This window comes from Momordica charantia (genome assembly GCF_013281855.1).
Source record: "Momordica charantia cultivar OHB3-1 chromosome 7 unlocalized genomic scaffold, Mcharantia_2.0 BLBB01000007.1, whole genome shotgun sequence".
Classification (NCBI taxonomy): Eukaryota; Viridiplantae; Streptophyta; class Magnoliopsida; order Cucurbitales; family Cucurbitaceae; genus Momordica; species Momordica charantia.
In genome coordinates, this window is record NW_028275165.1 from 15,179,003 (window position 1) to 15,251,091 (window position 72,089).

At 35.4% G+C, this 72,089-nt stretch overlaps 5 protein-coding genes and 2 long non-coding RNA genes across 7 annotated transcripts in view; 2 read left to right on the top strand and 5 right to left on the bottom strand.

Annotated features, from left to right (window-relative positions):
- Window positions 1-19,791: 19,791 nt before the first annotated feature.
- Window positions 19,792-21,763, bottom strand: LOC111016203 (uncharacterized). Its single transcript, XR_015792325.1, has 4 exons — window positions 21,123-21,763; window positions 20,900-21,046; window positions 20,426-20,834; window positions 19,792-20,356 (listed from the first exon to the last, which is right to left on the bottom strand). It is a non-coding gene; the product is annotated as an uncharacterized LOC111016203 (long non-coding RNA).
- Window positions 21,764-24,488: 2,725 nt separating this feature from the next.
- Window positions 24,489-25,287, bottom strand: LOC148210437 (auxin-responsive protein SAUR15-like). The gene has a single exon (XM_088126388.1). The coding sequence runs from the start codon at window positions 25,210-25,212 to the stop codon at window positions 24,733-24,735; it is 480 nt and encodes a 159-aa protein (XP_087982514.1). The 5' UTR covers window positions 25,213-25,287; the 3' UTR covers window positions 24,489-24,732.
- Window positions 25,288-29,489: 4,202 nt separating this feature from the next.
- Window positions 29,490-29,941, bottom strand: LOC148210438 (uncharacterized). Its single transcript, XR_015792391.1, has 2 exons — window positions 29,722-29,941; window positions 29,490-29,643 (listed from the first exon to the last, which is right to left on the bottom strand). It is a non-coding gene; the product is annotated as an uncharacterized LOC148210438 (long non-coding RNA).
- An 8,578-nt stretch (window positions 29,942-38,519) lies between these two features.
- LOC148210439 (uncharacterized) lies at window positions 38,520-39,287 on the top strand. Its single transcript, XM_088126321.1, has one exon. The coding sequence runs from the start codon at window positions 38,520-38,522 to the stop codon at window positions 39,285-39,287; it is 768 nt and encodes a 255-aa protein (XP_087982447.1).
- Window positions 39,288-48,289: 9,002 nt separating this feature from the next.
- LOC111016184 (GDSL-like Lipase/Acylhydrolase superfamily protein) lies at window positions 48,290-55,915 on the top strand. Its single transcript, XM_022291479.2, has 5 exons — window positions 48,290-48,759; window positions 50,929-51,150; window positions 52,208-52,365; window positions 53,502-53,772; window positions 55,418-55,915. The coding sequence occupies exons 1-5, from the start codon at window positions 48,510-48,512 to the stop codon at window positions 55,684-55,686; spliced, it is 1,170 nt and encodes a 389-aa protein (XP_022147171.1). The 5' UTR covers window positions 48,290-48,509; the 3' UTR covers window positions 55,687-55,915.
- An 884-nt stretch (window positions 55,916-56,799) lies between these two features.
- Window positions 56,800-58,675, bottom strand: LOC111016185 (transmembrane protein, putative (DUF1191)). The gene is made up of 2 exons (XM_022291480.2): window positions 58,301-58,675; window positions 56,800-58,216 (listed from the first exon to the last, which is right to left on the bottom strand). The coding sequence occupies exon 2, from the start codon at window positions 58,139-58,141 to the stop codon at window positions 57,236-57,238; it is 906 nt and encodes a 301-aa protein (XP_022147172.1). The 5' UTR covers window positions 58,142-58,216; window positions 58,301-58,675; the 3' UTR covers window positions 56,800-57,235.
- A 12,440-nt stretch (window positions 58,676-71,115) lies between these two features.
- The window catches only part of LOC111016183 (BTB/POZ domain-containing protein POB1), a 3,722-nt gene continuing 2,748 nt past the window's right edge, over window positions 71,116-72,089 (bottom strand). Inside the window, exon 6 of the mRNA XM_022291478.2 lies at window positions 71,116-72,089. This exon is cut by the window's right edge and continues 68 nt beyond it. Within this exon, the coding sequence (XP_022147170.1) occupies window positions 71,344-72,089 (746 nt within the window). The 3' untranslated portion in view covers window positions 71,116-71,343.

A 72,089-nucleotide genomic window follows, 5' to 3' on the forward strand; every position in this document is an offset into this window, starting at 1 on the left:
CCCTACAATCCGCAGCCCCCACCTCCACTTGTCACCTTTCAAACCCGACATGCCTCCTGTTCGGATTTCGCTCTCAACAAATTAGATAAAATGTCTTTTTTTTTTTTTTTGAAATAATGTGTATCTAGAGGGATTTGAAGGGGGGAATATGGGAAGAGCTTATGGAAGAATATAGTAGAATCAAATATAATGAGTATATATTTATGAAAAGTATCCGGGAGGCGCAGGTACATAAATGAATTTTTAATCTTTCGTTTTTGAAATCAACTCAGTTTGTTTCAACTCGTTAAGGCACATGTTCGAACTCTACTTCCCACATATTGTTGAACTAAAAAATTGTAAGCCCCTGATCATAAACGACGAGATGGTAAAAAAGAATATAGATGGGATATATTAAAATTAAGATTTGATAAACATGGGTAGGGATAAATAAAATGATACAGGGTATGCTAATAGGGTATGGGAGCATTCATCCAAAAAAAAACCGAGAATAGGAGCAATGTTTTTTAGTACAACATGTGGGATTGGGATCGAAATCACAACCTCTTGATTGGAATATATGTCAATTATCCTTGAGCTGTGTTCGCTTTGGTACGATAATAGGAACAATTAACAAAAAAATAAAAACTATATCATAAAGTATTTGAGATTATTGCAAAAAAGTTAAGGGATGAATTAAGTACACCTATGTTGTAGCTAACAAAGAGTAATTGGCTACTCCTTTACTTAGAGTTGGAGGTTCAAACTCCAATATTCCCAATTTATTGTACTAAAAAATGTACATGTATATATATTGTAAAAAAGTAAATAGTAATTTTTACTTTAAAAAAGTAAACGCTAAATAATAATGTAAAAGTAGTAAATAATAATTGTTATAAAAATGTTAATTTAAACCAGGTTTTAAATGTTGATGTCGATAGAAATGTTGAAGTCTCATTTTCATGGAATTTTTTTTTGGAAATATTATATATATTTCTGAAAAAGTTATAAAAATAAAAAAATATATATTTGTAAAAGATGTTTAAATTAACAAATAAATATTTCACAATTTCTAGATAAGTTAAAACAGTTTAATATTAATATTATGTTTATATTAGTGATACTTTGTTGATATTTTTCATATTTTGTTGATTTTTTTGTAATATATATTATGAAAATGTCGATTTACTCCACTCATATCAATGTCAAATTCATAGATACATGAAAATATCGATATGTCAACCATATTTAATATCATAAATTGAAGAATAAAAAAAGAATATTTCATTACAGATTGAAAATTTCAGAAAATAAGTAAATTAATTAAAAGTATTATTTTTAGTTCTAAATTGATTAAAAGTATAAAATATAGAAGACATAATCTACATTAAAGAGAAGCACCATAATAAATCATATAAATTTGAATGGTGCAAAATAAGTTTAAGGGTGAGAGACTAACTTGAACCTAGTTAAACTAATTAAGACATCTATCTTGGATGAAAATTTTAATTTTCACCTCACATTTTGTACTCAAACAAAAATGAAAGAAACCGAAAACAAAAAAGACAAAGCTTGTGGGAGATCTAAGAGTTCAAAATTTTAATAGCAATGTAATTATAATATTTGGACTATTTTTTAAATTTAGGGTAGTCCCGCTAATTTTTTAATATAGAATAAAAAAATTAGCGGGACCTACTAGTAAGTCAATCTAAATTTAGTTCAAGTGGATAAGACATCTATTACTATTGTCGCAACGTCATCGTGACGCGGAGCGGCCGACGTCATCCCCTGAAGGGTTTCTTTCGAGATAAGGGTTTGGAGTCGCCACCAATCATCTACGAGGTGTGATTGGTCACCTATTTGAAAAACTTGGTCTACGAAAAACAGATTTTGGTTCGGGAGTCGACTGAGTGTAGGGAAGGTGTTAGCACCCTACGACACACGTTCGAAAACGGTACCACATTTTATCATAAATTATCCTATTATGTTATTTGGTCCAAGAAAAAAAATATTTTTGTTTTGATCGAAATGTCCCATGTTATATTGATTCACATTTTGTTATAAGATATGAATTAATATGTATGAGTGACACGAAGACCATTAGAAAAATTAAGCACCTCGAGTAAATTGGAGGGTTCCAATTCCCGTCATCGGAGTTTTCAAAATAATTATTTTAGTAAAAAAAAATAATAACAAAAAAAATTTTAATTTTAGGAAACACTAAGACTTGAACTTGCAACATGAGTGATGACACAACAACGCCTCACCAACATGCCACCACCTTGGGATATAAGTTATGTTCCTTTTCAAAATACATATTTTGTATTTTTGAATTTTGTTTAAAAAAAATTCTAAATGAAATCTTTTATTTAAAATAATTATTTAGTAAAAATGAGGCATGCAAAGGTTCGAACTTGGGTCATGTACATTGAAATGTAGACATAATATTCTTTGGGGAGTAGTGTATGCAGGAATTATGAAGAAGATGAGAGAAGGAGAAAGGTAGGGGAGGGATGAAAGCCTCAAATTTCCTCTCTTTTTTGTGTTCTAGCCTACTCCTCCTCCACGCCTCAATTTCATCATTGTCATCGCAATTGGCGATTCTATATGCGGGATAGCTACGTAACGTCTCCGTTTTGGTCGGTCGATCGATCCCGATCGATCTCGATCATTCTTCTCTTTCCTAAAGACGGCAGTGTGCTTGATCGGCGCGAGTAGAGACGATAGGCTTGCTTTTGGTGGCAAAACCCAATGCTACAGTGAAATCCAGGATGCTTCTTTTTAATAAAGATTTTATTTATTTATTATTTTTTTATAAAATTTCTTTAAAAAAGAATTATCTTCAGCAGAGATTTAAGAGAATGAAGTAAAAAGATTTGAAGATAATCTTTTAAGTTTTTAAAAATACATGATTGAAATCTTTTTAAATTTGTTAATTATTCTTTGGGGAATCTCAACAAATAAAAATCTATTTTAAATAAAACATTTTGTTGAATTAAGAAATAAAGTTTTCCTTCAAAAATCTCTAAACTTTATTGTTTAAAAGAATATTATGTTCACGTCCTAGGATGTTGGCATAGTGGTAAGATGTTTGGTTCTTAATGTATAAGACTCAAGTTCGAATCTTTGAATGTCTCAATAAAGGGTCTCGAAAGAGATTGGAGTGGCTGCAAAGGCTCGAACTTGGGTCATGTAAATTGAAAAACAAACATCTTACCACTATGCCAACATCTTAGGATGTAGACTTAATATTCTTTTAAACAATAAAGTTTTTAATTTATTTTTAAAAACTAAAAGAAAACGAATTTTATTAAATTAAAAAAAACAAAAATAATAAAAACAAAAATTTTATTTAATTCGAAATTAAAGAGATTTTTGAAAGAAAACTTTATTTCTTAACTCAACAAAATGTTTTATTTAAAATAAATATTTATTTGTTGAGATTCCCCAAAGAATAATTAACAAATTTAAAAAGATTTCAATCATGTATTTTTAAAAACTAAAAGATTATCTTCAAATCTTTTTACTTCCTCCTCTTAAATCTGTGCAGAAGATAATTTTTTCTAAACAAACAAAAATAAATAAATAAAATCTTTATTAAAAAGAAGTATCCTGGATTTCACTGTACCATTGGGTTGTGCCACCAGAAGCAAGCCTATGGTCTCTACTCGCGCCAATCAAGCACACTGCCGTCTTTAGGAAGAAGAATAAAAACCGAGATCGATCGACGACCAAACACGGAGACGTTACGTAGCTATCCCGCATATAGAATCGCCAATTCTGACGACGATGATGAAATTGAGGCGTGGAAGAGGACTAGGCTAGAACACAATAATTGGTAAATTTGAGCGCATCAAACTTTTGTGGTCCAGGATGGTAAAGAAAATGGATTGAGAAGTACAGGGGAGTAGTGTATGGAGGAATTATAAAGAAGATGAGAGGAGAAGGTAGGGGAGCGATGAAAGCCTCAAATTTCCTCTCTTTTTTCCTTTCTGTGTGCCTCTATGTGTCCCTTAAATACACAAAAAAAATAACAGTAACATGCGTGAGTTAAGTAAAACCAGAGAGAAAAAAAAGAAGGGAAAACGTAAAACATGACACCTGTAGAACCTTGACCAAGAAAAAATCAAAGGGAGGGAAAGAAAAAAAAACAGTTAATATCAAAAATAAAATCTTTATTTTTTAATTTGTAATTTTATTAATAAAATCAAAATTTTTAAAACAAAACTTTTTTTAAAAAAATTAAATTAAAACTTTAGCTTATAAACAATAATAAAGTAATCTTTTTTAATGAAGATATTTAAAAATAATAATAAAAAAAATTAGCCGGACCAATAACGGTGTCTACAGCTTGCCCCCCTTTGTGTATCCTTGCAGAAGTAAAAGGGTAGACAAAGGCAAATGACAAAGTATTGGGAAGGCGAAATTTTTGTTCAGAGAAGGTATGATATAGATGGATTTAGCTTGACACTAGGTGCGATCTAGACATGAATGACCTGTACTTGACACAGGCTTCGACCTCGATCTTGGATCAGATTCGATTTAATCGAATATAAGATGCAACAGACCTGACTTTAACACAGGCTTCGACCACGACATGGATCGGGTTCGATTTAACCGAATGATAAAATACAACGGACCTGGCTTTAACAACAGGCTTCGACCTAGACTTGGATCCGGTTCGATTTAACCGGATGATAATGCAATGGACCTAGCTTTAACAACAGGCTTCAACCTCGACTTGGATCGAGTTCGATTTAACCGAATGAGAAAATACAACGAACCTGGCTTTAACAACAGGCTTCGACCTCGACTTGGATCGGGTTCGATTTAACCGGATGATAATGCAATGGACCTGGCTTTAACAACAGGCTTCGACCTCGATTTGGATCGGGTTCGATTTAACCGAATGAGAAAATGAAATGGACCTGGCTTTAACAACAAGCTTCGACCTCGACTTGGATCGGGTTCGATTTAACCGAATGATAAAATGCAACGGACCTGGCTTTAACAACAGGCTTCGACCTCGATCTTGGATCCGATTCGATTTAACCGAATAATAATGCAATGGACCTGGCTATAACACAGGCTTCGACCTCGACTTAGATCGGGTTCGATTTAACCGACTGATAAAATGCAACGGACCTGGCTTTAACAACAGGCTTCGACCTCGACTTGGATTTGGTTCGATTTAACCGGAGATGAAATGTAACGGACCTGGCTTTAACAACAGGCTTCGACCTCGACTTGGATCATGTTCGATTTAACCAAATGATAATGCAATGGACCTGGCTTTAACAACAGGATTCGACCTCGACTTGGATCGGGTTCGATTTAACAGGATGATAATGTAATGGACCTGTCTATAACACAGGCTTCGACCTCGACTTGGATCGGGTTCGATTTAACCGAATGATAATGTCATGGACCTGGCTATAACACAGGATTCGACCTCGACTTGGATCGGGTTTGATTTAACCGAATGATATGTAATGGACCTGGCTATAACACAGGCTTCGACCTCGACTTGGATCGGGTTCGATTTAACCGAATGATATGTAATGGACCTGACTATAACACAGGCTTCGACCTCAACTTGGATCGGGTTCGATTTAACCGAAGATAAAAGTTTGATCACAAAAATGACCAAGCTTGCGAGCTTGGCTCGGATTGAAGGATGACCTTGAGGATGAGCTGAAATGTGTTGAGTAGGAGACACGCAAGAGAAAACACTGTGATGCCCAATTTAGGAAGAATTTGAGTTGTATTAAAGAGAAAATACAGTGTTTGTGTACCTTTGATAGAGGCAAATGATTTCTATATATAGGCAGGGTCTCTGACAGGATTCCTGATAAGGCCTCAACGACATGCTATCGTGGAGTTTGTCGGAATATGAGGCTAAGCGAGACACATCTAGGTCAGTTCAACAAAGAATGGGAACGGGACCAAAGGAAATCTTGGTCGAATCGGTCATAACGGCACCGGCTCGAAAGACAGTCGAAATACCTAGGTGATAACTAGCTCTAACAGATTAAAATGCAATTTCTAAAAAAAAAAACTGCAGTTATTTGATTTACTAGAGGTTTATTATCTAAGTGCAAAACTTGGAATATCCTCCTAAAAGCTAAGTGCATGAGATATGCACTTTGACACATGACAATAAGACTAACAAAAATCACATGTTCATGCTAATGGGAACTTCCAATGGCATCGTAGCGGGAGTCTAACATCCGAGCGAGAGGTCAGACCAATTCTATTTATCTTGGCAACCGACACTACACTGCATAGGTACCTGTGCAGGTGAGACGTCGATCGGTCATTTAATTGCGTCCTCTTGTAAACGAAAGAGCTCCATGCCAGAAATAGTTAATGAAAATCGGGTACCTTGTTGCTGACAATTGAGTGTGGCCTATCAACTAGCTCTAACTCTAAAGGCCGAGAAAAAGCTAAAGAGATTTGTAGGAGGCTCTACGGGAAGTCGCTACGCGACCTCTGATGAAACTATTTTATGATGGATTGGTGCATCTACAAATGTGTATTGCCACAATATCATGAATGACAAATGATGCTCCATTTATTCTTATCACTTAACAATGTGTGATAGTATATGATCTGTTTTTTATTTAGTTTAACCAATGAATTTGAGCCTCAATACATGATGGAATAATGTATATGCATTCTAAAAGCTAAATGGTTGCAACATGTATGCATGATGCTCATTTTACTTTTGCTCAAATAATAGAATGTGACTATGAATGCACAATGCATCATATTTAAATTTTCACAATTTAACCATGATGTGAAAACGGTTTATTTTTTTGAAGAATATATATGCAAGTGATGTGAATGCATGATTTGTGAAAATATGGTTGAGAGAACAAGAAGTTTTTCCATATTTTGCAAAGATATTACTTTTTTGTATACTCTCATCCTTCTTATTAGCAATGATTTAGCAAAGAATCAAATGAGAAAAGGTAATGTCAACATTGGTAGAAACACATCAACTGTTCTTTTTTTTTTTTTAAATGCCTTCGATCAAGGTAATTTCTCAAACTATATCAGGCTTGGTGGGCTTCTTTTGTAGAGGTAACTCATGTGCCAGTTTAGAGTAATTCATAGCATTGTACATCTTGCTTGCTTAAACTGCTTCATAACCTTGGCCTTGCAACTGACAAGAGTGTTGGATGGATTTGGCTTTTATGAACAAACGAGGATGGAAACCATGATTTTCCATCAAGCTTAACGATGAGAGAAGTCAGCGAGCTTCCTTTTTAAAGAAAAGGAAACAAAGAGTTCAAAGATATTTTGTCAAATCTCTTGAACAATAAAAGATTGATTTTTTTTGAAGCTTTTATAAGAGATTATGACCAAGTGAATAGAAGAGTCCAGTTCTTTGGATAAGTGACCTTGAGAATGGGTTGCGTAACTCCCCAAGAGTTCATCTCGTGTATCTTGCCCCTTTTTGAGTTTAGCTCAAGATCTTTGATAAAAATATTCTTTCTCACCTTTAGCTTCACTTTATGGTTATGTTGCTGCAACCCACTTTTTGAATGTAAGGCTCTCTTTTAACCTTAGCTCCGAAGTGCAATTGATGTAGTCCACTTTTGAATGCAAATGACCTCTTTTTTTTTTCTCAAAGTGAAGAAGATTTTGTGCGAGGAGAAATGTAACAATATCAGTCTGAAGATGACCTTTGCCTCAAAGCTTTGCATAATGTAGTTACAAATTTGCCTCGACGTAGCATTGCTCGACTTTGCCCCAGTCTGAAGATTTGCAAAGAAGATTGCTCCAATCATTGAACTAAAGCACTGTCATGGCCTTAGACGAAGTTTTTTTTTCTTTTTTTTTTTCGGCCAGACACAACCGTTTTATAAAAAAGGGTGCAATCACATATAAAAAGTTGATCATACGTAGTCGCCTTTTGCAACTCTAATTGCTGTTCCAAATTATGTCTTTGGTACTGCTCCAGTAAAAACTGTTCCCAAACGAAACTTATCAAACTGAGATCTTGAGACTATTTGTTAGGTTGCTAACTTCCCAATTCTCAAAACTATTATCCCCAGTCTTGGTATCACTTTACTCAAAAGAAGATAAGAGACCAAGAATTGAGATAGGAGAACACGATGAAATAGAAAGTGAAAGAAGGAAGTCTTAGTAGGGAAATTTTTGAGCAACTACAAGTATCAATTCATGAAGCAGTCAATCATAAGAGTTCAATGTTATTTCAGTTACCTTCAAAGTTCTCAACATTATGTGGATTATGATGTGGTAGACCTAGCAAAAGGCTTTTATGATGAGTAATATTTGGATATTCATCACAAAATTGTATGTGAGGGACTGAGCAAAGGATTTTTTCAAGTAAATAGTCAACTCTTAATGTTGACCGTATTTACCATATATCGGTAGGTTAGACTCAAAGCAGGCTAGACTCAAGGTTTTACAGCTGTGTTTTAGATTCTCACCTCAAAAGACATCCCTACCCCAGTATGAATATTTAGTGGTTTACTGGTTCGCACATGGGAAGAAATAGGGAGGCCAAGATAAAGTTATTTTGGTTTAGGGATTTAGCCTGACAATAAAGCTTTGAGAAATATGTTTCAAAGAGGGAAAAAAAATGGTTGAGACTTGGCAAAAATTTATATCTCATTGAGAGCATCGAAGACATTCATTTTCACCTGTTTTTTACATTGTTTCCTTTTTTCACCTTTTCATTTTTTTCATTTTCTCACTCTTTTTCCCAAGTGACTTACTGTAGTTGCTTTATGATTCTTGCTAAGGTCTTAACTAACAAAAGTGATAAGAGTAGACTTTTTAAAAATTATTATTGAAAATCTCAAAACATGTAACATTTTTTTTGTTTTTTTTTTGCTTTTTGTTCTTTTGTTTTTCAACCAATGATATGATATGAGTGATGCATGAATGAATGTACGACTTAGATTTTTTTTTTAGAACATAGCTCAATTTCCACACACTTACATTCTTTTTTACAAGTACTTAGCTAAATCATGAGTGACTAAAGCTTCATTGTCGTTTTAACACTAGCAAGCAATCTCAAAGATGACTTCAAATAAGAAATAGACTTTATTGATAGTGAGAAAATATTAAATCCACATTGATTTCCATAGTCTCGTGAACTCATGATTCTAGTGCTTCATGTGTGAACCATCTTCCTTTGAAAACTTTAGCCATCCTGCCTTCATTAGAACCTGCACTTTATGCTTTAGTGAAGTACAGTTTTCAGTTGAATGACCTACAGCTCCTGCATGGTAATCACAACGAACTTGCGGGTTGTACCACTTTGGATAAGGTGGTCGTAATGGCTCTACGGGTACGGGAGCTAATAGATTACCTTGAAATAATTGGGATAACAACTCGGTATAGGATATTGGGATTGAATGAAAGCTCTCTCGCTTTAGTTGTCTCCGACTACTATGATTGTCAGGTAATGTTTGTGGATCATCCTGCAGAGTCAATGAGTTTATGGGTACCGTAGAAGGACTGTATGCCACGAATCCTTGTTGGTACTTCCCCTTGCGCTTCGAAACCACTGCCTGAACTTTATTTTTTCTTTTAAAAGAGCTTTTATTCGTTTCAAGGTGTGGCTCTTTATTAATTAAAGGCACTGGCGGTTGTTCTGTTGTTTTTCCCCATCGAACATATTCTTTCCCTGTAGTTTCTTCAGCATTTCTATTGGTAGCATTTTCTTTTTCTTTACCTTTTAAATTAGCCTTTGATGTTTGACCATCTTGGAATGCAAACTCAACCTGACAGATTGTAGGAGCTTGTTGGCCTTTTTTGGAAAGCTGAGCGTCATGTGACGAACTGTGTTGGGGGAATCCATCTGTTGATTGACAAAGAGGTGGGTCGACCCTAGGTGATGAATTATTACGAGGTTCGACTAAATTGTTAGGTTGAGAAGTATCCCCAACTGTAACAATATTCTTTAAGACATTTAAAATTTTCATGACTTGCTCCTGAATATTATCGATGTCTTGTCTCATCTTCTTTAGCTCTACATTCTGCACCTCCATGACTTGTTCTTGAATCTCGTCTCTTATTTTCTTTAGCTCAATATTCAATTCTTCCATGACTCGGTCGTGGATTTCGCCTCTAATTTTCTTTAGCTCAGCATTAAATTCTTCCATGTTATGCTGCTTTATGTACCTTGTATATAAAGAATAGTAAATATGTGGTTCTTGAGCTATTTTTCTAAGAGTTCGTGTTAATTATGATGTAATGGAGAATGCACAGATTTTGATTTTTTAAGATAGAAATTGATATGCATGTGACGATTTTATGCAAATGTTGGATATAAATTAGGGGAAAATTTTGAAATGATTATGAACATGTGAAATGATGCATGCATAAGATGATATAGAGGTTTTTTAGTGATGCGTGAGAACGATGGACATATAAAATGATAAATGCGAGATATATTCTTTTAATTTTTTGACCCGTGAGACATGATGCATGCAAAAGACATAGAGTTTTTTTTTTTTTGTTTAATTTTCCTTACGGGGAAAAAAACTTATTAAATGTGCTAAAAATTGCTCCAAGAATATGATAAATGCTTAATGCAATCATTAATACATTATAAATTCATGCAAATGTAATGGTAGACTCTAACTCACCCTAAGAGAGAGAGACATAAATATGTACATAAAATTAAAGTCTAGGGTTAAAAAACCAAACTCCTAAGTTTTGGATAGAAGCGAATAAATTTGAAAGTTTTTTTTGTGGGCCTACGTAGGGACATTTAAAATCCCTTTGAAAGACAACACTTCTAACCAAAATTTAAACAAATAGCTAGGAAGAAGTAAGGTAAATGATTTTTTATTCTTTTCCTTTATTTTTTTAAAAAAATGGTTCATTTAAAGCCTTATGGTTAAAACTTCAAATCAACCGTAAATTTTTTATTAAAACAAACAAAATGCTATGAATAACATAACAACCGACATAAATGTAATATGAATATGGCGTGAAGTTATGTACTAATGTATCCTAAAGGATAATGGCCCCCAAATTTTCCATATGCTTTGGCAGTATGGTCGACTTGAGTGGAGAATTTCATGCGCCTGCACGGGAACCGCAATTCCACGAAGGTCACACTACTCAGTCTCCGATCTAATCCTAAAAGGTAAAGCCCGGGTAGGAGGCTTGTGAATGTGTGTGAGATGCATGATGATGCAAGATAAAATAATAATACAATTAAATGAAGAAAAAAACAAACAAAAAAATGGACCCAAAAACATATTACAATAGGATAATAAATGACAAAATAAATGGCTTGACTCTCAAACGTCCCCAGTGGAGTCGCCAAGCTGTCGCAACGTCATCATGACGCGGAGCGGCCGACGTCATCCCCTGAAGGGTCTCTTTCGAGATAAGGGTTTGGAGTCGCCACCAATCATCTACGAGGTGTGATTGGTCACCTATTTGAAAAACTTGGTCTACGGAAAACAGATTTTGGTTCGGGAGTCGACTGAGTGTAGGGAAGGTGTTAGCACCCTACGACACCCGTTCGAAAACGGTACCACATTTTATCATAAATTATCCTATTATGTTATTTGGTCCAAGAAAAAAAATATTTTTATTTTGATCGAAATGTCCCATGTTATATTAATTCACATTTTGTTATAAGATATAAATTAATATGTATCAGTGACACGAAGGTCATTAGAAAAATTAAGCACCTCGAGTAAATTGGAGGGTTCCAATTCCCGTCATCGGAGTTTTTCAAATAATTATTTTAGTAAAAAAAAATAATAACAAAAAAAATGTTAATTTTAGGAAACACTAAGACTTAAACTTGCAACATGAGTGATGATACACCAATGCCTCACCAACATGCCACCACCTTAGCATATAAGTTATGTTCCTTTTCAAAATACATATTTTGTCTTTTTGAATTTTGTTTAAAAAAAAACTCTAAATGAAATCTTTTATTTAAAATAATTATTTAGTAAAAATAAGGCATGCAAAGGCTCAAACTTGGGTCATGTACATTAAAAAACGAACATCTTACCACTGTGCCAACATCTTAAGATGTAAAAATAATATTCTTTTAAACGGTAAAGTTTGTAATTTATTTTTAAAAACTAAAAAAAACGAATTTTATTAAATTAAAAAAAACAAAAATAATAAAAACAAAAATTTTATTTAATTCGAAATTAAAGAGATTTTTGAAAGAAAACTTTATTTCTTAATTCAACAAAATGTTTTATTTAAAATAGATTTTTATTTGTTGAGATTCCCCAAAGAATAATTAACAAATTTAAAAACATTTCAATCATGTATTTTTAAAAACTAAAAGAATATGTTCAAATCTTTTTAGATAATTTTTTTTAAAGAAAGAAAAAATAAATAAATAAAATCTTTATTAAAAAGAAGTATCCTGGATTTCACTGTACCATTGGGTTGTGCCCACCAGAAGCAAGCCTATGGTCTCTACTCGCGCCAATCAAGCACACTGCTGTCTTTAGGAAGGAGAATAAAAACCGAGATCGATCGACCGACCAAACACGGAGACGTTACGTAGCTATCCCGCATATAGAATCGCCAATTCCGATGACGATGATGAAATTGAGGCGTGGAGGAGGAGTAGGCTAGAACACAATAATTGGTAAATTTGAGCGCGTCAAACTTTTGTGGTCCAGGATGGTAAAGAAAATGGATTGAGAAGTACAGGGGAGTAGTGTATGGAGGAATTATGAAGAAGATGAGAGGAGAAGGTAGGGGAGCGATGAAAGCCTCAAATTTCCTCTCTTTTTTCCCTTCTGTGTGCCTCTATGTGTCCCTTAAATACACAAATAAAATAAGAGTAACATCGTGAGTTAAGTAAAACCAGAGAGAAAAAAAAAAGAAGGGAAAACGTAAAGCATGACACCTGTAGAACCTTGACCAAGAAAAAATCAAAGGGAGGGAAAGAAAAAAAACAGTTAATATCAAAAATAAGATCTTTATTTTTTAATTTGTAATTTTATTAATAAAATCAAAATTTTTAAAACAAAACTTTAAAAAAAATTAAATTAAAACTTTAACTTATAAACAATAATAAAGTAATCTTTTTTTAATGAAGATATTTAAAAATAATAATAATAAAAAAATTAGCCGGACCAATAACGGTGTCTACAACTATATTATTGAATTAAAACACGTATGAGGAATGCCATCATTTTTTTTTCTTTTTAAAGGAAAAATGAGAATTTTGAAAGTTGAATCAACCTTCTTTCTGGCTTATCAGAGGGGAGTTTGAGAAGGACTGTACAGACACAAATTAGAAGAGATGGCTTCTGAAGGTAATCTGTGCATGAGAAAATTCGCCTGGTTTTGAAATCAGAGTTGTCCTCACTTAGATCTTCAATTTCTCCCTCGAGAGCACCATCGTTAATGCATCGTTGAACTAAAAAGAATGATTAGTACATTGATAGATTATTTTGAGACCTTAATTACATCAAATGAATCAATAGACAAAATTTACACTTTTTTCGTGAAACAATCATGGTACCCATTCACCAATTTACTATTATATCCTTTTTACCTCCACTTAGATATTAATTATCTTTTTAAATCGAAAATGGGTTATTTCGGGGTTACATTTTAAATCCATTAATTTTTACCTAATTATAGTTTGCAAAAATAAAAATTACCAAATCCAAAATTACTACCCAAATCTCCAAAATCAGTATTATAAAAAAATCCAACGTGCAGAAATCTAAAAATGTGAAATTGGAAAACCTTAGACATTTATGAAAATAAGTTTCTAAAACAACCCCCACAAGACTTTAACTCTAAAAAAGAATTAGGGCCAAAACTATAAAAAATAGTGAAAAATGGCCAAAATTATCAAATATTGTGATAGTGGCTAATTTACTGTTATGATCCAATTCCAAATTTTATTTATGACAGATATGCGCTTGAAACGAAATGGCCAAAACTATCGTACGATTTTACATTTTATTTGAGACAGATATACCTCAAACAAAAAGGTCTTAGCTTGATTTTAGGAAATTTCTAACAACTTATACATAAAAGTAGATAATAGTTCAAGGAGACCAAATATACAGAATCAATATTTAAAAAATTAACTTGGAGATTATTTGATTTGATTCTTTGAAATTCTAAATTAAAAAAAAATACACAACGTGAAGGATGAATTATGAACTTGATTTCATTTAAGTTATCTGAGAATGTAATTTAGTATTAAAATGTTTAAAATTACTAAAAGAAAGTTGGCGATCTAATACTAAACAATGTATTTTGGGGTTTGAAAAATGGAGGAGGTAGTAAAAACTGGTATATTGAGAGACTAAAAATGTTGGTTTTGTAATCATACCATATCACGAAAATCGTTTTTCCTTCATAAAATTGAACAATCATATTTCATTACGGAAGACAGCTTTTTCTTCTTCTCATCCTCTAAAGAACAAATTTGCTGGTGCCATTGTGTAGAAAGATTGTGCGTCTTCGTCGTCGGATATATGTTCACCATTAGTGCATGTCTTGTTGATGGAGTTTCTAGGGAATATGGGAGCTTGGATTCTTGAATATAGTTTTTGTGGTGTGCTAGATTTTGTAGAAGATAACATTGAGCCTACACATCAAAATTAGATGTAATAGATATTGTTTTTATATTAAAACGTTGTTTTTTATAATTCCTAACATATTTCTTTTTCTTTTTTTTTTTGGATTTTGTTGGAGATGTAGTTGAAATTTAAGACTTAAGGTTTAAAATGTCGTCGTTTTAATATTGTTTAGATACGTAATATTTTTTAGAAAATCTATATGGTTTACACAATCCCAAATCTTTCTTTTAAAACTATATGTTGTGTATATATTGGGTAAATCTAATTTAATGTTATTTAGGAACCTTACCAATGCAAATGTTTCAAATAAATACAAAGTTAAACATATTCTTAGCGACCATGGAAACAAAGAGCTCCCTCACCGCTAAATATATTCCTTGGTAAATGAATCTTCTTTACACAATATAGGCAGTAAATAAATACAAAGAGCCCCCTCATCATTTTATATCTGTCATTCTCGTTTTTTTTTTTAATCCTCTATCATTTCTCTTATTCTTCGTGACCATGGAAACCCAAATTGATGGATATTGGTTTTCTATAGCTAATGTTCAAAGATAATATCTACAACTGTTTTTGGACAAGGATAACCCAGTCAAAATGGTCGTCACCTACTCTGTAGAATCCTATATCTATCCCGTTGTATTAACATCTCTTGCTTATTTTGTGAGATAGGATAGGAACTTCTTCCTCACTTCTATTTCTCAATAAACATTCTTTCAAAATCTTGATGTATTCATTTCAAAAGTCGTAGTTTCATAATTCCATGTCTTCTTTATTTTGGGTAATTCTTTAGCGTCTTATAATATGTTGAAACTCGTCTTCTTCCCCATGTAGATATGGTTAAAGACAATGCAATTAGCGCCTATTTTTGACTTGAAGGATCAGGAAGTTACCACTAGTTGTAACTTCTTTATGATTTCTTTTGAAAATGGGGTAACTACGTACTTATACGGTGTATAGACAATTTAATTCTATATCTGATTGCATTTCATGACCAGATGTTGGATTCTCTTATGCTGATTGTATATGCTTCCTTTTGACCATGGAGTAGCTACATAAATATACTGTGTATATGGACTGTTTAATACTAGGTTATCAGAATGCAACTTATATAAGGTAATTGATTGTAACGATCCTATCCGACCCCAAATTAGTGATGGTGTATTTGTTGACTGGAAAACAAATAATAAAATAACTCTTACTGTTTATTATAAAAAAGACAATGAAGATTACAATTAAGAAAAAACAAATAACAAAACAAATGTCAGAGTGCGTTTTTACACCGTCTCCGATTGTGTCCTGACCGACCACATCTACCACATTTTACTGTTGATCTCTTTTTAACAAGAGCAACAAGTCTCTTTTTTCGTAGCCTACCAGCAGAGCGCTTTACATTTGGAGGGAGGATGTCTCTCTCATCTTGACCAACTATTGACGCCATGTTGTAAGTCTGACCAATTGGATGTATGTCACCCTGCTATAATAATTATAATGTTGACACTTGATAGAAATCATGAACAAACGTATTTAAATCCAATCCTTTCTGACCAATAGCAAGACATACATGTGGGCATGAGATCAAGTTTAAGTCTCATTGTCTATAAAGCTAATTACGGACATATTTACAATATTCAAATATTTACACTTTTGTCGATGTATAGGCCTGTTTAAGAGGAAGTCCAAGGGTAAATTATCAACTTTTTGCCCACAGTGATATTTTTTTAATAAACGAATACACCATTTTATAAAAGTAAAACATGTGAAATTTTTGGCGTCATTTAAGCTAGTATTTTTATTTATTATTAAATGTTTATATTTTAATAAATCATTCAACAAATGTAGAAAGTTTTAAATTCCATAATTCTCATCCATTTGGGTTTAATTACCGAAAACGGCCTCTAAAGTATTCACCACATATTTGTTTCTATTTTTCAATAAAAGCTTGCGATTTCACCTTGTTCACTACTATTTGATTCTTCCTTTCTTGCAGCTGCAACCTACAGTTTATGTTCTTAATTGTTCCAGCGACTTTATTTCATTATTCTGATGGTTATTTCTAGTTTTTCCATAACTCATCCATTTTCCCATGGCACATTAATTTGTCTAGCGTCTTAATTCCCTTTTCCGACAACAACCCTTTAATTTTTCGATGACTTATTTCACTTTTCTAGCGACCATTAGTTTTCTAATAGTTGAAAATTCCAGGTACCATTATATAATTATTGTGGGTAAAAGATAACAGCATAGACGAACCGCGCGGGCCGAACCGTGTGGGCCGACCCGTAAGTGGTGGGCCGAGCCGAGCAAGGGTCGGCCCAAAGCCGAGCTCCGCCCTCTGTCTTTCGGTGGTCGGTCACCTGCGTACGGGCCTGCAGAATCTGAAACCTAAGGTGATCGATTACGAAACTCTAGGGGGTCATTCAACTATAAATAGGGAGGGGGTCACATCTCCAAGGTAAGCCAAGACTACACCTTCAAGTCTCTTGCTTGTTTGAGTAATCTCTCCCTTTGCCAACTTAGGCATCGGAGCCAGTGTGACTGAAGTCACATCGGGTTAGAGTTTTTGTTCGGTTTTGTAGGTATTCGGTCCTGAAGTATTCGAGTTGGTGCAAGGAGCGGAGAGAATTGGTCTACCAGAATCCCAGCATCAACATTTGACGTCGTCTGTGGGGATGATACAAAGCACGTTCGAACAAGCAAACATGAACCCGGAAGAGAGCTCGCGGAGGAGGTTGAACATGGACGACCCCCTGAGTGGAGGCGTTGATGCTGAGCCGAGTCGAGCCCATCTAGGGCGTCGAGAAGGCTTGCCAGACGATCTACGGGCCGAGATACAGGTGCAGTCCGAAAACCAATTTGTTGTCCTGGAGGAGAAGGTCAAAGGGATGTACCAGCGCTCGACCTAACTGCTTCAACAATTAGAGCAGAGGGAGGCAAGCCTACCACCACTCGTCAGAGACCCTCGGAAGGGAAAAGGGCCGACGCTGAGTGAGGCAGATGAGTTGTCAAACACAGCACATAACAAATTAAAACTGGGGGGAAACGACAGGTGGAGGACTCAGATCTTTGACTCTCAAAGCCAGCCGAATGTTGACAAGGGACGACGCAAGTCTTCAACACCCACTGGGGGCAAAGATGAGCCGAATACCCGAGGAGATCTCGGGCAAGGGGACTTCGACAAAGAAAAGCCTGGAGAGCGGCTCGAGTTATCTAAGAAGCAACTAAGCTGTAAAGAGAAAGGCTTTGACCTGGAAAAACTAATAGATCAAGCAGATTCTCCGTTCACAGAGAAGATAATGGGGGAGAAAGTCCCTCCAAATTCAAGCTACCATTTCTAAAACAGTTCGATGGAACGACTGACTCAGTTGATCATCTTGATGCTTACCGAGAATGGATGGACATCTACGGGGTTTCAGAGGCAATCTGATGCCGCGTTTTCTTCTTTCACCCTGGGTGGATCAGCTAGGGTTTGGTTTCGACAATTAAAGCGAGGGTCGATTTCAAGCTTCAAAAGCTTGGCCAGGGTGTTTGTAACCCAGCTTATAGGAGGTCGGAATCGGAGTCGGCCCGGGGCATATCTCTTAACCATTAAGCAGAGAATGACGGAGAGTCTCCATGATTACGTGGCACGGTTCAATGAAGAGAAGCTACAGGTGGAGGGTTTAACCGATGCAGTAGCGTTATTAGCATTCATGTCAGGCATCAAGGACGAGCACCTGCCATTTTCATTCGGAAAAAAAACTCTGAGTAGTTTCGCGAAAGCACTGAGCCGAGCTCAGAAATACATGAGTGCTGGGGAGTTCTTCCATTCGAAGAAAGAGCCCGAACGGAAGCGCGCTGACCAGAAAATAGAGAGGTCAGCGGAAAAGCCCCTAAGCTCAAAGTGGGAGAAGTGAGATCGGGTCGTCGGACAGAAGGATCTAACTCGAAAGTTTGAAAAGTATACTCTGACCACAGTTCCATTGGAGTAGGTATTGATGGAGATCAAAGACCAAAGACTACTTAAATGGCCGGAGATGATGAAGACGCCTCCGAACAAAAGAAGCAAAGGGTGATACTGCCTCTTCCACAGAGACCATGGACATGCTACACATGATTGCTTTGATCTCAAGGAAGAGGTAGAAGGACTCATCCGGAAAGGGTACCTCAAAGAATATGTGGATAATCTCAAAGCAACTCCAAATATGGAAAATGATAACAAATCCCCTGCCAGGGAAATTCGTACGATCATGAGAGGTTCAACGGAACAGAAGTCTAACAGGAAGAGAAAGGCGAGTGTATGGGAAGCAAGAATAGACCTAGAACAATATGAGGTCTACCACGTAGCTTTTGCCGAACGACCTGGATAGAATTTTCGGAAGATGAGACTGCTCACCTCTTCCACCCACACAACGATGCGTTGGTTATCACCTTACAGGTAGCCAACACAAAGGTGCACCAGATCTTGGTTGATGGGGGCAGCTCAGCCGACATCATTTCCTTAGCAGCCTACAAGGCTATAGACCTAGGAGAGAAAATCCTTAAGAGCAGCCCCGCACCGCTAGTAGGACTTGGGGGGAGCAACTCATTCTGGAAGGAAGAGTGGAGCTACCAATCACATTTGGAAGTGGGCTGAAAAGCGTCATCAAGGTGGTAGAGTTTCTCGTCGTCGACTACTCGTCTTCTTACAATGCAATATTGTGAAGACCGACCATACACACGCTCAAGGCAATACCCTCGACATACCACCAGTCTATGAAATTCCCAACGCCTAGAGGGGTAGGTGAAGTCAGAGGGGAGTAACGAGTATCACACGAGTGCTACTATACCTCGCTAAGGGGTTACAACTCAGGGGCGTCTACTTCAAAGTAATCTTGACTACATCAGTGACGGATGAGATAGGATCTAGAGGCAGTTTTTTATTCTTGTTTTTCAGTTGATTTTTCTTTTTTTCTTTCGTGGATATGCATTTATTTCAATTTAATGAAATTCGTATTACTTACTTGAGCAACCACTGTCACTACTTCCCATGAGTTCCTCAAGTGGGGGTAAGATAATATCACGACGAATCGACTAAATCTCAATCAAAGGCTAAACCAGAAGCGATCATTTGGCCTAGCACAATTAAAACACGAGGCAGACAAAGAGTCGAATGAGCGACAAAAGGAGGGTATAAAACTACTGGATGTAACCAGTAGGTTAGAAACCCACAAAAACTTAAGAGCAGGCAAAGTCAACTCTGCCAAAACGAAGAGCCTTAAACGAATAGAAATTTAAAGGAATTTCATTGAAAATTCTGACATACAACTAACAATGGTAGCAAAGACAATAGAAATACAAAGCTTTTTAAAGCATGAAAACATCAATAGACGATTCGACTCCTACTCATCATCGTGACTATCATCCATGTCATCAGGAGCATTACATTCAGCCCGAAAACGCTCCTGAATGAAGGAATAGTCAACATCGGGATGCTTTTTAGAGACTTGACAGAGGGACTAGGACACGCCACATTCCATGGCGGCATTCTGCAGATCAACATAGTCCTGAGTCTTCTTAAACTCCGCGGCCAGGAATTTAGAGTTAGATAACCGATCATTAGCCTCGTTAAGCTTCCTTTGGAGAGCTGCGAGATCATCTCCAGATTTTCCCTTTCCAACCTCCAGATCGTGTCGGACATTTGCCAACAACATATTGGCTTGATCTAGAGAGGCGAGGGTCTGATCCAACTCGTCCCGACGAGCATGATGACTACGAAGATGGTTAATTTCGTCAGTGACTCTGCCCGAGAATACAACCGAAGGATTGAAAACCTGTCAAAAGTCAACAGCAGTGTTAGCAGGAAGCGACATCAGAGATTGAAAACCGACTATGATTCTGACCTGATGGAGATCGCTAAGGCAAGTATGGATGCTTTGCTGAAGGTTAGAATAACCAAAGCTTGATCCGCCGGATGACTCTCCTAATCCATGCAAAAGGGTAAAAGCCCTCCCAAGATAAATCACCCCGTCGGTTTTGATTTCATACGGGCCCGAAAAGGGGAAAGCCGACACCTAGGAAGAAGACCCAGGAGGGCCACGAGATGAGGAGGGAGTTGAAGTCCCTTGAAGACGAGCAAAGCGTTGGGGTGCGATAGGAGGCCTCGACGGTGGAGCCCGATCTCAAGAGAGGGGATCGTTCTCCATCAAGTCAGTAATTTCAACATTAGAAGCTCGGCTAGAGCCAGCACCCGAGCTTCGAGCATTCTGACAATGTTCCCTTTCAAATAAGAAGTAGCTCGTCTTAACATTTCTGCAAAGAGAGTATTACATAAGGATCGATTGAAAGCTAATTTAAAGAAAGCCTCATATGGGTACCTGGGGGTAGAAGAGGAGGAGCTTAGCCGAAATCCATCAGGTTCTGCTTGTTCACCAGATCTAGACCCCACTGCTCAAAGTCAGGCAGTCGGATGACAGAGTAGTAAAAATTCAACGCCTCGGTAGAGAGTTCGTAGGTATGGGCAGCTGCCAACAAAGAAGAAAGAAGGAGTTTAGAATGTGATGTATGAACGTCCCAATGAGAGTTCGGGAAGTTACATACCTAACTCCCTACACTCTGTCGGGACAGGGAAATGTAATCAACGGTCATCCCGAGCAAACCAGTCACTGCCAACAAGGAACCATTCATCCTTCCAATGCTTTACAGAAGATGGACCCGAAATAAGAATTTGAATTCTCAGCTAATATAAAAGTGGAAATTGTCATCAGGGTTGTGCTTAAGATAATAAAGCGACATAAAGGTGGCTGCGGTCAAGGGTTGGTCACCCCCAAGATAGGATCATAGGATGAAGCAACTGATCAATGTAGACCATCCGTTAGGAACAATTTGGGAGGGAGCCACTTAGTTAAAAGCTAGAAAATTTTGGAGAAATAGGGGCAGTGGAAGGCGAACGCCAAATTTAAACATAGCCGCATAAAATACGACTTCTCCGGAAAAGGATCCATCGACAGTCTCCTCGGGATTCGGTAGGTGGAGATTGATTGAATTGGGTATGCGATATTTCGAGCGGAGGCGCGCAAATCCCTCGCTGTAAGCATGGAGTTGTCCACCCAAGAGGGACGAAAGGGACGAAGCTCAGAAGACAAGTGGTATGATGACTCATCATCGGAAGTAGTCCACTAGAAATTTAGATAACTACTAGAAGCCATGGAGGTAGAGTAAAATATCAAAGAAGTGTAGATGATTACCTCGGATGGAAGAAGTGAGTGGAAAATGAAGAAATGAGAACGAGTTTATATAGCCATAAGAGTGTGGGAATGCAACTTGAACCCGTGGTCAAAGACTGTTAGGCAGAGACCTGCTCAGCTACCCAGAAGTCTAGGACAACCTCGGTCACCGATCCAGTAGGGACATGACCACACATCTCGCGGGAATCGATGACGTGATCTCACCTATGCGGAAACCAATACGCAACATGACAACACATCCCACGGGAACCAATGACGTGACCATACCTACACGAGAATCCACAAACAGTGGCTCGGTAGTCAAGGAGAGTGACCACTTAGTCACAAACTCCAACGGCACGACTCGACAATACAGCCAAGGAAGAGGCCACCTCGATCTAGAATCCTGACCAGGAGGTGAGAGACAGTGACTGACGCGACCCATCCCTCTTGGGTTTGTTGGATTCAAAACCCGAAGTTGGCAACCCACCAGTAAGTATACTCTCAAAGTGATAAGAATAAAAAAAATAAACATAATAAACATCACTTCGAGAGTAGGTGCAATTGTTGTGGGTAAAAGATAATAGCATAGACGAACCGTGCGGGCCGACCCGTGAGTGGTGGGCCAAGCCAAGCAGGGCTCGATCCCGACCCCTGCTCGGTGCCGAGCCCCGCCCTCTGTCTTTCGGTGGTCGGTCAAACCTAGAGCTATTGTGTTTGCCCTGCATGCGGGCCCGCGGAATCTGAAACCTAAGGTGATCGATTACAAAACCCTAGGATCTCATTCAACTATAAATAGGGAGGGGGTCACCTGTCCAAGGTAAGCTAAGACTACACCTTCAAATTTCTTACTTGTTTGAGTAATCTCTCATTTTGCTACCTTAGGCATCGGAGCCAGTGTAACTGAAGTCACACCGGGTTAGGGTTTTTGTTTGATTTTGTAGGTATTCGATCCTGAAGTATTCGAGTTGGTGCGTGGAGCGTAGAGAACCGGTTTACCAGAATCCCAGCGTCAACAATAATATATACCTATAATCTAACCTACAATATTATAAACATATACTCTTTCTAATAAGTTATATACTACATACCTTTTATTGTTATATACTAAACTCTTAGGTTATATAATTTTATTATAACGTATATACAACATATATCCAAAATATACTTTATATCCTTATAACACTATAAGCTGTCCATGTAACAATACTATTAACATATGATTTAACATTACAAAATTTATGCATATGCCCATGTCCAAAAATTTATGAGATATTTCAAATAATAATTTTTAAAATTTAGGGATCAAAAATATTTTTCATAAAAATCGAAATAAAACGATAAAAATAAATAATAAAAATACATACCTTTCAACATTTTCCGCATAGTTTATTTAGGGTAAGAAACTCCATAATCTTTCCTAAATAAAGTGAAAAGATATACGAATAACCATTGTTTTGAATTGTTACTTGGATTTACAATTATTAATTACAAACAAATACAAAATACGAAAAAAAAAAGTGAAAAGTCAATATATGTTAGTATATGTAGCATAAACCAATTGATTATCAGGAAATCTAAATGTCTAGATTCGATTAAAACTAGAATTTCTTACTGATGTCTTCGTCGCAGTGCCTCTAGAGGCCGAGATGGATTTAGGTAGAAAAGACAGCAACCGTGGCTGGTGAGTTTTGACACTCCCTTACCTTGTTGGTTTCGAAAATTGTGCTTTACTGCACCTACTAGCCTTTGTACCACTAAAAAAGAGATGGGTCGTTGAAAAACTAGAAATAGCCGTCAAAATAGTGAAATAAAGTCGCAGGAATGATTGAGAACATAAACTATATCGACCTTTATGTGAATGTTGAAGCGTAAGAAATAAAGAATCAAATGGTAGTGAACACGATGAAATCGTGAAATAAATTCTGATGAGTGATTCTAAGGATTTTGATAATTAAAATTAAAACTAATGAGAATAATGGAATTAAATTTTTTTATTTGTTGAATAATTTATTAAAATATAAACATTTAAATAAAAACACTTGCATTAAATGACGGTTTATTCATTTAAGAAATAATATATTAAAAATATAAAATAAATGTAAAAAATATATTTATTGAGGGTAATTATTGGAAAAAAATATTAATTCAAATCTTGAAATCTACATTTGTAAATATAATACTTATGAAATATGATCCACCAAATGCAATTTTGGTTGAAATTTAAGTCTCATTTACTCAGAAGAATTGAAATAATAATGAGAGATTTTATGAAATTAGAATTAGAAACCTGACTGTGATTTACTCAAACTATTTGAAATCGAAATAAAAAACAAATATAAATATAACTGCTTAATGGATGAAATATTTTTTTATTTTTTACAAGATTGAAGGTTTGACTAGCTCAGTGCCGATTCCTTTGCACAGTCCCATATTATTGTTTATTAAAAAACAAATTAAAGGTCTAATCCTTCTCGCATTTTTTTAACTTAGAAGGAAAATAACTTATATATGAAAAGTTAAATTGCAAAATTAGCTTCTGAATTTATTTTAAAAAGGGTATGATAAGCTTATCAACTTTAAAGTTATTTAATAGATGGATCCAAAATTACCTGTATCAAACATTTTTTTTAAGTTGTGAAATATGCCCAACACAAAGGTAAATTTGAAAATTGCAAGACCACTAAAATTTGTAATTTAATCAATTTCAATCCGGAGATAAATCAACATTTTCATAACATAAAGTTGAAATATTTACTGTTTAATTGAGATACGAATTTCTTAGACAAATATTTTCATCGACACTACTACCAAATTGGAACCTCGATGTTTCCATCGTCCATAATATCGAAATTTTTTGTTGGGTATTCCGGAAAAGAAAAATTGTTTTCTAGGCACAAGGCTAAAGCTAATTAGATTGAATTTACACATCCACACAAAAAATTCCGCCCACCATGGCAGAAGATGAAGACTGAAAACGGACGTCAGCAGCAGGTTCCGGAAGGCCGCCGCCGCCGCGAACTCCGGCGGCAATCCCGGATCCGGGTCCGGATTGTCTGAAACTCCGAAAACCCACAGGGCAGCGTAATCCCCCTTTCATGGCCAAACCCGTATTCCTCCTCCGCCTCCCTCAGCAGCTCCATGAACGGCCGGTGCTTCAAGTACACCACCGGAACTACCACTCTGTTCAATTCTCCGCCCTCGGCCTCGGCCTCGCTTTTCCCGACGTATACCGCCAACTGACCCTTCGGAACCGGGTCGGGCTCGCGACTCGACCCGGTTGGTATTTGTTTCCCGAACGGGAAGATCCGGCTCCAGTTGAGGAAGTTCGGTTTCGGTCTCGGCAGGCCCAGCCTGTGGTATGATCTGGCCGGCGACAGCGACGGCCGAATTTTCCGGCCGACCCATTTGGAGAAGAGAATCAGACGCTTTCGAAGCTTCAAGCCTCGGAGCTTTCTCATCATAAAAATGGCGGAGAGAGAGAGAGAGAGAGGATGGGTGGTTTGGTATATTGTTCGAGACGCCAATTAATGGATCGGAGGTTAACTAAATATAGGGGATGTCATAGGCATGCTTTTCGTCCGATCGATATTTCGAGTTCCATACGAAGGATAAATCAACATTTACGGCATATTAAAAAAATTTGACAAAAAAAAATATCAACAAAATGTAATTAATATATACTTAATATTAATAATTTTTAACTTATTTATAAATATAAAAATATTTATGTGTTAAATTAAAGATTTTTTTAAAAAATTTTCTTTTATAGAAATATCTATCAACTTCCATATTTTCATAAAATTAAGACTTATGCATTCTTGGACGACACTAAAAAGCCGTCTCGTGCAGGAGCGAAGCTGCTTTACTGAGTTTACGAGGTGAAGGAGCGCTCACATTGTTTTTTGCTTCCTCTTTCATTTTCATTTCCAAATCCAGCTCGCTCTCAGCTACGTGTTCGTCGACGATATACTTTTCAAATTCAAGACAGGAGAAGGACATCCGGAAGCTCTACAAAGGGTTCTTGAAAGATCAAGAAAATCCTAGTTGCATTAACATTTAAAATATAGGGGATGTCTAGATTTTAAATGGGAATATGTGGTGACTTTTAAAAAATATTATAAAAATAAAAATATTAATAGATAAATATTTTATTAATTTTAAATACTATTTGAGTTCATGTTTGTTTATTAGTTCTAGCTCGTGAACTTTTAAAAAGTGATCACATATCGTTACTGTTTGAACAACTTTAACAAAAATCTTGTAAATAGTGCACGTCTTTTTATATAGAATTATGATTACATTTCAAACAAGTTACTTAGTATGTTGTCCTGTTAAGATCGTGATAGAAAAAGAATGGTAGAAAAAAATAAGTAACTAAAATAGTCTCTTTTAAAAAAAAACCAAGCATCCTAACGAACATTTTATAGTTATGGATAAAAATTAGAAATGCGGAAATCAAAATAGATATTTTAAGAGCAATAAACATGTACTTATTAGTGAAATTGATATTTTTATATTTTTTTCTACCTGATGTATCCTACGTGTTAATATAAAATCCCTAAAGAAATAAATATCAGTGAAAATTTAACACACTCGTTGTACAACAAGCGTCCAATTCTTGGTTTTGTTGTTTTATGGTATTAAAAATATATATTAAATTTAAGAACCGTAGTACGTATTGTTTACGGAATTGTTTTTTTAATTTCCTTTTTTTTCTCGTGAGATGGATTTATAATTTATTTAAGTAAAAAAAGAAACAAGGTTTTTTTAGTACAAAAAAGGAAAAAAGAAAAGGCAAGTTGGTGTGGAAATAGTTTCTTACGCATGTACTTCTCAGTCTTTTTTTTGTTTTGTTTTTTTTTTTGGGGTTTTGATCCTTTTTAGCTTCATCCCTCTATCATTTCAGTTTCGTTTCAATCTAGTTTCATAGTTTTAAAATATTTAATTTAGTTTCTTTATTGTATTTTTTAATATATATATATATATATATATATATTATTATTCAGGTGTCGGACCTTTATGCTCCTATACCTAGGATAGGCGTACTGTTCATACATGTACATACGCTAGGGATCAGATCATTGTTTGATGGCGTTGTGTTCAATGTGACTTGAACTCGAGATCTCGAAACTATCTCTAGGAAGGATATACACCTACATAGGTATACACATACATATATATTATATATATATATATATATATGAAATACTATAGGAATGAAATTGAAATTTTTAAAACCATAAAGAATAAAATTGAAACTAAGCGAAATTGAAGGGACAAACATAACAATTTTAAAATTATACAAACTAAATTAAAACTATTCATAAATGGTAGGTTTAAATTCTCTCCTTGTTATTTCTATTTTATAGAAATACTCAAATTAAAATTTTTATAGACTTTTTAATCTCTATTTTGGTCCATAAGTTCTCCTATTTGTTCTATTTTAGTCATATTTCCATATCCATATGTTAATATATTTCTTTTTAGAAAACTATTTTAGTTTTTATCATCAATTACTTAATAAATTGTGTTCTTGAAGTTTGATACATTTATATATCCTATTAATTTATCTCATCAATAAATATTTATATACATAAATGATACTTAAAATTACATACGGTATATTATTTGTTGAATTTCTAAGCATATTTTAAAAAATATATAAAGATTGATAGTATTTTAAACAAAAATAAATAAATAAATAAAAGTCTAATAATTACTAAAATAAATATAGTTCATTATGGTACACTATGCAAAGCAGTCTCCATCAGAAGTTTTTGAACTTTTATACGTAGACGACAAAGTTAGGAGTTGACTAACATTAGCATAAAATTCTTGAATTAAAGGATTCAAGAATTTATAAGTCTCCAAAATTTATTCACAAGGATTGTGATCTAATTTATTTTTTGGGTTAAATTATAAGTTTGGTCTCCTAACTTTAAATGTCGTGTTTGATCAAACTTAATTAACAAATCACGTTTTACAGGTTTCAAAACTTTTAATTTTGTGCTTAATAAATTTTTAAATTTTAGGAAGTATCTAATAAATTTATGAACATTTAATTTTGTGTGAGATATATTTATTAACTCAAAAAATATTTAATAAAAATTTTAAAAGTTCAATGATTCTTCCGAGACGATAACTTAAGCGTAACTCAACTGGTTAAGATACCTATCCAAACTAAAAGGTCTAGTTCGCCAAACTAACTTGTAGTACCGTCCTAATTTATTTTCTAAAATTAGGATTCTCCATACTAAAATTCACATAATACTTACGTGGTAAATAAAGGGATGAGACATCCATATCATTATAACAAAAAAGGAGAGAATAGTTATAACATACTTTTTAATTATTAGAGATTTTTAAGTGTTAATTAATTAACTTTTCCACGTCATTAACCTTATCTTAATTTCAATATTAAGAAAGTAATTATTAAAAACATATAGAAATTATTTCGATTAAGAAAGTGTACCAAATCCAAAATTTCAACAATGGGATATGCACATCAATCTACTTTATGTCTTTTTTATGGTTGGCCATTCAATTTGAAAAACAAAGTGTAATAATTTCTCTTGATATGCAATAAATAATATTTGTTTATTTCAACACGACAAACTTTCATTAATTTTATCATAGAAATCCCCAAAATTCACTCTGTTTTAGACGAAGGATTCAAAATTACTCTCTAATTAATTAGTATGTAATGTATACGAGATAAAGTATGCTTTCTTCTCTCTTATTCTTCTTGGTTAAAATTATTAATTTGATTCTATTTTGAGCTGTATTTTCAATTTAATCCTGGTAATTTTATCCCATTTTAATTTCATTTTTATAATTGAGTTAAAATATCACAAATTGTCTTTACAACTATTAAGTATAGTTACTATGAATGATAGTTTTTTAGACATACAACCCTGTTTTACCAACTAAAAAAAAAGTTAAAAATAATTTTTGTCCATCCGAGTAATGATTTAATCAAGTTTGTAACGATTTAGTCTCTATATTCTCAAATTAGGAACAATATATAGCCTCTCAACTTGAATATGAAATAATTTAGTCTTTATAATTTAAATTTGTAACAATTTAGTTCATACTGTGAAAAATCTCATCAAGATTATGTGTTATTTTTTATAGGTAAGAATTTAGTTTTTGTAGTTTATAAACATATTTGTCAGCCAAACATTTTTCACACAATAAGAGGCATTAATCATTACGAATTTTAAACTAGAATGACTAAATTGTAAGAGACTAAATTGTTATAAATTTGAAAATATAGGGACTATAAATCATTACAAACTAAAATTTATAGACTAAATCGTTATTTCAATATAAGTACAGAGATAAAAAAAATTTTAACCAAAAAAAAAACGTAAAACCTATCTAAAATATAGTCACTAGTCATAAACGTGGAAGGTAAAGTTTGTCGAGATTTAACTTCCAATCGAGAGAGTCAATATGAATTATCTCTAGTCCAAGTATACCTATACTTGGACTATTTCACATATGTTATTTTAATCATAAGGTTTAAAATAAATACGTTTAGGCATGAGATCCCATCTTATAAGAATGACATATAGAATTATTTTATTTTATTTTCTTGAAAACAACATATAGCATTATGAATTATGCTCAAAATTATAATATTGCAAAAACATATAGATGTAGATTTAGTGCTCGCCTTAAAAGACTTTCACTTTGTATTCTAATTTGCAAAATTTAAAATGATTTGTTACTAGAGTTAATCGATATTAATATTTACGAGGTTTCATCTCAAAATCAATTGACAATGAAAAGAGTAAACTCATCTATGTTATTGTTTATGCAAGGATTTGCACAACGTTAATCTAGCTCGAACCCGGTCCTTGCTCCGACCCGAAACGTGAAGGGAAGACCTGCACAAGTGGGCAAAATCTCGCTCAAGTCAGTAAGCAGCTCGGATTCAATATTAAGTTCGAGGAGAAATTCGATACCTGATGGTGAAATGAGACCTTCTATTTATAGGTTTAGGTTCCGATAGGGATTGCGACAGGCGGTTACCTTGGTCGACTTTGTCGGGTTTGCGTAGGTCAGTCTCAGACACATTCCTGAAAATATCGAATGAACTCCTTAACAGGAAGTGATGAATATTCCATCTCGAAAGGATTCGAGATGGAGTTCCTTAAGCTCATTCCTCTAGTTCTTCTATTAATAGCCAACCCATGTCCTCCACATGGCGAAGAGCTAATTCTCCTCCAAACAGTTATAAATACTAATCTTGGCTTGGATCCTATTTTTGGACAGAATACTCCGTTAGAACTTTTTGGGATTTGATATCATGAATATTATTGAGGTTCAATCTTAAAATCGATGGACAATAGAAGAAGTAATTTATATATATTATAAATTTTTATTACACCATTTTATCTTTTTAACGTGGGATTTTTAGCAATCTACTCATAAAAACCACTGTCCATGACCAAAAATTACCTTACGTTCGTGTCATTGAAAATCAATTAGTAAATAAATCATAAAATTGAAATGTTCAAAAGAGTGAGACAAAATGTAAAGAAAATTTCGCACAAAAGACTAAATTTAAGCCAGTAAAATTCGAAGGGAAAACAAGATAAGGATGAAAGAAACAGTCTAATTAATTTCTAGGCATGAATTAATTGTTTTTAAAATAATTAAATTTTTTCAGTTAAAAACTTGATGCTGAACGTTGACTGATGTTGTAGTAAAAGTCAATGGTCCTCTTGGAGTACGAAACGAAAATATTGGTACGAAAATAATGAATTTTAGAGTTTGTTTGGATGTAGTACTAAAAAATTAATTTATGCATATATATATTAGTTTTAATATTATTTTAGCTTCTCTAAAAATAATTTTTATCCATCTTAATACGTCCATTTTGATACTCGCATTTTAAAAAATGATTATTTAAGTCTAGTCATTTTCATTTTTTATCTCCTTTCAATTATAATTTTTAACATGAAAATTCACTTACTAGATTTCTTTAAATCTAATCACAAGCTTGTATTAATTGGGTACAAAATTTGTGTTAAATTTTGCTAAATTTGTCAGTTTTTAAAAGTACAAGAACCAAAACAGAGGTTTGAAAAGTATGAATACTGAAATGAACAAAAGTAAAAAAAAAAAAAAAAGTAACTCTATACAGAAGAAAATCAATCTTATATTTCAGATTGTTTTATCCTTAAGCTTTTAAATCAATATAAATTCTAGACCTAATAGTCAAGTTATAACTCAGGATGTTTAGAACTCGAGAAAAATATATATATTTTTTAAATGATAAAGATATAAGTGAAATTTAACTTTTTTTTTTCTTTTTGATTTCAATAATGAGTGAGAGCATTCAAACTTCCCATTCTAAAAAAGACAAATAATTTTCTTGACCAATTAAATTATACACATGAATAATATAAGCCTAAAATTTAATCTAGAAAATAATTTATTAATTATTTTAGAAGAAAAAATAATTTATTAATTAAAACAACTTTTTAAAATTTTTTAGTTGTCATAGTTTTTTTCAGAAATATTATCGTCATAAAAATAACTTTTTGTCGGCCATAGACAGATTCATGAACCCAGCCGCTTAAAAAGGAATTTCAGACGTGTGATTAAATTATTGTGTTTGGCTTTATCAAAAAAATAATAATAATAATAATAATATTGTTGTGTTTGGCTGCCAAAGCTGAATATGAATATATGGATTTCCATAGCCAAATCCATTTTGGAAGAGAAAGTGAAGTTGACAACTTCTGCACTAAAATTTTAATTTTAATTAAATAAATATAAAATAAGGTAAATTATAACCTATGACAAAACTTGGTTGTCATGTTTGCAAATTTGTTAATAAAATAATTTACAAACATAGAAAATTTTTCTTTCGTATGTTTGTATACTATGTTTTATCATTGATAAGGTTTGTGGTCATTGGTATATATAACATAAATAATTTTATTAATAAATCTAATAAATTATATCATTGACATACTGGTATTTCACTAATATTTTTTTTTTCATTATTAGTATACTAAATTATATATCACTAATAGATAGGTTATCGCATTTGTATCAATAATCTATCTGTGAATGTCTAGGTCAACTTATGTGCACCGACTAATCTCACAGGCAATCGTCTGACCTTGCAATATTTAGTTCGGAAAAACACAAAAGAATTACTAATTTCTAAGGTAGGTGACCAACATGTGATTTACAAGAAATACTTAAAATTTTAGAAAAAAAAACTCCATTAATATTTTTTTTTTCCAAAAGTCATTAGATTGAAGAAATCCTTCCATTCAAATCACTTATTTTCAGGCGTCTCCCAATCAAATAGTCCAAGAGTTGAAGGCAATTTGGGAATGATGAAGGGTTTCATCTGGCGACAAACTTCTTCACTCTCAAGGTTTCTATTTTACCATAGATTAGCAAATCAAAGCTTTATACATTCACCAAAAAATGCCCAAATTTCTTTTGTTAAAGTCTATTCTATGTTTGACTAAAGTTTCCACACAAATGTGTTTGAATATTTTATTTCAACTTTAGACAAATATGATCTTACATTGATTCTTTTAAAGTATTCTTTAGAGTGTTTTATAATCAACGAGTGACTCACTCATCTTCTATTGGTAGTTTTTAAAGTTAAGTCATTTCTTCAGCTGAATAAGAAAAATTTTATTATTCTATGATCATTATTGTGTAGCAACTTTCATTTTGTGTTATAATGTAATGTCTTTGTTGGTAAATTAGGCGTTCCACAAAATTTTCCCTTCCACAATTATTCTGCAAACAAAGACAATCACACAAATAAGAGATTAAAGGAAAGTAGAAAACGACACGAACATATTTATACTAGTTCATCCCAACTATATGAGCTACGTCCAGTCTTCCGTTCAGATGCGGGTTCCACTAAATGAGAATTGGATACAGGTGCTCTAAATCTCCCTACAGAAATTCACCCTCTAGAGGTCCCAGCAAAAACTGCTTAGCTTCTAAGTATTTAACACAATATACTTAATCCCCCACGGCTGCCCCTTTGATTCACGGCTGACCTAAACGCAAAACAAAAGAAACCTTATATAATCGGATGACATCTCAATGTTATAGATCCTGTCGCATCAAAACTAAAGACCACGCACCTTTTTTTTCTTCTTGATTTCGTGACAGCGTTGATCTCTCGACCAAAATGGCCTTGCAGCGCCCAAAGCCTATTTTTTATTCCTTCTTTATCTTGACTCGTTCCTAGTTTGTTCCGACATCGATTTGGTTTCACCAATTTCATGCGTCATTATTTTATTATTTTGGTGAAAATGTGTACAACTTTTTAGAACATGATGAGTGAGATCATTGTAACTTCAATTTCTAATCTTGGATTGGTATGCCACTTGTTAATTGGCAATGTACTGAAAGATAAGATATAATAATGGAGGAATGATTGATGGTAATATTGGCTAAAGTATTAAGACAATCTCTTGACAAATTATTGTTTCAATGTTTGAATTTGGTTTCTATTTGATGCCTAAGGTTTCAAAATTACGACCACAATTTTGATCTTTGAAGTTTAGTTTTTAGCTGGACACTTTGATCTTTGAAGTTTAGTTTTTAGCTGGACACTCAAGTTTCAAAAGTGGCATTTGGGTTATTTAATTTTAGATTTTGATTTTATTTGGTCTTAGAGAGGTTTCAAATCAGGAAAAATTAAAATTTAAAACTTAAAATCAGTTTAGAAACAAATTCCAAAGGAAGAGTAATTAATTACCTTGATGGTCAAAGACCATGAAGTAGGGATAACCAGTTCGAACTCAATGTTTGAACACTTGCACAAGTAAGTTGATCAAACTAATTGCTTGAAACAAATGTTTGAACACTTGCACAAGTAAGTTGATCAAACTAATTGCTTGAATGTTTCAAGCATGGAAACTCTAAATAAAGAATTTCAAAGTGATCACGAGACTCAATGACTCTCAAGTGTGGAAGACACTCCAATGTTATTCAAATTCAACCTTAGATATATGAAAATAACTTACGCTTTTAAAAATAGCCTTAAAAGTCCTCAATTTTATGCCTTAGCTAACCCTAATAGTGGTGACTATGATAAAGATAGAAGAACTCAAATCTAATGAATGACACATAAATACCCTAATGAAAGGATAAAGTCGACCCTATTTTAAACAAGACTCGATCTAGAGAGGTAAAATGGAAATCAATCAAAAATCCTAAATAAGAGTGATCATAATTTAAAGTCTTCTGACAATTTATATCATCCTCTTCATCTTATAAAGAATTCGTCATCAAATCTAATTTATCAGGGAGAGTAAATTTATAATCATGACATGTCAACTATCTCACTCTCTTTAGATATCCGCTATTGAACTTTTGGTCTTGGATGAATTCATCGACATGTTTGGAACAATATTTCTTAAGTAGCATCTTTTGCTTTGTAGTTTACCATTGCTACTCCAAAAGTGCTTTAATTTTTGAAACACAAATTCAATTAAAAGACAGTTAGCTACAATAGGATTATTAAGTGCACGCATTCGATAACAAGTTCTATTGTGTACAAGCTCTCAATGAGTTTGTTTGGGGGTAAAAATACCTTGGACACGTGGATGATGCTTATTGGTGTTCAAGAATTAAAATATCTCAGGTCCACCTCGAACCTACCGAAGAGGTTGGGTTCGCCCATTGGAAAAAAAGGTTAAGTATACATGCTGAAGTTTGACCTGATTGGGGTTCGATCTGCTCGGAACCCGACAGGTCCGACATGAGAAAAAACATGTAACCACCGGTCGTGAGTACTGTCGGATCCACCACCTATAAATAGAGGACCTCATTTCACGCTTAGGTATCGAATCTCATCTCGAACTAAATACTGAGTCCGATCTATACTGACTTGAGCGTCGGAGAGTTTACCATCTTGTGTAGGTTCACTCTTGAGTTCAGGTCTAGCCAGAGACCGGGTTCGAGCTTGGTTCATAGAACAGCGTTGTGCAATCCTTTGCATAAACATTTGGCGCCGTCTGTGGGGAAGGACGATCTAAGTCATCCCGATCTAAAAGAATGAATAAAAATGATTCAGCCAGCAAACTCAACCAACACGGTCGACCGAAGAGCTCTGGCACCCAATGATGGCCACCAGAGGGAGGTCGGGGCAGAAGTGGTAGAGGGACAGGTTCATGAAGGCCTTGGGACCGAGCCTCTCCGCAGGTCGGCACGCATAACCACGCCTATCGTACCACCAGCACATCCAAAGCCGTCTAAGGCCAATCGCTTTCGAGGTGGTGCCTCGAGGAGAACCACTCGAGGACCAGCCTCAGCTCCTACAAGGGAGAATTTTGATGCACTCTAGAAAGAAATGAAGGCAATGCGTAGTCAGATGCGCACTATGGAAGAGATGTACAACGAGATGGTGCAAGCCGCTGGCGCTGGGTCTCGATCTGAAGACCGAGCGGCATGCGACGAGGTGCGCGAGCAAAGAAGTCATCACCTCGGTCCAGTCGAGGAAGAGCGCCCTGGAGGAGATGAGGACGAAGAGTACACTCATCAGAGAGGCGATCTCTGCGAACATCTCAACAGAAAGAGAAGCTCGTCCCTCCACAAGGGACGATCTCCGTCCTGCTCGCACAGGAACTCCAACCAGCAGGCCGAGTCCTCCTATAACCCCATAACTCCCGAGGGAGTGATAACAAGAGAGGAGTTCGACCAGCTAAAGAGCAAGTTTGATGCTCAGGTTGAAGCCTTGAAGGCTAGATGCGAGAAAAAAGAAAGTTCATTCGATGATGGCGACCTGGGAGAATCGCCATTCACCTCGGACATCTTGGAGGCTCCAATCCCTCCAAAATTCAATACTCCCACCATGAAGCCTTATGACGGGTCTAAGGACCCAAAAGACTATGTTGAGGTCTTCGAATGCCTCATGGATTTTCAAGCGGTAACAGATGCAATCAAGTGGCGCGCTTTTCAGACCGCGCTCACCGGCAGCGCGCGCCTGTGGTATCGAAGACTGCTGGCCAGGTTGATCTCGACCTACTCCTAGCTGAGAAAAGAGTTCATCAGTCAATTCTCTTCCCGGCACTACGACAGAAAGACAGCGACTCACCTCGCCACCATTAGGCAGAAAGAAAGAGAGACGCTGAGAGAATATGTCACAAGGTTCCAGGAGGAGCAGTTGAAGGTCGCGCACTGCTCAGATGACTCAGCCATGCGCTACTTTCTTACCGGCCTGGCCGATGAGACCTTAACTGTGAAGCTCGGAGAAGAAGCTCCAGCTACTTTCGCCGAGGTCTTGCAAAAGGCCAAGAAAGTTATCAATGGGTAGGAGCTCCTCCGGACCAAGACTGGCCGACCAGAGAAGAATATTGACCAGAAGAAGTCTGGCCAAGACAAGAGTAAGGCGGATTCCAGGTCGAAGGACAAGGGATCATCCTCCTCCGACAACCAGACTGATTTTCGAAGGACGGGAGAAGGTTCCAATCGAGGCCAACCTTACGAGCGGTACACTCGAACCACAATCCCTATCTCAGAAATACTTACGAATATTGAGGAGAATGGGATGGAGAAGCTCCTAAAGCGACCTGAGAAGCTCCAAGGAGACCCAGAAAGACGGAACAAAGATAAGTACTGCCGTTTCCATCGCGACCACGACTATAATACGTCCAGTTGCTGGGAACTTAAGCGCCAAATTGAAGACCTCATTCAAGATGGCTATTTCAAGAAATTCGTTGGCAAGACAAGGTCCAACTCGGAAGAGAAAAAAGATGAGAGGAAGCGTTCAAGGACGCCGCCTCGTCGAGAAGACCGACCTGCAGTCATCAATACCATCTTTGGAGGCTCAAGTGGGGGCCAGTCGGAAAACAAAAGGAAAGAGCTGGCTCGAGAAGCTAGGCGCGAGGTGTACGCCATTAGGGAGCAGCAACCGACCTGCTCCATTACCTTTGATGACTCCAACTTAGAGGGGGTCCATCTGCCCTATAACGATGCACTTGTGATCGCGCCTCTCATCGATCACGTCCTGGTTCAAAGAGTATTGGTAGATGGTAGTGTATCTGCCAATATTCTGTCTCTCACAACGCATCTTGCTTTGGGATGGACCATGGCACAATTGAAGAAAAGTCCAACGCCTTTGGTTAGATTTTCAGGGGAATCAGTCTGCTCAGAAGGGTGTATTGACTTGCCGGTTACGATTGGGCAGGACAGTACACAAGTCATGCAAATGGCCGAGTTCGTCGTGATCGACGGAAGGTCGGCCTACAATGCCATTTTTGGAAGACTTGTCATCCATTCACTTCGGGTTGTTCCCTCAACACTTCACCAAGCTTTGAAGTATTCAATCCCCAATGGGGTAGGTATAGTCCGAGGAGAGCAAAGGATGTCAAGGGAGTGTTATGCCTCGGCACTTAAAGGGTCATCGGTATGCGCCCTCGAGAAACAAGTGGAACGAGTTGGAAAGCAAAGCTTCGAAGCCGACCTACCAAGGGAAGGAAGAAGGGAGTTTTCTGCACCAACAGAGGAGCTTGAGCTTGTTCCTTTACTTAGTCCTGAGAAGCAAGTAAGTATAGGAACCAAGTTGGGGGCCACTGCGAGGGAAGAACTGATCAACTTCCTCAAGTCCAACTCGGATGTCTTTGCATGGTCTCACGAGGACATGCCAGGCATCGACCCAAAGATCATGGTGCATCGCCTCAACGTAGACCCATCATTCCGACCTGTAAAGCAAAAAAGAAGACCTGTAAATAACGAGATGAGTGATGTAATTGTTGAGGAAGTTAACAAACTATTAAAAGCTGAATATATAAGAGAAACCTTGTATCCCGAGTGGCTCTCTAATGTTGTATTAGTTAAAAAATCCAACGGGAAGTGGAGAATATGCGTGGACTTCACGAATTTAAACAAGGCATGCCCAAAAGACTGCTTCCCCCTGCCGAAGATCGACCAGCTCGTGGATGCAACGGTCGGGCACGAGCTGCTCACCTTCATGGATGCCTACTCCGGATACAACCAAATCAAAATGCATGTGCCAGACCAAGATCATACCGCGTTCATAACAGACCAAGGTCTGTACCGCTACAAAGTGATGCCCTTTCGCCTAAAGAATGCGGGTGCGACCTACCAAAGGATGGTGAACAAAATGTTCGCCAAGCAGATCGGTCGGAATATGGAAGTATATGTGGACGACATGCTTGTCAAGAGCAAGCAGTCAAAGTCGCATCTCTCCGATCTGACCGAAGCCTTTGGAGTTCTGCGGAAGTATCAAATGAAGCTCAACTCAGCCAAGTGTGTTTTTGGAGTCTCCTCTGGAAAGTTCCTTGGTTTTATGTTAAACAACCGATGGATCGAAGCTAACCCAGAGAAGATAAAGGCCGTGCTCGAGATGGAAGCGCCCAAAACTCTGAAACAGCTTCAATGCCTCAATGGAAGGATTGCAGCTCTGAACAGGTTCGTCTCAAGGTCAACAAATAAGTGCCTTTCTTTCTTCAAAGTCATAAGAAAGAAGGGACCGTTTGAATGGACGGCAGAGTGCGAGCAAGCATTGGAACAATTGAAAAATTATCTGTGCTCGGCACCTTTGCTCGCAAAGCCGTTGCCAGAAGATAAGCTCCACTTATACCTGGCAGTGTCTGACAGCGCTGTCAGCTCGGCCTTAATCAACCAGGAGGAAGTGCGCCAAAGTCCCATTTATTACACCAGTAAGGCCATGACTGAGGCCGAGACCAGATATCCCCAAATGGAGAAGCTGGCCCTCGCCCTAGTCACCTCGGCCCGAAGACTTATGCCGTACTTCCAAGCGCACACCGTCGTAGTGCTTACCAACTTGCCCCTGAAGAGCATCTTCCATAAGCCAGAAACATCAGGGCACCTGATGAAGTGGGCAATGGAGTTGAGGGAATACGACATCCAGTTCGAACCCCGAACTGCACTGCAAGGGCAAGCAGTGGCCGATTTCATCGCGGAGCTCACCCTACTGCCTCAATTGACCGAGGCCGATCTCCCGTGGACGGTCTACGTTGATGGATCATCCAATGAGAGAGGGTGCGGAGCAGAAATCCTCTTGCTCGCACCGAGTGGCATGCGGTTCGAGTATGCCCTGCAGTTCAACTTTAGGACCTCAAACAATGAGACCGAGTACGAAGCACTTTTGGCAGGCCTACGCATTGCCAGAGGACTGGGGGCCATCCACGTCAAGGTCTTTAGTGACTCCCAGTTGGTCGTAAATCAGATTAAGGAGGAGTATCAGACGAAAGACTCCCGGATGGAGAAGTATCTAAGTAAAGTCAGATCGTACCTCGCCCAGTTCGAGACCTATGAGGTAAATCAAGTCCCAAGGTCAGAAAATTCCAATGCAGATGCCTTGGCCAAATTGGCATCAGCCTATGAGACCGACCTGGCAAGATCGGTCCCTGTCGAGATTCTGGATAATCCTTCAATCTTGGAGCCAGGTTTGATGGAGGTTGACACTCCAACACCTCATGGATGGATCCAATCGTGGAATTTATCAAAGGAAATCCACCGCAAGACTCGAAGGAGCAAAAGAAGATGACGTGAAAAACAGCTTGGTTCATACTCCGAGATGGAGCGTTGTACCGGCGTGGCTTCTCCCTGCCTCTGCTCAAGTGTGTAACTCCTGAAGAAGGCATTTACATCCTTAAAGAAGTCCATGAAGGAGTGTGCGGAAACCACTCTGGTGCTAGGTCGTTGTCGGCCAAGGTGGTTCGACAAGGATACTATTGGCCCACTGTTGAGCAGGACGCAAAGCAGTTTGTAAAAACCTGCGATAACTGCCAGCGCTTCGCAAATATCATCCATCAGCCTCCCGAACTGCTCACCACCATCTCGGCCCCGTGGCCATTCGCGCAATGGAGAGTAGATATCATAGGTACTTTTCCTCTGGGCAAAGGACAAACTAAGTTCGTCGTTGTCACTGTGGACTACTTCACCAAGTGGGTCGAGGCCGAGGCGCTATCCCAAATCACGGAGTCCAGAGTCACATCTTTCATATGGACAAACATTGTATGCCGTTTCGACATACCAAACGCTATTGTGACAGACAACGGAAAACAGTTCGACAATGCAAAGTTCAAGGACTTCTGCAGGAAGTTGGGCATAAGTCATCTCAGTTCGTCCCCTGCACATCTGAAAGCAAATGGGCAGGTTGAGGCGATAAACAAAATTATAAAACGAGGACTCAAACTGAGTTTGGACTCCAGAAAGGGAAGATGGGTCAAGGAACTACCCGAAGTATTATGGTCATATTGAACCACCCCGAGAGAGTCAACTGACAAAACTCCGTTCTCACTAGCCTTTGGCTCTGAAGCTGTTGTTCCAGTTGAGATCGGCATGCCAACAGATAGGGTAGAGCAGTACGAGCCAACAAAGAACAAGGAAGAGCTACTCCTTAACCTTGATTTATTAGAAGAAAAGAGGGAAATGGCTCAGCTACGCTTAGCAGAGTATCAGAACAGAATGGCCAGACATTATAACACTCGAGTTCGACCTCGAAGCTTTCAAGTTGGGCATTTGGTCTTAAGGAATATTCAGAGTCATGTGGGCACCCTTGACCCAAGTTGGGAGGGACCGTTCGAGGCTAAAGGCATAGTCCGACGTGGAACGTACATGCTGGCCGATCTGGAAGGAAATGTGGTTGCGCATCCATGGAACGCATAGCACCTAAAGCGCTATTACCCTTGAAATGTCAAAATGGTCCTAAAATGGAGTTGTAAAAATTCTCAAGGGGAGGAACTGAATTGTTAATAAACAGAGTTATTTAATTTCATGACTCTAAGTTCGATCAGAAATTAAATGGGAGCCACGGACTCCCATAAGACTTTTAAACCGATAAGGTAAATGTAAGAATTGATTAAATTCAAACCTCAAAACCCACGGGTTCGAGGTGGATGTCGAAATCAATTATGAACCAAATTCGACCCTTTGAATGCTTAAGTTAAAGGTGCGGTGTGGAAGGTTTAAGAAATTCAATCCTCTCAACCCACGGGTTCGAGGTGCGATGTGAATATTAATTACTGACTCAAAAATTCAACCCTTTGAACGTTTAAGTTAAAGGTGCGTTATTAAAAGTTCAATCTTTTGGACTTCCGAGTTCGAAGAGAAATGTTAAAACCAGTGAAGGAAACTCTCAAATTCAAACCTTAAAGATAAATACAAGTAAAAGGGGCGATGTGAAAAGAGTTCCTCCCAAACTCAATCCTACAAGCTCACGAGTTAGAGGTGCGAGATGAAATTATTCATATATGAGTTCAAATTTACAAAAGCAAGTTTAAAAAGCTGAAGGAAAAAGCAATAAAAGAATAGACAGAGCTCAATGTACAGAAGTGGAGAAATGAAGATTTCATTTATTGAAGGATAGAGCCAAAGCTTGTATACCTTGCAGCTCTGCCCTGAGACTTACAAAAAAAAAAAAAACCACACACACAAAATAAACAAGGAGCCTCAGCTACTCCCAAGGTGAGAGGACAGTTCGCCTTGGGAGCCCAGAAGGTTCATGTCCTGAGATCCGCCCTGCTGCGAAGGGACCTCCTCCTCGGTGGTGCCGACCTCGACCTGCTCTTGACTAGGAGCGTTTTCTTCCTCAAGATCGGAGTAGTCAGAGTCCAGCTCTCTGACGTACTTCTCCACCAAAGACTGGGGGCCCGGGGTGCTGTTAAGCCCAGACGCCCATTTTTCTGCATACTTCTTCTTCAGCTGGTTGAGGTCGATCTGAAGATGAAGCATGTTGGTAGTGATGCCCTTCATCAAGAACTTGAAGCCCGCATCACTGAAGTTCTTGACAAACCCATCAAAATCTGGGTGTTGCCTGAACGCTTCTTCCAGAAGAGCTCCATCGGCGAGGCGTTCTTTCTCCACCTTGAGCTCGGCAGTAAGACGCCCAATCACAGCATCCTTCTCCTAAAGGATTTGGGCAAGGTCGTCCTTCTCTTTCAGGAGCTGGAATTTCTCTTTCTCTAGCCCTTTGGTGATGGCTTGGGCTGCACGAAGGTGGGCCTTGTGTTTCTAACCCTCATTCTTCAGAAGCTCGGCCTTGGTTTCCACCTCGGCCCTCAGGATATCCACCTCGGAGCGAGCCTTCAGTAGCTCACCCTTCATGGTGGTGGCAGCCTCTAAGGCAGCAGAGGAGTTCTCCTTCTCCTTTGCTGCCAAAGCCTCCCTCCCATCCAACTCGGCTTTGATCATAACCGCTGAATGAATGGAGGCAATGAATGCCTGTGAAGATCAAAGCACACGATGGTTAGACCGAACTATAAATTGAGAAAATAAATAATAAAAGCAGGTACGAAAGCAGGTCTTACCTCGGCAGCGTGGTCAATTGTCCTTTGCAGCACGGACGTTAGATCACTTACAAATTTGGACGCTCTCCTAAGACAGCGGTCCAAGCATGCAGCCGAGATGCGAGACACCTGGTCCTTCACCCCGGAGCTTGATGGTTCCATCCTGAACCGCATCCTCACGTCGGACGTTCCCCCCATCCGACCTTCGGGGTCGTCCACCAAATCAGCATGGCTCGTGGGCAGGGTCCCACGAGCTCCGGCCTCCAAGGAGGAGGTGGTCTTCTTCTTTTTTCTTCTCCTCTTCAAATGAAACTCTCCCCTCACCTCGTTTGAGGGAGATACATCTAGCGCCTCGGACTCGTCCCTTCGGCGTTTTTCCCTAGAGTGATCCCTCGTTAAGTCCAGCTCGGTCACGGGGGTGGAGACTTCAGAGGATGGACCAGTGTTGCCTTGGGCTGCAGGACGAGCCACGGCAGGGGTTGCAGGCTCCGCACCTTCAACGGACTTAAGGGCGTGAGCACGGCCCTTGGACTTGCGCTTCACACTGCCGGTGAACCCACACACCATCGCTGCAAGGCAGTTAAAGCAAGATGTTAGAAATGGAAGTTGCTATATAAATTCAAAGCGAGACCGAGCTCGACTTATCAAGTTTGGAGTTTGGCCTTGAAGCTTCGATTGGACGAACTAAAGGGTTGTAGTCCAACAACCCAGAGTCGAGGAGCAGCTTGTCGGTTACTAGAGTGCCGATCTTCCTGCCCTTCGGAAAGCGATCCTTGTAAAACTTGAGTGTATCAAAGGATGCTTGAGTGAGTTTGGGAATCGGCCTGATTGATACTACACAAGGCCAAGGAAAGATCGAGTTAGATGAGAAAAGTAAAAAGTTAAAAGGATTAGAACTACAAAAAAAGAGAAAAGCGAAAAAAAAAGCAAGGACGACTCCATACCTAAGTTCCCAAACCTAGTAGGAACGTCAAAGAAGGGACGACCTGACTCGTCCTTTGCCAGCCACTCTCCAGAGGCAAAGAACCACTTCCCTAGTCATCCTCTGATGGAGGTCGGCCCTTTGACTATACCACCTGCGCCTTTCCTTGCGCACATATAATACCGACCTGGCTTCTTAGCTATCCTCTTGGCCTCAAAGCACCCAAGAAGCTGGTCAACGTTTAGCAGCTCGGCCTCGTCCTCTTCTCGAGCTGGTAACCAAAAAAGGATGGCCAAAGCAAAAATGACGCCCCATCCGTTAGGGGCCACTTGAGCAGGTGCCAGTCCAGTTCGATTTAAGAACTCCTAGGCAAAAGGATGAAAGAGAAGTCTGAGGCCGTACTCAAACATCTTTAAATAAAGAGTGACCCATCCCTCTGGGGGATTGTCAACTCTTTCCCCTCCCTCCGCAATCCTAAGGAGGATATCATTCGGAATTTTAAACCCCCTACGGAGGGGTCCGAGATAGTGCTCGGGCATTTTTGAAGGGTATTCCAAACCCTGACCCGAGGCGGAAGCATCACTATCCTCCCCATCATCAGAAAACCTAAAGTTTTCAATCTCTTCCAGTTCTGATTCTAACCTACGAGCTAAGTCCTCCCCCGAGTCACTTGGTTTGGGGGGCGAACTGCTTATTGTCCGACCTGCGCTACCTAAACTATCACTACTGGAAGGGGAAGACATGAAAACTACCATATTTGAAAAGAAGAGTAAAACAAGAGTGACTGACCTACAGAAGGTTCGAGCTGGTTTCAGATCGAACTCCAAAAATTCAGGAAACGTAAGATTTGACCTGAAGTCTCGAAACTATTTATAGTTAATCGGAACAACCTCTACGTCGTACACGTGTAATGAACGAGTGGCCAGGATCATCTTGAAATTCGTAACGACGAAATACTTGAGTACTCCGACAACCTGGCAGATCGAAACATCTTCCGCAACGGTCATATTCTCTCTACGAATTAGAAGTCGCCACGTGTCCAAAATAAACTCGGATCAACTTCTCTACCAGGTCGAGATCGAACCTGACAGAGAGGGGGCCAATGTTTGGGGGTAAAAATACCTTGGACACGTGGAGGACGCTTATTGGTATTCAAGAATTAAAATATCTCAGGTCCACCTCGAACCTACCGAATAGGTCGGGTTAGCCCATTGGAAAAAAGGCTAAGTATACATGTCGAAGTTTGACCTGATTGGGGTTCGATCTGCTCGGAACCCGACAGGTCCGACATGAGAAAAAACATGTAACCGTCGGTCGTGAGTACTGTCGGATCCACCACCTATAAATAGAGGACCTCATTTCACGCTCAGGTATCGAATCTCACCTCGAACTAAATACTGAGTCCGATCTATACTGACTTGAGCGTCGGAGAGTTTACCCTCTCGTGCAGGTTCACTCTTGAGTTCAGGTCGAGCCAGAGACCGGGTTCGAGCTTGGTTCATAGAACAGAGTTGTGCAATCCTTTGCATAAACAGAGTTGTTTTGAGAAGATCATGTTGTTGGAACAGACAATTCCCTAAAATTTTAATTTCTAAACAAATTAAAAGTATTTGACTGACATTTGATTTATATTTGGAAACAAAATTAAGCTAGGATTAGAAAAATACCTTTGTAGAATCCTCAATTTGATGCTCCACGAGATCTTCTATGTTATGACTTGAATAACGAACCAATGTGTGGAAACTTCTTGAAAGAGATAAAATTCTCTCCGTATTTAGCTTAACCCATGATCCTATTTATCCGAGTTAGGGTAGAGTATTTTAATATCTCATATATTAAAATTTCATATTATTTTAGTCTTATTAAAATAAATATTTTATTACTATATCTTATATATTAATTATTAATTTTTTTTAAAGTATCAAATACATTAATTATGGCACCCTTACTAAGTGGAAGAAACGGGCCAGGAAAGGTCCACACCAGATTGCTCAAGGCCCAAATGCCTCCAACGACTCTTTGTCATCCAAAAGGAAAGCTAAGTATGTTTCTTAGGCAAATCCAGCTATGAAAAAATAGAAGCATCAGTTCAATGATGATACTACCTCCTCCACATCGGCGAAGGCTCTCCAACAACCTTCGTTGAGAACCATGAAAACATTCTGCTGGAATGTTCATGGGTTGGGGGATCTCCAGACATTCAGAGTTATATGTGATTTTATACGTCACGAAAACCCTCTTATTGTTTTCCTTATTGAGATTAAATGTACCACTTCATTAACAAATAAATTGAAGATCTCTCAACTGTTCAGGGCTAAGTGGAGGGCTCTGTCTTCTTTGGAGGGATCCAGTTGATATAACTATTCGATCATTCTCTTCACACCATATTTACTCCAATGTTCATTGGACCTCTTTCAATTGACGGTTTACAAGCTTTTATGGTCACCCTGTTACGCACAAGAGAATCTAGACTTGGGAATTACTCATGCGTATCTACAATAAGGATGACTAACCTTGGCTTGTTGGAGGCGATCTTAATGCAATTATGTGGTGCCATGAATAGTCCTCATCCAACCTCTCTAATGATAACTTAATTTCCAATTTCAGGGCAACTTTAGATTATACTTCTCTTTTTGATATGGGTTATCCGGGTGACAAATACACCTGGTGTAATAATAGAGAGGATGTTGCCCAACAATGGAGGCATCTTGACAGATTTCTTTGCAATAATTCTTTCTCCATAGCTTTTCCGAATGCGACAATGTGCCATTTGCCATGGTCAAAATCTAATCATCGGGCTATCTCTTTGGATCTTTCACCAATTACAATCAGACACTCCCGTAATGAGTCCTTCAAATTTGAAGAATGTTGAACCCTTCATTCAAACTGTCGGAGTATCATTACAGATTCTAGCCATTGGACTTCTCCATACACCAACCACTCCTTGATTTCTAATTTGAAGACTATTTCTCATGCTCTTTCCTTATGAGAGCTACCATGATGTACTCAACCCTACCACAAGTGGCTTAGACAACCCTTGTAAGAACAAGCACCTCCTAAACACACACGGCAATACCTAGTACACACACAAAGAATCATCCAAGGGGAAGAAAAAGGGACTTACCTTGAAGGTCAAGACTTTGCATGGAGAGAACTTGTTCTAGATCCAAAATGAAATATTCCACAAGTTTGATGACCAACCTAAACTTGCATGTTTCAAGGGGTTTGTGCAACTAGATCAAGATGCACCAATGCTCACGGTTTTGGGAGCAAAGAGGAAAGCTCATGGCTATTTCATTTAATCAATAATCCAACCTCCCAAATGTACAAGAAGAAGCCTATTTATAGGCATCTTGAATTTTCCTAAAATAAAATGAAAAAGACTTTAACTAAACCTAGACTAAAATAGTTACAAATGGACTTAACTAAGTTACATAATCCTAAAGTTGGATCTAAGAGCTATTACATAAATTTTACATTAAATCCAAAAGAATGTTACAATTCTAATTACATGAAAACACTAATTCAATGATCAAACCCTAAATAACCCCTAAAAGTTTCTTTCTCCACTTTTTCTCCTTCCTCATGAAGCTTGATAATCCACATGTAGAAGTGGAGATCCCCTTCTTCATCGGTTGGCCCTCATAGCATGATGTGCGTTGCTTAAATAGCCACCCCCTTTTGTTCCCCCCCCCCCCCCCCCCGTCACCTCCCTTGCTCACAATCTCACCATCCTTATCTCTCCGACGATCGCAACTTTTGCCTCACTGTTTGCTATTTATTGTTGCATGTTGTTGTCTGTCACTGTTCGCTGTTGTCCACTACCAGATCTAATGTTCATCGGTGTTCGCGGTTGTCTACCACCGATCTGTTGTTCATCATTGTTTCTCTACTGTCCATCGTCTGATCTGCTATTTATCAATGTTTCTCTACTATCCGTCGCCTGATTTGTTGTTGTTCATCGTCGATCGCTTTTGTCTGCCTCTAAATTTGCTGCTGTTCGTTGTCGTTCATTGTTGTCTGCGGCCAAATATCATGTTTGTCACCATTCGCCTATGTTCGCTACCAAACACTACTGTCACTGTCCTTCACTACAGTCCACCATTCGTCTTAGCCCAACCTATATCTCACTTCTGATAATATAAAATAATAAAGAATAAAGAAACAGAAACAAATAACTGGAACCTAGTGACCCCATCCAACCCAACCCAAAAATATAGAATTGGGGTTGGGTTGGTTATTAGTTTCTGTTTCATTGGGTAGATGAATTGGCCAACCCGAATTTTGAGGGTTGGTCCCAAAAACTTCTCTAACCTGAACCAACCTAACCTATGAACACTCTTATGAGCTTCATTTTTCAGGTCTCGAAATCAGCATTTAAGGGAACAGAACTCACCTACTTACTCTATAATGGGAATGAGTGAATTCCATCTTAGTGAAATCATGTCCTCAGGTCCCTATTTTGTCATGTCCTCAAAATAGTAGGCTTATTGAGTCGGCTACAAAAATCACTCTCACCCATGTAAATCAAAGGACATACCCTGACTGACATAAGTTCATAAATCACTCAAGTTTAAGATTAAGTCCCCATGACCATCTTACGAGATACTTATCTTATCTTTTAACTAATTTACAAAGGAAGATTAAATATCACAGTCTATTCTTGTACAAACTCATTGTGTATATGATCTCCTCACTTACCACGTGGGTCATATCAATAGTGTTACCAGGATAGGACGCCCAACCTTATCCATATACTATAAACTATTCATGTTATATAACTTGAACATGATTCTCTAAGTCAACTTCATACTATTCAATATTACATTTATAATCTTAGATTTACATAAAAATTAGATAATAAGTATTGCATATAATCAAAATAATCAAATAATTATTTTGTCTGATAAATAATAAAATATTTACTAATTACAAATTTTTAGGGCATAAATCCGAATACATAATTCTATCTCAAAAATTGGACTCGCCCTCTCGTCTCAAATCTTCTGTTCTATTTCATCTCCTTCTTAAAAAGAGAAAGAAAATGGAGAAAAAAAAGCGAAAAAGGAAATGGAGAAGAAGATGAAATAGAAAGAGAATAAAGAAAATAGGGAAGGAGGTATAAAGAAGGGTGATAAAGGAAGAGAAGGGAGACGAAAAGAATGGAGGAAATGAGGAGAGTTCATAAAAAAAAATAAAAAAAAATAAAAAAAAAGAAGAAGAAGAAGAAGTGTTTTTTTTTTTAATTTATATATAATTACAAGAATATAATGGTAAAATAAATATTTTCTTTTGATTTGTTGTAATCATCCAAACAAACAAATTTACTTTTTATTAATTTAAAATCCATCGAAATTTATTGTGTTACAAACGCAATTTATTTCATTCGAATTTTTAACGGAGTTGTCAAAATTTTGCCAATGGGGAACCACCGGACAATAAGGGTCCACTGCCCATAAGTCATAACACACCAATTGAAGATTAAAGCCCCACCGATGGAGACAAAATTTCAGAGTCCACTCCGGATTTCTCCAATTCTACTGTTGAACAGAGCGAGATGAGCGTCGTGTCGCCGGAATTTTCAGATCGACTGTGGAAGATCTCGGTGCTTCTACTGACGGTGACGGCGGCGGCGCATTCGAAATGCGAATTCGAAGCGATCTTCAACTTCGGAGACTCCAACTCCGACACCGGCGGCTTCTGGGCGGCGTTTCCGGCGCCGGCGCACTACGGACCTTACGGCATGACCTTCTTCAAGAAACCCTCCGGCCGGGCCTCCGACGGAAGGCTCATCGTCGATTTCTTAGGTAACGCCCTCAGCTCCCATTTTCTCATCTTTCGATTTCTCTGTCTGAAAACTATTTTTGAATAATCGCGTTTCAAACCTGCGTTTCTTGGATGAGCATCCACCGACGCGTTGAGATTTTTCTTTCCTTCCCTTATCGAATAATTTAGTATTTGTAATTTTTGAACACATATATATATATATAAAATTCTATCAAATATTAATACAGGTATTAAATTAATATATATTAATTCTAGGATTATTTATTATTATTTTTTTAATACAATTTACATTTTTTGGTTTAAGATAGGTGTGCTAGCAAATTATTATCATTAATCTTTAAAAGACTAAATAATTCTCTCCCAACCAAAAGAGTTTTTTTAACATTTTAAAAGTTTTCTGTCTAATGAAATTTGTTGATTTATAGGGTGAATGATGGCGTTATTTGATTAAAAATATATTTTTTTAAATATACCTTTTTTCTAATGAAATTTAAATTAAGGTTTACACCGTGTTTAATAAAAATATTTTATTTTAGTTTCTAAATTTGAAAGCATTTTGTTATAATTCTAAACTTTACGCAAAAGAAATACTGTTTTAATGCATTTTTTAAATTATTTTTTAATCTATTTTGAAATTTTGATTCAATTAATTACATTCAATTTTAAACATTTGTTAGACGTTTATTCATTAGATAAATAAGTAAAATATATATGGCACTAAATTTTTGTTGAATAATTTATGAAAAACTAGCAATATAAACTAAAATAATGTTAATATAGAGTTAAAAATGTTGAATAATTAGAAGAAGAATAAATATTCAAAAATGAAAATAGAATTAAAACTAATTCTTTATACACTTTTAAAAAGTTAGTTTTTATTAAAAAGAAAAATTGCTCTAGTTTAAATTACTAATTTAGTACATGTTTGATTTTTATTTATTTGTTTTAAAAAGTTTTAAATTGATTAATGTGATTCAATTAAATCTCTCCAATCATACTTAAGTTATATTTATAAAATATTAATAATTTTCTTAAGTAACACATTTTTTTTAAAGCTCATATCCAGAAGAAGTACAACGTATTCAATAAATTTTTTGTGATGGGTATAATTTTGGAGACTTAAAATAATAATTTAATGCTTAATTTGTATTTTTTTTTCTCCTTCTAACAAAAAAAAGGAAATTGGTCCTTATCCTGTCCCACTTTATGGGTCCCACCTTCGTACCAGACTTGTTTTAGATATTTTTCATTTTCAATAGCTCTCTCACTTTTTTTCAAAAAAGAAAAAAAAGAAAAAAAAAAGCTCTCTCACTTATTTTAGATATTTTTATAGCCCTCCTCTCTCCTATTTAATTAGGTAGGTCATGTCCATAAATTGTGTTTCCTCGTTGTTTATTATTTTTCTATTTTTTAATAAATAAAAATATAATTACATTTTATTTATTTAAAAGAGAAAGAAAAGAAAACTTAATATTATTGAAAATGGGACAAAGAAAAAAAACTTGTTTTTTTATATATTTTTAAAATTTATATAGGAATGTTTCTAAAAAATTAGAAATAAGAACGTAAATAGAACTAGAAACGGAAATATTATCAACAGGCATAAGTCTTTTAGCCCGTTTGAAATGTTATTGTTTCTTGCTTTTCACTTTCTATTTTTTGAATGAATATTAACAAAGAGGAAACAAAAACGTAAATGTTCGAACACATGACTTCCTCATTTGATATGATATCATATTAAACATGAATAAACCACCAATGAACCCAAAAGTTTAAGTCACGGATTTAGTAAATTTAATTCACTTAATTATTAGATATCTTAACACATTTTTTATAGTATTGCTGAACTTATAATTTTGTAAGTTTTTTAACTTTCAAATTTTTGTCCGATAAATTTCTAACATGAACGTAAAAAACAAATTGTAACGTTGGAGTCCTATCAAATCCATGAAATTTAAAATTTAGAAACATAATTAAATCTTTAGAGATTTATTCAACATCTTTGCATTTCATGAATCTTTTAAACATAAAATTAAAAATATAACGATCTATCAGACATAATTGAAAGTGAAAGTTCAAGAACTGTGTAACCTTATCTTACATAACTACTTATCAAACCGTCGACCTTTAAAATAGTAATGAATATCTCATCTACTGAACTATGCTCTCAAATTGACTTGAATTCTCAGCGCAATCCCTGGGACTGCCGTTTATTAGCCCATATCTCCAATCGATAGGGTCGGATTTCAGACATGGTGCCAATTTTGCAACTTTAGCTTCAACAGTGCTTTTGCCAAACACTTCATTATTTGTCACCGGAATCAGCCCCTTTTCTTTGGCCATTCAGCTCAACCAAATGAAGGAATTCAAGTTCAGAGTTCATCAGTACTATTCTTCTCCACATCCAAAAGGTAACTACCATTTCTTCTTCTTTTCGGTTTCGTGAATTTTTTTAGTCGAATTCTTACCGTGCGTAGATATATATTAAAGGCCTAATTTGGTAATGTTCTTGTTTCTCATTAGTGTTCAAGAAACATAAACAGTTTTGAGAAATTACATAATCGTGTTTCTCGTTTCTCATTAAAAAAAAAACGTTTCCAATATTGTACTTTTATATAACATAAAAATTTTGAATATTCCTAATTTTCATTTAAAAATTTTACTTTTTTTAATTTAAAATTTTTTAAATAAGAAAATTAAAAGAATGAATATGTAAAACTTTTATCCACCTATACATCATTCATTTAGTTAGATATTAGTAATATTTTTACGGTTAGTGAGAATTTGAACACCTAAATTTTCGATAAATATATAATATTTTAATCAATTGAGTTATAGCTAAGTTGATGATAGTTTGTTGTTTAATAATATCGTGGGACCATATAAATTTTGTGGAGTAGGAAATATTCTTGAATAATTTTTTGATTGAGACATCTCTAACTCCTTAAATTTAAAACTTGGAATGTCTTCGCCTAAGTTAATAAAATATATTTTGATGTGAAATTAGCAAATTACCACTCTATTAGTTCACTTTTTATTTTTAGGATAAGAATAAAAATTTGATTGTGCAAGAGAAAAAAAATTTTTTGAAAGCATGAATAAGATGAAATTAAAACTTTTGACATTATTATGGACGAAATTGACTAATGACACAAATAGAAGCAAAATAATATGATACAAGTCAATTTTTTAAAATCAAATATAAAAACCTTTTTATTTTCATTGAAGTAACGATTTAAATTCTATACTTTCAAACGTTGAAGTCTAGTATGTAACAATCTAGTCTATATAATTTATAATTTGTAACAATTTGGTTTCTGCCAACGTAAACCTTTTGAAGGTTTAATAAGATTTATATAAATTACTAAATTGCTGCATAATAAAAATTGATACTTCACGTTAAATTGTCACTTTATATCTACGATATGTTTGTATTTGTTTTTTATTTTTATTTTTTATTTTTTTCAGGATGGACTCAACTTCCTCCACCAAATATTTTTGGAAAATCTTTGTATACATTGTACATTGGTCAAAATGATTTCACCTCCAAATTAGGAGCCATTGGAATTGAAGGGGTTAAGCAATTTCTCCCTCAAGTTATTTCCCAAATTGTTGATACCATCAAGGTTAGTATTTTATTACTTTGTAGCATGCCATGCATTGACTAATGTCATTTTTTACTTTCTATTTTTCCATGCATTTTGTCTATGCTTTTATTATTAAGATATTATGGTTTTTTAGTATTATAATTCCGACGGGTGGATGGAGATTCAAACCTTTGATATCTTAGTTATACTTAAAGTTGGTATATTAAGATCGAGCTTATTTGATTATTACTCTTTCATAAGCTAATTTGATAGTTACTCCATTTTTTTAAACGTTGTTTGATAACTATTTTGTTTTTAGTTTTCTATCTTTGAAAACTAAGTTTGTAAACACTACTTTCACCCATGTATTTCTTTATTTTGCTACCTACATTTTAAAAACGTTTTCAAAATATAAGTCAAATTTTGAAAATAAAAAAAAAAAATAATCTTTGTTTTTTAAATTTAGCTAATAATATAAATATTTAAAAAAGAAATGAAAGTATCCTAAGAAAATCGTGAGCAAACAAACAAAATTTTCATAAATAGAATTTTTTTTGTTTTTATTACTAAGGAGTCGTCGGCCCTTTAGCCTTTATGCACCTATACCTGGAGTATGGGCCATACCCGTGGCTTAAACCCAAGACCTCAATGTTATTTCTTGAAATCCCAAGCCACCCAAACTATCTCTTGGAAATTTTCAGAAATAGAAAATTAAAATTGAAACGGTTATAAAACAAGGTAACCTAATTTTTAAAATCTTAACCAAAATCTAAAAGTAATTTCAAAAAACCTAATTTTGTTTTCGAAATTTTGCTAGGATTTTAATGAGTATTGTTTGAAGTAAAGAACGTAACGAGGTAATCCAAGCCAACCGTTCAACGGGTAAGATACCTATCTCTGACCAAAAAGGTCGCGAGTTTGAATCCTCTGCTATCCATTAGATACAAAATTAAAAGCTCAACGATCTACCACACACTTTCTAGAGAAAGTCTTTTTTTAAAAAATGTGGGGTGAAGATTCGAATTCACACTCTTTTAGTCAATAGATGTCTTAACCAATTGAGTTATATTCAGATTAGTCTTCCCAGAAAAAGTTTAATAATCTATTGAACATACGTTTTCAAGTTCAAAAAGTTTAGAGATTAAATAGAGACACATGGTGTTTATTGCAACCAGGAGCTATACAAGATGGGGGGAAGAACATTTGTTGTTCTGAACCTAGCTCCGGTGGGGTGCTACCCGGCGCTGCTCGTGGAGCTTCCACACAACAGCTCGGACCTCGACGAATATGGCTGCTTGATTTCATACAACAAAGCAGTTGCAGACTACAACGCCATGCTTAAAAAACAGCTCAAACGAGCAAGAAAGGTTGTTCCCAATGCTTCACTCGTTTATTTAGACACTCACTCTGTGTTGCTGCAGCTCTTCCAACATCCCTACTCTCATGGTATGTCTATTACTTCTCTCCTTGCTTCTCTTTTTGCATCGGTTTTCATAACCTGTCTCGACTCGACGTTTTTTCTAGTTAGTTTAAGTCTCGTCTTGGAAAGTAGTATCTAAACTTTCTAATATGTTTTGTTAGTTCGTAAATTTTTAGAGTTGACTTTATTTTGGTCATTGAAGTAGTATTGATATATCTACTTCAGTATTTGGTTTCTTTTTTATATAAATGACTGTTGTAGTTTTACCGTCAGTGTTTTAACTGATAGATAACGTGGTTTTGGATAATGCATACTAAATATAGGCATGTATTCGAGCTACATAAATTGTAGTCAAATTAGGAGCAAAATAATAATGATGGACCAAAATAGTTATTTTTTTAAAGTTGAAGAATTAAAATAGATATTTTCAAAGTTTAAGAATTAAATTAACGTTTTTCTTAAGTTTGCAGAAGGAAATAAAATTAATGTAGAGGTTTCAAAGATGACAATGAAATTTGAAAAAATATATATAAAAATAAATGCAAAAATTTAAAAGTACTAAAAATTTTCGAAGGATTTTAGTTAAATTACGTTTTTCTTGTTATAAAAGAATTGATTTCGATACTGTTCACTTTTAATGAACCATGTTGAAATCTTTTCTTAAATAGATGATTTTTAAGTATTGTAGGTAAAAATTACTACAATAAATATTTTAAAAACTACCATATTTTATTTATATTAAAAAATGGTTAAATTATAAATTTAATTTTCAAAACTTTTAATTTTGAATCTCTGAATTTTAAAATGCATTCATAAGTTCTTTAAATTTTCGATTTTGCGAACTTTTCATTATGTTTGACAGGTCCCTAATCTATTAAAATATTTTTAAATTCACAAACTTATTATATATAAAATTGAAAGTTCAAATTTTAATGAATTTTATGTTTAATAAGATTCATGCATTTTTAAAAATATAGAAAAAAATCTAGAGAACTGACAAAAAATTGAAAGTTCGGAGATCTATTTGACACTATTTAAACTTGAGCGACCTATTAGACACAATGTTGAAAGTTTATAGACTAACTTTGAGAAAATAACTTTTTCATAGTTTTCGAGGTGCGCTTTGATCACATGTTATAGGTTTGTTTGTGAAGTCAAACATACTCTTTTAGCATATGAGTTTACACATATTTATTGGTATTCTCATGCGTTATATAAACTCAAGTTACATAGAATCCGAGTTTCTAAAAAACTCGTCCTAAAATTAAACATCACTTTTACAAATCCATCCCTTTATACTATCTAATTACATGTTACACAAATTCAAATTTTTAAACTCCAGAATGCAAATTTGTACTTATTAAATAACATACGATGTTAAATTATATTCTGAAGATAAAATAACATACTACGTTAAATTATTATGTTTGTAGGGCAGGTCTGCCATCTTTTAAAGAGTTTAAAATAAATGATCCAAACAACCTAATCCAACCAAAATATTAATATATTTAGGTTAGGTAGTATTCATCATTAAACTACTATTATCATCCAGAATCAACTTGAGTAATTCTAATTAGGTCGAAAATCTCGTCTAGATTCAAACCCGACGCACAAATACCCGTCTCGAGTTGGCTTGTTTAACACAAGGGCTTTTGCTTTGATAACTAGCAGGTCTCAAATATGGTACCAAAGCTTGCTGTGGCCATGGTGGAGGAGCCTATAATTTTGACCCAAAAGTTGTTTGTGGAAATAAGAAGAAGATAAAGAAGAGGATTTTAGAAGCAACAGCTTGCAGAGACCCATATAAGTATGTAAGTTGGGATGGGATCCATGCCACAGAAGCTGCAAACAAACTTGTTACTTTGGCTATTCTCAATGGCTCCTATTCTGACCCTCCCTTTTCCCTTCAAAAGCTCTGTGATCTCCAACCGCTAGATTGATCCAATCGGTCTCGGATGATGTGATTGAAGACGTTCGTGTTCTCGTTTATCTCGGGATAAGATTGGTTAAGTTATATAAAATACCCCTAAATTGTAGAGTTTGTTTCGATTGAAGTTTCGTAAGTCTAATTTTCTCCCTTCTGCTTTTAAGGGCTCGTTTGTGGTGACGTTCATATTTCTTGTTTCTCGTTTTCGATTTTCTTAAGAAATCTAATTATTTTGCAACTAACTATATTTCTTGTTTCTCTTTTTTTTAAAACATTCTCAAAATTGTATAGAAATTTTGGTAACAATCAAAACATGTTTCTTCTTTCTTGTTCCCGTTTCTAATTTGTTCCAAAACGTAAATAAAAATATTGTTTTATCATACTTGAATTCGTGGATGTTGGTTGGAGTTATGCAATTCAATTTTCTTTATTAAAAATGAAGAAATAGAAATAAGATACAAGAATGTTACCAAACATACCCTAAGTTATCTCAGTTAACTCCTAAATTATAGAGTTTATTTCGATTATCCTTCTACGGTTTCGAAAGTTTCATTTTCACTCTTCAGCTTTTAAGTCATCTCAAAAAACAAAAAACCTTTCGTTCACCTATGAGATCACACTAATGTCAAAGTTTGTCCGCAATAGTATACTTCGTCTTCGTCTTCTAACAAATGATTTTTTTTTATACAACTTTTTAAAGTATAAGGGTTAAAATAAAACTTCGAGAATGGCAGGGAGATAATTGAATTCGAGAATGGCAGGGAGATAATTGAATCCAACGCTATAGTTCAAGGGTATTTTGTATAATTTAATCAATAAGATTTTTAATTCGTTTGAACTTTCTTGCTTGCGATTCTCTTTCCATGTTTCTGTCATTATACTGCAAATGGCAAAATGCCCTGAGGATTGACTTGAAAGTAAGTAGGCTCCAAAAGCCAAGGTTTGGTTTGTGTTAATAATATTGTATTTCCATGTGGAAGTTTGCTTCTTGACTCACATCCATAGTTGGAAGCTAACATTTTCTTATGTTTGGCTGATTCTTTCTGCTACTTTGTCTTAATTAATTCTACTTAACTTGTTCTGTTCTACCCAATTCTGTTTTCTATGTTGTTTTCTACCAAACAGATTCCTCAACCAAAAAGAAGTAGCTAACAAACCGTTCGTCAGTCAGCTTGAACACATCTCAATTTTCTATTGTTTCAGTTACATCATTACGATATAATAAAGAACAAAGAGTCGGTTTAATGTAGCACTTGAAGGACTAGTATTGAGTAATCTTATCTCAATGATGTGAAACTATGAATACATCTATAACAGTATGCAATAGAACAGATGTACAAAGAGAAAGACTCTCCCTCCCACCCAAAAAAGAAAAGAAAGAAAAATAAAACAATACTTGTCTACACACTCGTCAGTAAGAGCTACTACTGACTTTCTCACGTGACGTATTTTTATTGGCCTAGATAAGTAGATCCCACTAAAATTTTTTAGCCGAAAAAAATATACCACATCAGAAAGTCGGGACTCCAACCGACACTAGTTACTTTTCAAGAAAGAATCAATCAAGGAACATAACTATTTTCAAGGGCTGGTAATGTTCTCACCATTGAAGCAGAGGGCATTCTACTTTTTCCAATCCAAACAGTATCAAAACACACCTCTCTTTCAGCTGCCTTCTCCATATCCTTAATGTTTCTCATCCTCACAACCCTCAAAACCCAAATCAAAACTAAACCCATTAAACCTAACCCAATCAAACCCCCTCCAAAACCAACCACCCACCATTCCCACAACACACCCTTCTTCTTCTCCTTCACATGAGGAGTTGGAATAACCAGAGAGAAATGGCCATGATCAGTGGCAGAGCACAAGCTTGGCCCTGTCATGTTCTTCAATTGAAAAACCCCACCAGCTCCAAACTTCACACACTGTGGCACAATACCCTTATCCCCAAACTCAACTTTATGATGAAACTTAACCAAAATTTGGCCTCCCCCCATGATGTGAAGATGGAGTTTCCTTTTCCCCAATGTGGTGGCATTGGAAGAAGAATCATAGACAGTGAACCCAATCACAGGAGCAACAAGAGTGTAGCCAGGAACTTGGTAGAAAATAGAAGACCAATTCCCCAAATTCTCAAAAACAATGGCTATTCTCTTCACAAAAGGGACTAGAGTGACTCTTGGAGGAATTGAAACCCAACTCAAATTCACTCCTCTAACCCAGAAGCTAGCACTTCTCAATCTAATATAGGAAACTTGAACCCCAGAAAAATTGGAAGTGAGAGTGATGTTATATACAAGCCCTGTTCTGGGCTTTGGGACAGAGTTATTGACAAATTTATGAACAAACCCACCAAAAGAATCAGCATCTTCCAAGCAAACACAGCACGAAATCAACATCAATAAAGAAAAAACAATCACCCAGATGATGGAATAATCGTACCAGTTTCTCCTCCTCAGCCCCATCAGCAGAACGTTCGAGAAGCCAAGCCCAATCCCATGAATCGAACGCGCTGTTTCTCGAGAAGCAAGCCAGAATTCCTGAAGATGATGGGGGGTTATTGAGAGAAATCGAAATGGGTCATTTAAAACATAATCAAAAGAGAGGGGGAAATGGGAAATCACCTCAATCTGGATTGAAGCTTGGAGCCGATCAGAGAATGGCCGTAGAGACTGAGGGCGGCGAAGGGAGAAGAATCAACAGAATAAGAAGAAGAGTATTGAGGATCGCCATTAATGGGATGTGGAGATTTCTTCTATGATTATGATTTATGGGAAACCATGTTAGTATGGCACCCGTTGGAAAGAAGGATTGCTTTTTGAGCTGTTTTTTATGGAATTTTTTTCTCTCTCTCTGTCAATTGAAATTGGGATTGGGATTGTAACTTGATTCCTAGTAAGTTGGGGTTGGTTTTTTTGGTGAGAGGGATTTGATTTGATTGGGTGTGTGCCTGCAGAAGGTGAAAGCCATTGGCTTTGTGTTCACGATCCGTAGGATCTTATTTCATTACACAAATCTCGTTATTTCAACTAATAACATTATTATACCAAGTATTGAGTACTTCCATCAATAACAATAATAATAAGGTTTAAATATTTTTTTTTTCATATCCAAGTTAACTTACGTGCACTTCGACTAATCTTACGGGACAGAACCTGACACTACAATATTGATATGGAAAAGCTCAAAGGAATTAATTCCTAAAATAGGTGACTATCGTGGAGTTTAAATGTTAAAATACTATTTTTGTCATTGTATTTTAAATTTTGGTTTCATTTCGATCTTTTAACTTTTGAAATGTTCATTTTGCTTCATGAACTTTCAACTATGTTCATAAATGTTCGTTTGGGTTCTTATACTTTTAAAAATTAATCATTTTAGACTTTTAACATAAATTATACACATAAGAGGAACTCTTTAATATAAAGTCACTGTTATATTTCAAGAAATATATTGAGACGACCTCTTCTAAAATTTTCATATCACACATTAGAAAAAATTAAATTAGTAATGAGTTGCCTTGTTTGAGTAGTTATATTAGTAGAAAAGATTATATGTCCTTGGATACTAAATATTCTTCGGATAAAATGTGTAATTTTCAAAAGTACCAATATTTATGAGTAGCAAATATGAGTATAATTCGTGTATAAATTACCTTTATTCTTTTTCTAGAGGTTCGAAATTCAAATCTTCGTACTTTTGTAATAATAACAAAACAAACTAATAATAAAATATTTTCTATATTTAATTTTTTTGGGTTTCTCCTTCTACATCATTAAAATTGTTTTATTCAATTGATAAACTTCAACAGCCAACCCTACTCCATTAATTAGACCATTAAGTAATCATATTCTTCTACATCGCATAATCTTCCAAATACATAGTTCATAATTTTCCCTTCATATGGAGTGGTTACCAGTCTATTACTATTTAAATGAAACATCAAAAATGTAATAGCTAAAAATAATTATAATTATTACAAAAAAATAAAATAGGTAGTTGATTTATTAGTGATTATTATAATTACAATTGAATATTTTATGTGTATTAGTTGGTGATTGTCATTATTATAATAATATCTAGATTTATCATTATTTATGTAAGTTAACAAATACCCATTGCCATTAATTGGTTAAGGCACATATTTTCGATCTAAAGGTTATCAATTTGAAATCTCGCCTCCACTAAAACTAGAAACAAAAATATCACTTAAAAATAAATGACTATTATTAAACTTGTTTTACAAATCCTTTTTCACTTTCAAATATTTTGTTTTACTCACTCAACTATTTTTATTTCTAAACTATATATAACTTCTTGATCAAGAATGATCAAGTCTCTTAGTGAAGCTGGAACGGATGATAACAGAGTTAGCACTCCGGCGCTCTAGTAAATACTTGTCCGATCTATACTTGAGAGAGAATATAGTTTCGAGTGCCATGTGTGAGAGGCAGGAATCTCTATTTATAGAGGTGAGCTCCCGACAAGACTTCCGATGGTATTCCAACTGCTCTCCGATTGCTCGAGAATCACGGCGCTTTATCTGAGATTATGTTTGGTGCTTTACGCTTGAAGGTGCTCTTCAAGGTCGACTCGTCTTTTGAGAAGATCAGTCGATGTGTAAAATATGACTCGACTTGGCATGACATGTCGAACTGCCTAAGATCTTCCAATTGATAAGGTTCATCTGGTTCTTCCCTTCATTAGGGTGAGTGATGATCTCCTATGTTGACACATAGCCGATGATAATTGGTCTATATATATATATATTAAAAATAAACATCCTATTCCAATTTATATCGGTGTTGGGGTGGATTTAGCTTAAGATATTAAATCTATATTTACATAAATTGTCTCTAATCAGTCATATTACATATGATATCACAAATGTCCATTTGTTTTTTAAAATTTAAAATCTAGGATTTCCAAAATTTAATTAAGTTTTTTTTCCCAAGTTTCCCTCAATAAATATCATTCTATTACATTTATTATGATATTTTAAAATCTATTCTTTCATGTGGAGAATTGATGGTTATTTAATGAAATTATAATATTTTAATATATAATTAAACAAACACATTAACTAATCAAAGCACTTATTTTTGCTTTCCAGTAGTCCGTTTTTAAATTTTCTAAAGTATATTATATTTTTAGGATTTAAGGTCTAGGGTACGAGGTTTATGATTTATGATTTTATATATTTATTAAAAAGAGAAATTATCTCTCGTAAATTTTGTTTTTAGGTCCAATAAATTAGGGATATGCGAGTTTGAACTTCAGATCTCAAGAGAAGGAGTAGGTGTCAATTATCGTTGAAGTATACTCATGTTAGCTTGTCTTTAGTGAGCCTATGACTTAGGGTTTAGAGTCTTAGTTATTTATTAAAAAAACATATGAACATGGGTACCTCTTTAATTTTCACATGGGCCCCATCATAAACGGACCTCTATTTTGACAAATATGTCTAAAAATGTCTAGTTACGTTGTTATTAGCACATGGATTGTCAAAGTCGAGAGTTTATTAGACAAATTCATGATTTCAACAATACCTCAAGACGATACTTCTCCTAAACTCATTCTATTACATAATTCTCTTCAATCCATTATTTTTTAAAGTTATACTCCAAATACAAGTTACATAAATTCAGACTCTTCGCTAATTTGAACGAAACTCAGCTAGCTAAAGTATATTTCATCAACCAAAATGTTATAAATTTGAATCTCCGTCTTCACATGTTTTCGAACTCAAGAAAAAAAAAAGGACAATAAGGGGCCATTTGGTTGAAGGTTTCAAAAAGGTAGCCTAAGATTAAGATGTATGGGAATCAAAGTTAATTGTGTTTGGATGTATATATGTCTGGGCCTGAGATTGAGATGTCTGAAAATAAATTATATATATGTTTATTTCATGTGATTACTTTAGAAATATGTATTTTATATCATTGTAAATATTGATTAATAACTATCAAATTTAATTAAAACAAATTATATAAATTTAATAATTTTAATTTATAAATTATTTTATATCAACATTCTAAATTTTAAAATTTTAAATTGACGATTTAGCTATGTTGACAATTTAGCATAATAATCAATTGAACAATTGATAGTAAAGGTTATTTATCTAACATTCAGTATATACATATTTAACAAAATGATAAATATGTATAAAGCTTTAAAATTAATGAAAATTAGTTTACATTAATTAATATATATTTATTAAAATTATTTTAAGCAATTAGGTTTTAATTTAAGTTTCACCTATTAGTAAATATATTATAAACAATATATCTAAATTTATTTGTTGATTTTATTTAGCAAACCATCTTAATAATTATCATAAAAGAAATGTATTTCACAAAATTAATATTTTCATTCTATCAATGGCATCAATCTATTACATTTTTTATAGAAAAAATTAAGAATATATTTTAGTAAATTAATTTATTACAATAGAATAATTAATTAGATAAATTTTTAAGGTTGTTTTATTAATTATAAATTTAATTTAAATATTTTGACTAATTTTAATTTATTTATGTTAATAAAATAAGTAAGTAATTACATTTAAAAAAATACTTAATTGAAAATGACAAAGATAAGAACTTGACACAAAATCCACCGACATGGAACCACGAATATATTCCATAAAAAGTTTTCAAATCTATCAGACAAACCAGAGTTGTACTAACTCATACTCATTTTCACTAAGTAAACCTCCAACCAAACGGCCTCTAAAAGAAAACTCAGATTTTTAAACCTTTCACTTAGATCTCGAGTTTAACATTCTCAAACTCAAGATGTCGAACTGGACTTGGACGCTTGGAACCAAAGTCCTGTGAGCCATGACGAGTTAGGGTCAAGCCAAAAGCAAAGATGTGCCTTTTATAAATTAAAATAAAAAAAAAAAGAGAAAAAAAAAATTATTGAAGGAAATGTGTAGGGTACAAAAAACGGGTCGACTGACGGCTGCCGAAGGATTGGACGCACGCAACGGGATTGGATTTACTATTTTAAAATAATAATAATATTAATAATAAATACAACATAATAAAATCTTGGTTTTCTGAGTCAAACTAAATATGTTTATTGTATTAAAAAAAAAGAAAAAATAAATATGTTTATTTATTTAAATAATACTAATAATTTAGTAGGATTGTCAAAGCGAGCATAGCTCAACGATATTGACATATATCTCCAATTAAGAAGTGAGTTCGATCCTTCGCCCCCATATGTTGTACTAAAAAAATGATTTAACGGCATGAGCTTCACATGGAAAATTCTACTAAAATCAAGCTGAAACAACCCGTAGAACCTAGCCAATCTTCCAAGATCTACTTGAGTGAGTTGAAGGGATGCAAACCTCAAATCCACATGTCTATAACGGTCTAACCTCAAATCGGGCAGTCTATAATTGTCCAACCTCCTGTCAAAGCGGCTATAACGAACTTGTCCCTCATACCCTTTATAAAAGGGATGTCACTTCCACAATTCAGGTACACAATTCTATATGAAACTGACTTACTGAGCTCGAATCCACTGAATTGAGCTTTGAAGTGTCATTTTGTTTTTGTAGGTCTAATCCTCTCTTATCTCGCTTCGCCATAATTCGTCCAGGTTCATTGGAAGCCCATCTTTGGTAGCTTGGCAGAATTCACTAATTCAGCATAACATTTACCCTAACCCTTTAGTTTCATTAAATTGCATGGATAAATATTACGATATTAACTCTAAACTTTAAAAGTGTTCAATTTTTATCTTATGGTAAGTTTTCGTTTGAAATTTTTTTAGAGAAAAGGTATTCTTATATGTGTCAAATGAATTATAAAACAAATATTGACATAAAATCGAAAGAATTAAGAGGAAAAAAAACTTAGAGTATTTTTTTTTCTTTTTGAAATTTATAAATTTTGGTTGAGTTAATGGTCGACTATGTAAACTAATCGATCTTAATTTTATACAAAGCTTAGATTTTCAAAATTAGGGAGTTTCAGAGTTTTTTACATTTCTCTTTACATCAGTGGATGAATTATATGAGTGGAAATCGATCAATAGATGGTAAAAATTGCAACAGTCATTTAAAATCTGTGTTCAATTTGATGAAATCCAAAGTTTGTGGTGAAAATTGAAATATATTGCCAAGTTTATGGGTAAACTTGACGTCAAAAAACTAGTGTTGAGATACTAATAAATGAATTAAATTTATCCAACCCATTAGCTAAAGCTTTTGGATTGAGTAGTAGTTTATTAACTCTCTTTTTCAATTTGGGAAGAGATGGCTGAGTGGACTAAAACGTCGGATTGCTAATCCGTTGTACGAGTTTTTTATACCGAGGGTTCGAATCCCTCTCTTTCCGTTTCTGTCAATTACCTGGTATTTTTTATAGTTAGAGGAAAGATATGGAATAGATAAAATTTTAAGAACATTTCAAAATAAAGCAAAGAAAAAAATTTTATTTTTTTTATTCTTCACGTCCCGGATTACGTCCCAGGTCATTAGATAGGAATCCGAAAATGAAGAGAGAAACAAAGAATATTACTACAGTATAAACAAATAGTTTGAAAGTAAGCATTACACAATCTCTAAGATCATTAAAAAAAAAAAAAAGAGAATAGATTCTCCATTTTAACCTATTTTGACACCAAGAAATGCAGTGAAGTTGGTATCAGAGTGGGAGATCCTGTGTTCGAACCCTTACGTCGAGATCTCAATTTCATAGAAATGTCAATGAAAATATCGATAAAATGTCAATGTCAATGGATATTTCTAGAAAATATATAAAAATAAGAAAACTCGAAAAAAATATTTAAACTAACAAGTAATCGTTTTACTACTTTTAAATACATAAAAAATTATTAATATTAAGATTATGTCTATATTAGTGATTTTTTTTTTTGGTATTTTTGATATTTTGTAGATTTATTATAATATTATCATGTCGATTTACTCCTCTTGTCAATGTCGAATCCATAGATATTCAAAAATATCGGATATTTAATACCATGATTAAAGTACAAAATAATTACCATTAAATAACAAGATTTAGCATTTAATAAAAACATTCAATTATAATTACAAAATATATCATTAAATGACTATCAACTCGTGTTAGGAAATAAAATATTTAAAAATCATATAATAAATATAAAATATGGTATTAACTGAGGGCAGTTTCGGTGCAAAATATCTTACTTCAAATCTCCAAATCTATATTTGTAAACATTTGAAAGAATGGACATTTGTAAAATATGATATTTAATTTGTCCCACTTCAGACCACTTCCATTTTTCATACTAGTTCGATACCACGTGTAAATACACGGAGTATTTTCAATTTAACTTAATTTTATAATAACATAAATAAATGAGAAAAAACAATACCACTAATAGTAAAATAATAACAATAATAACCAAAAGCAAAAAAATTTAAGATGTGCAAACTTCATTTAACATATATATTAACATATATGTATTTTACTAATTTATGGTGTATTTGGGAGTAATTTTGACATGATAATCACTTTTGTCATTATCAAAATCACTCACATTTCTATTGATCATGTTTGGCAAATTAAAAAATTAATTTTAGGAAAACATAAAATCACTTGAGATTGATTTTTAAGGTATACTACCCTTGAATTTCTCTCCGATCAACCCACAATGCCACTAAACCTTAAACTTCTCTTCCAGTAACACCATTATGCTACTAAGTCGCTAAACCAAAAATTACTCCTCAAGTTACATATCCACTCACCACTACTTCCTATGAAATTAACTACCCACTAATCCATTAACTCCTAAAAATTCTTGAGCACTAACATTATAATTAAATAAAAATTTACACTAATTTTTAACACTCCCGCTCAGTGCAAACTTACGGTGAACAACACCAAGTGCACTTTTGAGTTCTTCAAACTTGTGTTTGCCAAGCACCTTAGTAATATATCCGCAACTTGCTTCTTGGAATGTATCTTTTGCAGTTGAATGTCTTGTGTCAAAACTTTCTCTCAAACAAAGTGAAAATGTGTTTCAATATGTTTTGTACGAGCATGAAACACTGGATTCCCTGCAAGCTTGATTGTACTTTCATTGTCGCAAAAAATGGACATTGAATAATCCAAAATAGATAATATTTCTCCCATAAGTATTTTCAGCCAAATACACTCTTGAGTAGTTATAGTAGCGGCTACATATTCTGCTTCACAGCTTAAAAGAGCAACAAAGGTTTCCTTTTTACTGCACCATGATATAACCCCTAAACCTATATTAAAACAGTATCCAGTTGTGGTAACGTCTGTCATTGACATTACCGGCCCAATCTGCATCAACAAAACCACTCAACACAAAAGATGTAGCTTGCTTATACAACAAGCCAAAACTCAAAGTGCTCTTCCACATATCAAAGAATCCTCTTTGCTGCAATTAAATGAGCTTCACATGGTATCTCCATAGACTGAGCAACGACATCTATAGAGTAAGAGATGTCAGGCCTTGTGATAGTCAAATAAATTAAACTAACAACAAGCTATCGAAAATGTGTTGCATCTGCCAATAGCTTTCCTTAATCAACTGCAAGGATGGCTCCATCGGAGTAATCATTGGCTTTGACTCCTTCATACCAAAACGATTTAGTAAACTTGCTGCATAACTTTTATGTGAGATGAAATATCCACCTCTCCTTTCAACCTCCAAACCAAGGAAACACCTAACTTCGCCCAAACTTTTCATTTTAAAGCAAATAGACAAAGCATCTTGAAGACTGTTAATTTCAACATCATCATCACCAGTTATGATCATATCATCAACATAAAGTAAAAGCATTGTCATAACGAGGTTGTTTTCTTAACAAACGGACTTGAATTTGCATTTGAAGATCTTAACCTATAAAACTCAAGATATTGAGCAATCTTACCATACCAAGCACATGGAGCTTGCTTAAGGCCATACAAAGCCTTCCTAAGCCAACACACATAATTTGGAAATTCTTTAGAAACAAAACCATGAGGTTGCTATATAAAAATATCTCGATCCAATTCTCCATAAAGGAAAGCATTCTTCACATCCAATTGCCATAATTTCCAATCCTTGCAAGCAGCTAATGAAATAATAGTTCTGAAGGTTACCATTTTAGCAACGGGACTAAATGTCTCATTGTAGTCTAGACCATATTGTTGTGAAAAGCCACGAGCAACCAGACGAGCTTTATATCGGTCAATAGTACCATCAGGTCTTTTCTTCAACTTGTAAACACATTTACAAGTAGCTAACTCTACATTCTTTGGCCTTGGAACAAATTCCCATGTGTCGTTCTTGTTTAAAGCCGAAATTTCATCATGCATTGCCTCTTCCCATTCAAGAACACATTTCGCTTCATCGTAAGATTGAGGTTCATCTTCACAAACATCACCTAGTAAAAAACAAGATACAAACGAATAGCTATTTAACTGTACCTCATAATCAGATAAATAATTAGGTCGAGATCTTTCTCTAGAAGACCTTCGAACTACACTTTCCATAGCTTCATCTGTTCGAACATTTTCTCCAGCACTATCATTCAAATCCTTCTTATTTGACGCATCATCACTAAAGAAAGGTGGCGAAGCAACACCGCTTTTCTTTTTACTTGCGTCCATTTGATGTGACGAAACCTCGTCAAACACCACATCTCGAGAAACAACGATTTCTCTTGTATTCGGATCCATACATCTTAATCATTTCCTGTGAGTATCATATCCAACAAAAATACAACGTCGTACCTTTGGGTCAAGTTTAGTACGCTTACTCTTTGAAACATGAACATAACAAATTGACCCAAAAATTTGAAGATAACTCACATTGGGTTTACGATGATATAGTACCTCAAATGGAGATTGATCCGACCCCGCCCATGGAGTTAGGCGATTTATGACATGACAAGCTAACTAAATAGTTGTTGCCCAAAGCTCTACTGGAAGGTTCTTTGCATGCATCAATATAAGCACATAGATGTGAGATTTGCCAATTTACTCTCAGCAACTCCATTCTGCTGTGGAGTGTCAGAACACGTCGTCATCTGGCACTGAATGTCATGCTCCTTGCAATACTTTTGGAATTAATTGGATATATTTTCTCCCCCATTATCAGTGTGCAAACACTTTATAGGCAGCATAAATTCCTTCTCCACCTGCTCCTTAAATTGAATAAATTTGGAGAAAGTCTCACTTTTAGCCTATAAGAAATACACCCAAGTGAATCGAGAAAAATCATCCACAATAACCATAACATTACAACAACCAGAATAACTTTGTGTTCTAATTGGCCCCATCAGTCTGAATGAACTAACTACAATGCAATAGTAGCTCTATTGTCTGAATTTGGGAAATGGAGACGACGTGATTTTCCAAATTGGCAACCAGTACAACCACATCAATGTGAATTTCTTTAAGTAAAGGAATACCGTCCAAAAGCTTCTTTGTTGAAATTCGCTGTAACTGTTGATAACCAACATGACCCAACCGAGCATGCCAAAGTACTACACTATCATTCTAACCTTTCTTTTCAACATATGCATCACTTGTAGATAAAACATAGAGGGAATCTTTCCTCTTTCCAGTTAACAAAATATCAGTTGAAAATTGCTTAATATTATAAACAATTTTCACATCATCTGGACCAAAAAAAACATATCTCCTAGAGTCGGTAATCTGAGATACCGAAACCAGATTCTTCTTCAAACCTAGAACATGCTAAACATCTTCAAGAGAAACACCACCAACATTTGGAGCACCATTCTCAACATTAACATGTCTTTCTTCAACAACAGGATGTAAGGAATTATCAGCCGTCGCAATGACTCTTCTTCCATGATGTGAACATACCTCAGAGAGAAGAGAAACATTTCCAGTAGCATGATGAGAACAATAAGAGTCAATAATTCAATCCTCATTATAATCTATAGAAGCATTTGCATGCATATTAATAGATTGGTCGACAGCTTCAATCGACAAACATTAATCCCAAGTAGGTTGTTCAGGTTTGTTACTCTCCTGTACAACATTTGCATTTACTTCTTTGAGATTCACCCGATAAATTTGGTCTAATATGACCTGGTTTCCCACAATGATGACACACCACCTTAGCCCGACAATCACGTTTGATGTGTCCCGACTTACCTCACCTAAAACATCTTTTTTATATTACCTTTGGACTGCCATTCAGTTTTGAAATGCTTGCTGTCATTTGAAGAACGCTTGGAATAAGAATTGTCTTTTCCTTTGTCTTTTGCATAAATAACATCTTCCACTTGTGCAGCTTGCTTGTTGTTGCCAAGCATTTGTTTCACCAAAGCTTCCTGATTTGAGAGCAAGTTTTCCAACTCAATGATAGAAGGTTGATTTACCTATCGAAGAAATAAATCACATAAATTCCTTTCACAGTCCATGAATAAGATAACGACGCAAACGAGCATCACTAATAGGCTCCTCCTTATCCAGTCCTGGAATTTCAAAACACAAAGTTTTTATTTTCAAAAAGTACTCTGAAACCGACAAATTTCCTTGAGTTGTTCCAGTAAGTTCGTTCTCCAAATACTTCAATCTCGTCGTGTTCTTTTGAGTGAACAGCCTTTCAAGTGTATTCACACTTGTTTTGGAGACTTCTCATCACGAACATGCTCGATATACTCCTTGCCAATAGAAGTTCACAAATCAAATAATGTTTTGCCACACTTGATCTTCCACTTCCTTCGCACCTCAGAATTCTCTGAGTATCTTCTTGAATTTCAGCATCATCACCAAAGATAAGATCCCACAGATCTTGACCTTGTAGAAAAACTTTCATACATAGCCTCTAATAGCTATAGTTGTCACTGGTAAGCTTGTCTACACAAATATTGTTTCCATGTCCATCTTCACCGAGTACTAAACTCAAACAACGAGCACTAGACTCAAACAACGAGCAGTAAACTCAAACACAAGAAAAAGAACTTGGCTGCTCTGATTCCATGTAACGAAAAACAAAGACGAACAATAGAAAGGAGGCAAAATAGAATGTTTACGAAGAAATGATTTGATACATTGAAATGAGAACTAGTTACATGTATTTATAGGGAACTAAGGGAACCGACCACTAAGCCACTACCCTTGAATTTCTCTCCAATCAACCAACAATGCCACTATACCTTAAACTTCTCTTCCATTAACACCATTATTCTACTAAGTCACTGAGCCAAAAATTACTCCTCAAGTTACATATCCACCCACCACTACTTCCTATGAAATTAACTACCCAGTAATTCATTAACTCCTAAAACTCTCCAGCATTAACATTATAATTAAACACAAATTTGCACTAATTTTTAACATCGAACTCACAACTTCATGGTTGGAAGTAAGTGTCAATTACCACTAAGCTATGCTCACTTCGGCGAAAAAAAGTATGTTTTTATAGCAGTAGGAGATAAAACGTTGCAAAACTTTTGAAGTTCTAATATGAATTGTAATTAAATAAAAAATAATAATTTTATGGTGTAGAAAACCTTTTGTATTCTAACCTTGTTTAGATCATATACATTTATTATTATTGATAATTAATAATTAATAATTAATTTAATATTTATAATAAATTATTAATGGCATAATTTATAAATTAATAAATTAAGGGACAAAAACATCCAAATATGTTTTTTCGAGATCCTCCATTTTAATATAGTATAGATTTATTTTTTACTTTTTTGTAAAAGAAATGACCCAATTAAATAAAAAGGTCAAAAGAGTTGGACGACTCACTTTAACATTATTTTACGTATCTCATTTTCTACTTTTAAGGAACGATAATTGTTCCCATTTCCAAAAACTAAAACAGGAATGGATTCATAATAGTATCCGTTTGACTTGTAATAGAACTTATAAAAATTAGTAGTGTATAGAGTTAACCAATGAAGTGAGTTCATTAAAAAATAAAAGACGAAAAAATGGCAAAAAAGAAAGAATTCATTCCCCTTCTATATCTTGCATCAATAGTATTTTTACCTCATTTAAAACAAGAAAATTTCTTGTTAGTTGTTTCCAATTATTTTTTAAAACATAAATAAAAATATCATTTTATTATTTTTAACTTTATAAAATGCACAATAAATATCAAAAAAAAATAAATAAATATAACATAAAAGTTTAAAATATTTAATTAGAAAAAAAAATTATATAAAACTTATAACTTTTAATTTAAAATTTTGAAGTATAGAAACAAAAACAATTACCAAAATGCAATTCCAAAAAAATCATAATAATAAATAAATATAAACAATCAAACCCTTATTTTATCAACCCATCAGCATACCTCTACAAAATCACATATTCTTTGAAATGTTTTTATTAAACTTTTATCAACATTAATTCAACTAGCCAATCCAAGACATTTACTTACATTACTTATCTTCCTAATCACTGGAATTGAATGGAAATGGCTGAACTCATCATGAAAAGGGTATATACCTTCAAAAGTTTCAGAATGAGTACTAAATGAAACCTATTCAAAAACAACTTTTTCCTCCCTCCAAAGACAAAATGGCTTAAACGACTACACAGTGAGTAGTGGACAGCATGAAAGAATTCCTTTAATCTCGATGTGGGGAGAGGAAAAAACAAAAAAACAAAAACAAAAAAAAAACAAAAAAGGAAGAAAAGGAAGGCTATGGCCTGATGGTAAGCTCTGCCCTGAGATGGAGGACACCATTTATGAAGTGAATACTATCTTCAGCCATGAAGGAAGTCCACGGTATAGCAAATAAGTTCCGGTAGCCAACTGCTTTCCCGCCCGTAAATGTGTAGTTGCCTTTATATTTACTGACAAACTCCTCGCTCGGCTTTGATCTCGCAGAAAATTCATAATCCACAGTGAAAGTCACAGATCCCTTCTCCTGCATCCCCAAAAACAATCCAAAACAATGGAAGGAGCTCTGCTGGTCCATGTTGCAATGAGCTGACAGGAAGAATCCTTGCCCTCCCAAATGGAACGCCTGAGAATACACTCGACCCGACGGGAACAAGTTGGCACATTCTTCCCTCTTCAAATCCAGGTACACCACACACTGCTGTCGAGGAAGTTCAAATTCCACAACCTTAACTGGCCGATACTTGTACATCCTCTCCACAAAAGAATGGCTCGAGGAAGCAGACTTTTCGGCAATCATGGTTCGCTGTCTGTGTGGAAGGTCAGCCTTGAAGAAGAGTGCCTCAATCACAAGTGTGGAAGCAACCTCATGATCAAAGTCGGTACATGTCAATACCTTCTTAAGCTTCCGGCAGGACATGTAAGGGAAGCGAATGAATCGAGCAAGACGAGTACCAAGGACTTCTTGCCGCTCCTCCAACAAAGGATAATGCAACCTCGCCCATTTCAAAACAAAGTCATATACTGCATCCTCTGATGCCATTT

What these genes read in the sequence shown, in the direction of transcription:
- LOC148210437 (XM_088126388.1), bottom strand. Translation starts at nt 25,212, where the DNA reads ATGATGAGAAAGCTCCGAGGCTTGAAGCTTCGAAAGCGTCTGATTCTC.
- LOC111016185 (XM_022291480.2), bottom strand. Translation starts at nt 58,141, where the DNA reads ATGGGGCTGAGGAGGAGAAACTGGTACGATTATTCCATCATCTGGGTG.
- LOC111016184 (XM_022291479.2), top strand. Translation starts at nt 48,510, where the DNA reads ATGAGCGTCGTGTCGCCGGAATTTTCAGATCGACTGTGGAAGATCTCG. An exon ending in GCTCATCGTCGATTTCTTAG is followed by an intron (nt 48,760 to 50,928) that starts GTAACGCCCTCA and finishes TTGAATTCTCAG; the next exon opens with CGCAATCCCTGGGACTGCCG. An exon ending in CCAACATCCCTACTCTCATG is followed by an intron (nt 53,773 to 55,417) that starts GTATGTCTATTA and finishes GATAACTAGCAG; the next exon opens with GTCTCAAATATGGTACCAAA.
- LOC148210439 (XM_088126321.1), top strand. Translation starts at nt 38,520, where the DNA reads ATGCCGTACTTCCAAGCGCACACCGTCGTAGTGCTTACCAACTTGCCC.